Below are 71668 nucleotides of genomic sequence, written 5' to 3' on the forward strand. Positions count from 1 at the left end.
TTAACTCCCATAGAAATTCCCAGTGATGCAGCAACGTTATCCACCCATTTTACTTTAATAGCAATCATTTTTTATCTGTGATCTTTAATTTTGTACTAAACATTTAACTGTGCATCATTTCTTATTCCCTAAAAAAATAAATACACCACCATGCTAATGCTTAAATTGTTCTAATGAACAGTAGGTACATTTTTACAATGTAGTGTGTAAAAAAAAAAAAAAATTTCCCATGACACCATTTTAGACAGGTTGGATTTATTGCAAGGCCTTGTGACTGTTTAATTAACTTGAACATTGAAGAGGAAAAATTATAGGTTGCTGACACGTTTTACTCGGGCAGTGGACTAGCAGGTCTAACTAGTGGCTGAACGTCACCCAGCCACTCCTGTTGAAAAAGTTCAGATGGGTTCAGATTTTTTTTAAAGCAAGACCTTTGAATGAATTGTGCATAATAATGGATTGAAAGCCTCCTGCAGGTTTTACAGCAGAGTCTGTACGTGTAAACAGTTGACTGGCAGCCCGGGCCTCGCTGTCAAAAGCTCCACGCAAGTTTCCAAAGAGGGAAAAGAAGGACGAGGTGTTAGTGCAGGACGTCTGAGGCCCCTCCCATCATTTATACGTCTTCATGTGCCACAGTCCATCATTAAGGTAATGAACGTTTTCTATTCCGATTCCCTTGTTGATTTTTTCTCTGGGGAAAAAAAACAAGAATAAAGTTTTCATAAGACAGCAACACACGTGCGTTCTTAAAGACTTTAGGACTCACATGCTTTCTGCAGACATCTTCATCACGCCAACACAAAGTGCATGCTGCTTTCCTTCTGCCATGATGGCCTGGAGTCATTTGATAAGGACACAATCAAAGGTTTTAGGGGGAAAAGGAAAAAAAAAAAAACTTAAACACGTGTATGAATGGAAAAAAAGACAATTAAAAAGTTCTGTGTTTTTTGTATCATTTAGTCATTATTTCATTTTGTGTGTTTTTGTTGTTTTGTGTGTTATTTTGTATCATTTAGTAAATTATTCTCATTTTGTGTGTTTGGCCTCATTTTTGCTGTATTTTTGTATATCCATTTGTCATTTTTGTTTCTATCGTATGTATTTTTTTGTAAGTTATTTTGTTTTTGGGATCAATTGGAGCATTTACTGTACTTTTGGGCCGCTAGTCACCCATATCTAGTATAGGTTTTTTTTGTATACAGCAATGGCAGCAATAATCTGCATCTCGAGTACGAGATAGACATTTACCATATGTTGCATTTGAGTCGCACTAGAATCAGTCCTTGGTAGACCTTCCATTAAATAGGTTTAATAAGAATAGGTTTGGCTCAATTTGTTATTTCACTTTTTTATTAACTTTAAGATCAACCATTTTGTCACAGCATCATGAATGAAAGGATACGACCACTGTCTCGGCTGCCGCTGGGTGGAGTTTGGCCCCCGGTGACGTCAGTCCTGGACACATGATGTTGGCTCCACTCAGAACAAATTTAATGGCCCCTTTGTCTACTTGCTGGTGTGGAAGAATGAAAGGATCTATTAAAAAAAAAAAGGAAAAGAATAAATGAAAAAACCCTGTCAGCACAAGGAGGGATTTAACTATTTGTAGTAGGAAATCTGACATTTATGCAGCAGCCTGAGAGTTGGGTAGAACGGTCCTTCTCTCTGTCTGAAAAAAAGCAGCTCTCCATTCACTGTCAGGATCTCAATGTGCTCGTGGCTGGAGGAAGAATTAGAAAAAGATTATTTAATATCAAAAACTGAGGTCGAAAAAAGAGAACGTGGTGCAGGAGTTCTTAGTCGCACCATCTCACAATTTTGACAGGGTCCTTTTTTGGCATTATGTGGTTGAGCTGTGACTCGATGTCTGGAAACTGTTCCAGCAGCTGGTTTTTGATGCCTTTGATCACAGATGTTTTCAACTGGATACAATTTGACACATTTTCCTTCTCGTCAAATCTGAAACCAAAAAAAAATTAAAAAAAACTTGAATTCATTAAAAATTAAACTTTTTGTAATATCCTTCACACACTATATACACTAATCAGCCATACCAACACGATCACAGACAAATACAGAGAATGGGCTAAATTACGAGTGTCAAACTTAAGGCCCGGGGGTCAAATGTCAATTTCTCCACGTTATATCACATGATGACAGTCATTGTAAAGATAAACTTGTTGAACAAACACAAAATTAGACCAATTTTCCACAAATTATTTCACAAAATCTTCCAAAATTGGTCACAAAATCAAGGAAATTTAAGTGAAGATCCTGAAGGGACTGAACTGTCCCTTGTTGTGTAGAATATTGTCGGTGCCTTACATACGTTTTCATAACATTTATTTATGGAAGCGTGAACTAGGGTCAAATAATGTGCTCAAATCTTCCGCCCACTTCAGATAAAACTGGTCCATATTTGGCTCGTGAACTAAAATGAGTTTGACACTCTGCTCTAAATTAAAGTCATCTTCAGATTTGGTTTCACCTGTTTGGAAGTTGTTTGTCTTTCAGTAACTCAACTGTCAGCATTGGATACAATCTTAACAAATGTGCTATAATATTCACACATATTAGACAGTTTATACTTTTTTTTTTTTTCTTTAAACCTAACCGAATTATTTCAAGTCTTAAAAGGAGAAGAATTAATGCAAAATCAAAATCCAAGTAGACTTTGCCACAAAAAAAAAGGTAGAGTGGTACGTGGAAATGTAGGAAAAAGTAAAAAAAAAAATTTATTAATTAAAGTCAGCAAAAGCATGACATTTCTGATTTGAGATGAGGAGATGCCTTTTGTTAAAAAAGCAAAAGTGAAGTGCTTTAAATATGTGGGGTTAACAATAGAACCCATAGGAGGGTAAAAAAAAAAAAAAAAAGAAAAAAGAAAGTGATAGAGGAGTTAGCAGATAAGGAGAATACAAGCTAGATATATATATAATGCAATAGAAGGTCTAGTATTAGCATTCATAAGAACAATAATGAAGCAGATAACTTGCTGTTCGGGAGAAAAGCATCAAAAGTAGAAGCGGATTTCTCACTGTGTCAACACGTCCAAACCACACTGTTCACTTATCTTAAACCGGAACCCAGCAACATAACTCAACGCTAGATATTTGTATTAAAAAACATTTTCTACTTCCCACAAACTGTAAAAAAGCTAACGTGGCTAATGAATTAGCCACCTCACTGCATAACGCTACAAGCAGTTCAAAATACCCTGCGACATACTTTTTGAACATCCTTGCTTATCGCCGTGTTATCTTCGTTCAGAAGTAATAAAGTTGCTCCAAACTGACTTCTATGGATCCGATATGGTGAAGAGTTATTGTAATAACACTGTAAATAGACTAGCAGAGTAATGCTAACTCAGATCCACGCCTGTTCATCTGAGAAGGGCCAACAAACAGTCTGGGATCACGACATTTTACGACACATGCTCACGCTATACGGCAGTTACGAGTCTCACTTCCGTTTTAAATGTTTGAATCGCAGATTATGTCCTAGAAATATATCTTTATATATTTATGGTTTGAATGTGAATGCTTGAGCATGGTTACCAATCTTAAAAAAAAACTTTATTTTATTTGAATGCGTACCATATAAACGTACCGAAACAATATCAAAATACGTTCTTCAAATTATAATAATTTAATCTTGCACAGACAATGTAATAATTTATTTACATGATTATATGTATTGTTTATTGACGAAAATAAATACATTTTAAAAAGCGAGCGTTTTGAACATTTGGAGATTTATTAGCATGTTTTTTTTTTTTTTTTTAGTTGAATTAAATCAATAATATAATATTTGCTGGTTCGGGATCGGGAGTGTGAAAAAAATAATAATCCAAACAAACACATTGACCATGGTTTATATGTATAAAATGAAATAAATAATAAATAAAATGAAGGCATCCACCGCCATAGTTTTTCCAACCCATTGACTCTCTGGCGCCATCTAGCGGTTATATTAGTTGCAGCAGCGCGGTAGAAAAAAAAAAAAAACAGGCTAAACTACGCTGGTACAAAGTACTTCCGGTGGGGTCACGGAGCACTTTCCACAAGTGTCTTGTGTTTTTGTGTCTACAGGCAATTATTTTGCATCAATGCTAGTCTGTCCGTCCTGTATCTTCAGCACTAATGTTTATATTTGTCTGATACGGAGGTGAAGCTCCGCTGCTGTGATTTAACGACTTGCTGCTGAGAGCCGAGAGGAAAAAAGAGGAAGCAGTATCCAACCATCTTTCTTCATCTGCCAGCAATAACAAGAAAGAGCCAGCCTCGGTCCAGGTGGTGTCTTGTAGTTAGACGTTCATATCGTCACTTCTGTCCCTGGTAGTGGACTTGGCTCAAAGCTGACTAAGCACACGGAGTCGGAGCTCTTCCCCTGGAAGTTTGGGATCACCACGCTGGCTGTGAGAGAATAGTGTTCCCGTTTTTTTCATGTTTCCAACAGGTTTATCTTCCCCTAACCCCCCACCACCGCCAGCCCAGGAGACCACTGATGTCAAAACCGACAGCGGCAACATCACATCTCCGAAGAAGCGGAAAATAAACGGATCCGAGAGGGAAGACAGCGCTGAGACCATCTCCGCTTCGCCCCCAAAGACCCTGAACCCCGGGTCCCCGTCCGCGTCCTGCGCCACCAGCCCGATACACATACACAAGAAGTTACGGTTCGAGGATTCTCTGGATTTCATCGGACTGGACGTTAAAATGGCAGAGGAGGCCACTGCTGCTGCTGCTGCTGCTGCTTCGTGCTCCAATAACAAAAGCAAAGCCATGTTCCTACCCGGCGGTGTGGGCCACCACGCTAACGGACTGACCAAGACCCCTGGATCCGGAACCTTCTCCAACAGCAAACCCGGGGCTGCTAAGAAACTAGTCATCAAGAACTTCAGAGGTACCTGAGACACATAGTCCATCCATCCATTTCAACCACACACCTATGGTCATCCAGTACAGTACACTGGTCCTCAACCAGTTTAGTTTGTGCACCCCCTTGTTTCTGATCAATTATGTTTTTATATGTCAGCAGGCTTGTTTTAAACCCTCTCCTGGGAATATTACAACCCTAATTTAGGATTAAAGGCAATTATTAATGTAATTATGACACTTTAAATGTAAGACGTGCCCATTTGATTAGTTTTTAAATAGTTAATGTGTCTAGAACACACACACACACACACACCCCCCCCAAAAGTGTTTTCCTTAGGCAGTGGCTATCAGTACGTAATTCTTGTCAATTGACCAGCAGTCTATCTGGACGCATCACCCCTCATTGGCCAGTTTAGGTCACGTGATAGATGCACCACGTGACTTAAAGTTCCGTCAGTTTTATTTAACTAATATTTAATTTTAGCTACCCTGTTAACCTTTTATTTTAGCCCTAATCCCAACCCAGGAAATACCCTAAAATGTTATTTTTTTTTTAGTATATGTATTTTTAAAGGTTGGATTTGCAGTGTTAAATATGCTAAAATGAAAAAAATATATATGTCAAAAGTGGGAGTCAAAATCCAGGGCAGCGGAAGGAAGAATCCTTAAGTCAGGCCCATTGGATCACTAGGGCACATTACGCTTATGTAGATAAGGTCCGGCAACGTCATCTTTCGTACGGATAGCCGGTATATAGATAGGCACATTTATTAACAAACAGCTGCACAATATGTGCCACTTTTGACTTTTTTTTTTCTTATAAGGGACAGCACGTGTGAGTGAGTTCTGTAGTGTGGCTTGTTTAGGGAAAGTCTGGGTTAGGATGCACTCAATAATCCATCTAACTGTGCTTTTCACACTGTTCTGAGAAGTAGTGAAAGCAGCGACTTCTAAAATAAGTATTTTAATTAAAAAATACTAAAAAAAGAAATATATATATATACATTATAGGCAATATAGAAATCTTTATATATCTTGAATCTTGTTATATTGTACAGCCCTACTGATGAGGTGGAAAATGTGTCTGGTACACACATACCAAATGTTTTCTTGAAACCCCAGTAATGTGTTGACATATTTCCCATATCTGATATCATACTGTGATTAATCCTAAACCATATATTACACATGATATAATCAATCTGAAGTGAACTCTGTTACATGGGTTAAAGAAACCTGTCAAAAACGGGCCGACTTTCACTATGAACCAGTTCTAGACCTCTGAAGTCATTGATCAACAAGTGAAGAATTGTATTTATTTAGTCAAATCCTTAGAATATTTAAAATATACTACATTTTAACATTCATTGATGAAATCTGGAGGAGGATTGAGTTTATGGATTTTATTTGATTCATCAAGCAGTGTGATTGGAAGTAATGTCTAGAACAGCGATTCTCAACTGGTGGGTTGGGACCCAAAAGTGGGTCACGGACCTATACTGGGTTGGTCGCGGACAGCTGGTCAAAAATAATTAATAGCCTACCTAATGTCTCTCATGTTGGACTTGTCTTTTATTTTGAAAGAAACTTTTATGTTGCGCATAAAAATATATAAATGTATGTTTTAAAAAAGATTATTATATACGTGTTTTTCAAGAGCTTTTTTGGAAAAATAAAATTTGGTTGAATTCTAAAAAAAAAAATGGGTCGCGATTTACAGTAATTATCGTGGTGAAAAGTGGGTCCCAGGATGAGACCAGTTGAGAACCCCTGTTCTAGAACATCCTCTGGGTTTTATTAAAGCCACTACCTGGTCAGATTTACCACTGGCCCCTTTTTTTTTTTTTTTTTTTTTTTTACACTTTTAGGTGGGTAATTTAGTATGCATTTGTTAAGTATTTTACTCATTTGTTGTAAAGGCCGTGTTCTAATGCAAAACTTAAGTTTTCTCATCATTTAGTTGAATATTCATTTTCCAACCAAGAAGTCTAAGCGGTCCAAGACGTTTTAAACATCACATGAACTGGATGTGACTCTTGTTGATGTTGTCGTAGTCCATAATTATGCTTTAAAGCAGATATTATTGATAACTCGGTTTTTTATTTAACTGTGAAAATTAAACACCAAAAATCTTGACTAATGTGGAAAAAACAAAATTGTTCAGAAATAATCTCGTTCAGTTTTTTTTGTTATATTTTGGGTTGTTTTTTTCCATGATGGTGATATAGTTCAGATGTTTAATTTTAAAAAGAAGTGTATTTCTTGTATCTCTGAATGTTTTCAGAGCTTTGCCAGGTTGTTGAAAATACAAATTGCTGAAATCACCAAACTTTTTACACCTGTATTGGCTACAGCATCTATAACCTAGACAGGGTTCTAGTTTTTAAATAATTCATATTTAGCTAAGTTAATATATAAATAGATTTTGGAATATTTGTAGGGATTGACAAACTTAAAATGCGTTTAGTTTTCCAATCTAGCAAGATAGGTTTCCTTTTCATTGTTATCTTTATTTTGAAAATTCAGTGAATACATCTGTGTTATTTCTATTCAGCGTACACATTTTGACATTTGGCCTCATCGCACCACGTTGACGTTTGTGTTTCGTTGGCAGAAAAGCCCAAGTTGCCTGAGAACTACACCCAGGAGACGTGGCACAAGCTGAAGGAGGCGGTGGAAGCCATACAGAACAGCACTTCAATCAAGTACAATCTAGAAGAGCTCTATCAGGTACCGACCGGCCCTGAATGGCTGCTGTCTGTGTGATCTGTTGTCATGCCTTTGACTCTGGTTGTTGATCATTTGTTTGCCCTCTCAGGCCGTGGAGAACCTCTGCTCCCATAAGATATCAGCCAAGCTTTACAAACAGCTGAGGTCCGTGTGTGAAGATCACATCAAGGCACAAATCGATCAGTTCAGAGAATATCCTTTATGATGTCGTGATCATTTCCTCCACCAAGGAGGTCATATTTGTTGTTCTGTTAGCAGGATTGTGTGAAAAGTACTTAACCAAAGATGGACCTTACGCCGTTAAAAATTATATTTAATTTGAGGGAATCCAGATCAAATATAAAAAAATCCCTCTCTCATTATTGGAAACATTTTAAATATTCGTATCTCGGTTTGTAATTGACTGATCTTTATGAAATTTGACTCAGTTATGTTGTGTTGGTTCCTCAGTTACCCCTCTTAGTTTCAACCAGATCTGATGTGGATTGTGTATTTCACCCTGATTTTGAGAAGAATAGTGGGTAACAATTAGGGGTGTCCAGAGCCGATATTAACAACCGGATATCGGTCAGATATTAGCCTGAAAATGAATATCGGATTTTATCGGACTGCATCTAAAATCACTGATATAAGCACTCCAATAAAATGTTCTGCTCCAGCACTTCTATCCATAGGTGACTGTGGTTCACACTACAACAAAGTTTTCATTCAATTGTAGAGTACTGTAGATATTATGTTGAAGGTTAAAATGTATGTAACTGATTGGTTAATAATAAATGGGTCAGTTTTTCTCATACCTACTGTTGCTGACTATTGTTCTCTGAGTAACATCACTTGATCAAGTCTTTTCTTAACATTCCACACTACAAAATAAGTAATAAAAGTATGGATGATTCGTGCTGATATTGTATTGGATCAATATTGGCCGATACGTAAGGCTGCAATATTGGTATCGTATCGGAAGTGAAAAAGTTGTATCGGGACATCCCTAGTGCCAATACATTTGGACTTACTGCATTATTATTTATTATTAATGAGGATAGAAATACTGTAGGTGCTTCCAGATCCAGGAAACTGCTAATATCTGGCAAAAATGTTTTTTTTTTTTTTTTTTTGCGCTCTGAGTTCTTTTGTTTCAAAAACTTTGATCAAAAGTCATGTTGTGAAACATGTAATGTACTTTGATTTAAACTTAACTATTTCCTCACGGATGCGCTGGACAGCGTGCTATTCCTCAAGAAGATTGACAAGTGTTGGCAGGATCACTGCAGACAAATGGTACGGTGTGTGATGGTTACATGGTTATTTAATTACTGAGAGCTCTATGCTGTTATGTAGAATGTTAACGTTTGTAGAATATTGTATTGAACTGTAAATCTGTGTTGTTGTGATTTTGTTGTTGTTTTTTTTACAGATAATGATTAGGAGTATATTTTTGTTTTTGGATCGCACCTACGTTTTACAAAATTCAATGCTGCCATCAATCTGGTGAGTGATCAGCGATCATGAGTGGGTTTCATTCTGGTAGGCGGAGGATGGTTTTTCAGTAGATGTTGGAGCTGAAGGGGCTGCTTTGATTTGGTGTGCAGGGACATGGGCCTGGAGCTCTTTAGATTCTACATAATCAGCGATTTGAAGGTCCAGAGCAAAACCATCGACGGGATCCTACTGCTTATTGAGAGGGAGCGGAACGGAGAGGCGATAGACCGCAGTTTGCTGAGGAGTCTGCTGAGCATGCTCTCAGACCTACAGGTAGGACCATCATTGTGCCAGTGCTGCATCAGCTTGGAAATCATTAAAATCCCCCCTGTTTCTGACTTTCAGTGTATTTTTAACACCTGTATTTTTCACTTCTCTAGCATTATATAAAATTTGTATCTGAATATTTTTCCTCAAAATGACGATATATGATAGAAAATCTATGGAAACCTACAATATTGCCTATCTGGATATACATATAATTTTTATAGCTTATTTTGTATTAAAATACTTGTTTTAGGAGTCGCTGCTTTCATGACTTCTCAGAACAGCATGAAAAGCAGTTAAATGGATTACTGAGATTTTTAGAAAAAAATATCAAGATATGAATTTTGGACCATATCAACTCGTCCTATGTCCTACATTACACTCACTGACACAGTTTGAACAAACCCAGTATTGACTTGTCTCTATAATGGCCTCAGTGGCTGGTCTGGATTGGACCATTGCTGCTCACAGCCCTGGTCCTGGTACCTGGTTTTCCTTCCTTGAATTATTTCTTCTTTCTTTTTTTTTTTACACTGTCCACTACACACTGGAATGTCGTCGTCAATAATTTGTCTTCATTAAACTCACTCAAATCTAAAATTGTTCCCAGTTTACCAATTTCTAACATTATCTTTTCTACTAAATCTCAACTATATAAATAATTTTAGTCACCAATCATTCTAATACCAACTGTTTACAAATGTCTGTCTTTTTCAGAGCTTTTCACTTATGGAACAAATTGCCTAGGGACCTGAAAGTCAACTTTACGCATATTCAAAAATGCTTCGAAAACATATTTTGACAAATCTTAATGTATATATCATGTATTTTTTTATTTGTTAGTGTAATGAAACTTTGTCTTGATGTATCTTTTTTTTATGTAATATTTCTGTACATTTTAAACTGTCTTAATTTTTTTCTGTTTTTACATGTACTAGAATCTTGATGAGTTTTTTTTTTTTTTTTTTAAATTATTTGTTTATGGACCCCAGGAAGATTAGCAACCACCACGGTGGAAGCTTATCTAATAAACAGACAAATAATGTCAACATTGTATGGGTTTTTATCGTTCATGGTCTCATGCCAGGGAATGCATTATTTCTTGCGTTGGTGACAGCAATCAAATTGTGTATATATGTGTGTGTGTGTGTGCGTGTGAGAGGACATATATCACTTCTCGTTGTCTTGTCTTTTGGTCGTTCCCACAGACGTTTGATGACTTGTCAGTTTGTTGTTGATGAATGTAGTGAAGGTGTTTTTCTTCTTTCCTATTAGATTTATCAGGACTCTTTTGAGCAGCGATTTTTGGAGGAAACCAATCGCCTGTACGCTGCAGAGGGACAACGGCTGATGCAGGAGAGAGAGGTGATTTGTAGACCTTGATGCTCTGGACACATTCTGTTTGTCTGCTTTATTTTTCTCAGCAAGATCATTGTGTTTTACCCAATGAAGGACGCTGAAGGAAATCAATTCTTTTAACGACAGTAGTTTCTCTTAGTTTTCTTGAAATTGAACATTTGATGTTTTCGGGTTCTGGTTTGTGGTCACTTGTAGTTTCTTATTTTCGGAGCTTTTTAGAATAATTTGTTTGTTTTACACGATAAAACCCAGAGCTCACAAGCAATACAGCATTTTTTTTCTTGATTTCGTCTGGCATTCGCTATCCAATTTCTTCAGGTTCTGAGCTTTACAACGCTGTGTAAAACATTCTGATTGGTCAAAGCATTGCTGAATTAGACCCATGCGTAACGCCATCAAAGAGTGGAACAAAAAATGGCATTATGCATGGCACAGCACAAACTTGGATAAAAATGTATATGTTTATTTTTAGCAGTAAAAATAAGATAATAAATAAATTGGAACCAATTTGAGTGACATATTACAGTTACACACTAGTTCTTAAACTAGTGGAAAAATTTGGCACAGTTGTGGTAAAATAGGCTTTTTTATACAAAACCCTATTGTTTATTATTATCACCAAACTTGCTTCAGTTGATGTCCATACATTTGTTCAATTATTTCTGTTTTTGTAGCCTTCCCTATTGAGAATTGGCTTTATATTTGATGTAAATCTTTGTTGGTTTTTTTTTTAGGCAGACTACAGATTTCTGTATTTAAAACATTATTTACTGTCACTCGGTATCATATATTTTCCAAAATTTCACCACTAAGGGTCCTACTTCAATCAGAAACAAATTTGCCATTGTAGGTCATGGAGAAGCTTTGAAAACCATTATTTATTATAGGTATGTGATTTTTGGAGAAGAATCAAACGCAAACATTCTACCCCTTTTACACACGCGGACCCTTAAAACGCTTCTTTATTCATGTGATTTTATATACTAATTTATCAATAATGAATTCATGTCTCATCAAAATGACAATGTTTCTCTGTGTTTTCAGGTACCAGAGTATCTCCATCACGTCAACAAACGCTTGGAGGAGGAGGCGGACAGAGTCATCACATATCTTGACCAGAGCACACAGTGAGTGTCCAACCCGAGCGCTCACTTTTTCCACCTGAATGCAACCACAGACTCACGCTGTGTTTCTTCTCTCAGCAAACCTCTCATTGCTACCGTAGAGAAGCAGCTGCTAGGAGAACATCTCACCACGACTCTGCAGAAAGGTGCCCTGCAATGAATATTTTTCTCTTTATTTTGTATTCTGTTATTTTAAGATTTGTTTTGCATTTTCTTTAGATTGTTAAAATAATTGTATTGCTGCGTAATGACAATTTTTACACAATTCAGACAAATGCGTTGGCCTTATTTTTAGCTGTATTTGTAGTTCAACTGATGCATCAGTCCCACTGAACTCCTTACATCGAAGTAGATACATCACAGCACTAAAGCAGAATGGATCTAATCCCATGTTGCCAAATGTTGTAAAGATGAAAAGGTATGGAATCAGAACAGTATCATAATGAATGAACTCTTGCAGGGTTTTTCACAAATGCACACAATCTGTTTTTCCCAAATGCATACACAGTGGTTCAGAAATATATATTTGTTTCGCAGCTGTATTTCAAATTCACAAATGCACACGATCTGTTTTGCAAATATATATTTTATGCAAACTTGTAATGTAAATTCTGAAATGCACACGCTCTACTTCACAAACATTATTTTGAGGCACACATGTAATATAAATCCACAGATGATGCAAATTGCTGAATGTGCATTTACAAACTGCTTCTGTGCTGTGAAACCTCTGTTTATTTGTGAGAGAAATCTCTGCGGTGAATTTTGAGACTGCCCTGACGTCAATGAACGTCACCATTGGCTGATAAAAGTGATTGACAGATTCATCAGCCAATCATATGGCTTCTTACATTTTCTCTCACACTCTTGTTTGAACACTGCATATAAGCACACATATCAGTAGCTCTGCAATTGGTTTAAAAGTGTGGAGAAAATGTAAGAAGCCATATGATTGGCATGCAACTGCGAAACAAATATATATTTTTGAACCAGATTGTGTGCATTTGCATAACAGATCGAGTGCATTTGTGAAAAACCCTGCAAGAGTTCATTCATTATGATACTGTTCTGATTCCATAAAAAGGTGCTAGATGGCACTACATAACGTAATTTCTCAAATTTGCGTAGACGTCATGATGCAAAATTCATATTTACGTCAGTTTTCACCCCTTTACTTAGTTTGATTTCATTTAAATAATGTCCAATAAAGTTCACTGTTTTTACTTCAGAAACAACAACAAAAAGAATCACTTAATCAAATTGGAGCGCTACGACAGCGTGTTAAGACCACATTAAAATAAAAAAAATTTGAGCACTACAAGATTAAATTTGTAATATTTTGAAAATAGTCATGATTTTATTAGATTAGAGTCATAATATTTGGAGAATAAAGTCATAATTTTATGATCAGAATAAAGCCATATCTTAAAAAAAACTCAGCCCTTAAGTCGACCACTTCCAGCCAGTTCCTCCTCCACTAAAGGGGCCATTTGCTCCAAATCAGTCTGGTTATTTTGTCGATACAAATGCAAAGTGGCTTTAAAGTCTTTTAACTGATAACAGTGTGGTGATGATGGGCCAAAAGTCTCAGTATTTCACCATGTGTGAAACCTAAAGACAAGTATAATCTCACTAAATGCTCCATAACGCACGAGTGATTGCAACACAGACAAGATCCTGTTTTCATTTAAATTTTACTCTCATAAAATTACAACTTTATTCTCAAAATATTATGACTTTAATCTCATAAAATTACAATTGTGTTTAGATACAACTTTATTATTCTCAAAATATGACAACTTTTATCTTGTAGTGCCCAGATTTTTTATTTTAATTTTACTATGGCCCTATTATGCCGTCGTAGAGCGCAAACTTCTTTTTTTTCTTCTTTTTTTTTCAAACTTGGCTACAAGTTTTATGTGGATTAGTGATATCCATCTTATTCCTGAAGAAAGGACCACTGCCGAGCAAAACCAAACGGCTGACGGACTGTGTTACTGTGTCTAACTTGCAGGCCTGACTCATCTGCTGGATGAAAACCGAATTCAGGATCTGTCTCTCCTCTATCAGCTGTTCAGTCGAGTGCGAGGGGGCGTCCAGGCCCTCCTGCAGCACTGGATAGAGTACATAAAGGTACCACAGCACTCTTGATGAGGTGAAGATCTTGTGATTTGTTTCCCATGTGACACTGTCTTTGTTAAATGTGTTTTTGAAAAACCATCCAGGCTTTTGGAAGCACAATCGTAATCAATCCAGAAAAAGACAAAACGATGGTGCAGGAGCTGCTGGATTTTAAAGATAAAGTGGACCACATCATCGACGTGTGCTTCGTTAAAAACGAGAAGTTTGTGAACGCCATGAAAGAAGCTTTCGAAACGTTTATCAACAAACGGCCAAACAAGCCAGCAGAGCTCATTGGTTAGTGATGAAAACATTTGTTTCATTCACAGATGTGACGCGGTCATTCCATGCTCTGGTTCTCTCTCCTTTTTTTTTAGCAAAACACGTGGATTCCAAACTCAGAGCAGGAAACAAGGAGGCAACAGATGAAGAGCTGGAGAAGATGCTGGATAAGATCATGATTATCTTCAGATTCATCTATGGTATTATTATTATTGGCTTCATGTCAACTCTTCCTGTCTTTGTGGTAGTGGTTATAACAATCCGAGTTGGGGTCAGTTATGATTGTAATCACATAATTGATAATTAATTACAATTGTGACATAATTATAATGGTAATCGTTGCTGAAAAAAAATCTCTTGCTTTTGTAATCGTGATTGAATTGTAATTGAGTTCAGATAACTGACTTTGTAATTGGCATGACAATTCTATAAAAACTGTCACTTACAATTTAATTAAATGTAAAACTGCAGAACCATGTTACAGTTCTATGGCTTACACATAGGTCTATGTAGGTAACAATTATTAAAATATGTTTCATAACAAGTTTACCTCTCAGTTCTCTTGTCGGTCGTTTTAGTATTTCAAAATGTAAATCGAGGGGTATACAGACACAAAAAAGACTCTGACGCCCACACCAAAAATATCAATGCCAATATTTTCATGGATAAGGAAGCCGAACAAGGTCAGAAAGAGATTAAAAACAAACTGGGTGATGGGTAATATTTTTTTCTGTGTTTTATGGATGATTTAAGCCAAGGAATGGTCAAAACTGACACGTTATCAAAGAGATGCTAACAGAAAGCTAACACAAGAGGATGGTTACGTTTTATGAGCTTAACATTTGTGATACATCTTAATAATTGAGAATATAATTGTAATTGATTTCAGTGGTAAAATGATTGTAATTAGAAAAAATGCTGGTCAACGTAATTGTAATTGTGTTCGATGGATAATTGAAGATGTAATTGTAATTGACCCCAATCTTTAACAACACTGTATTTTTTTTTAGGTAAAGATGTGTTCGAGGCCTTCTACAAAAAGGATCTGGCCAAAAGGTTACTAGTTGGAAAAAGTGCCTCTGTGGATGCTGAGAAGTCAATGTTGTCAAAGCTTAAACACGGTCAGTTCATTTCACTAATCTGAAGGAGAAATACACGATTCCACCTGAATCTGACTATTTCTACGTGTTGGCGCTTTCACAGAATGTGGAGCAGCGTTTACGAGCAAACTGGAGGGAATGTTTAAAGACATGGAGCTTTCCAAAGACATCATGGTGCAGTTCAAACAGGTGAGGACAACAGTACAGGTCAACTGCATCACATGTTGATCCTTGGAGAACACGGCTACACAGTTGCCATGCAGGTTTGGTAGTGTTGTTTACTGCGTCACACGGTCACTGAAGCCCAGCTTAATGTCAATAAGACTTGCACATTGCCATGGTTTGACAATGCGTGAAATCATGAAAAGGGTGAGAAAAAAATAACTATAAAAACCAGAAACAGAAATCATTAAATTACGTACTTTAAAAGTATTTCTATTCCTAAACATTTGTATTGGACTGTTGGTATTTTAAAAATAACTATAGGTCATTCCATGTCATTTCAACACATTTACAGGACATCGCACACACTCCCTACTAGCATAAAGAAAAATTGTTTCATATACCAAGAAAGAGTCATCTTTATACTATAAATTAAAACAAGGCACCCACATGCAGTTATGGGCTGATGAAACTGGTTAGAAAATAAGTATTTTTTTAGATTTCAAAAGACTGTCATCCAAGAACCAATGCATATATCTGACTAATAATTAGAGATGCTAACAGTCTATGTACATAGGTCAAAGCTGATCAAATTACAGGGAGCTGAGAGATATGCAAAGTTGTTTACTGAAGGCCCAAACATGTAAGAACCACAACTTTTTCCCAATTTCGAGGAGCTGGCATGTCCACCCAATAGGATGTATAGCAGATATTTTGGTATATTCTGAGGAGGTGGAGTTGTATTACTATACATAGTTTCAGTTTCCTATGTGATGTAGTTCCTGAGATATTGGAAACTGCAAATGGAAGAAAAATAAGGACGAGCAAAAATCATCAAATGCCCCCTCACTAAATTGGCCATATCTCAGAAAGTATTAATGCGATCAAACTAAAAATGTACAATGTTCCTATTGAATAATCACAGAACAATTGATAAAAAATTCTGAATTTTTTTAGACTGCAGTGTGTCGGCCATTTGTGAAATGACATGGAATGACCCTATAACTAATAATGTTTGAGCACAGAAATTCTGAGCTTTGTAAGTGTGAACTTGTAAAACAACATAAAGTAAATTTTAATGTTTAAAGACTGGATGGAAAAACTAAAAATAATTGAATGATTGATTGATTGAAATTTAACTAACAAAATATTTTAAGAATATAATATTTTTCAAATGAAGGCTGATGCATAACCTGTCTTTTTGATAACTACAGTACATGCAGTGCCAAAATATCCCCGGCAACATTGAGCTGACAGTCAACATCCTCACCATGGGCTACTGGCCCACCTACGTACCCATGGAGGTGCATCTTCCTCCTGAGGTCAGTCCTGAGAAAACAAGGTTTTTTGTTATTTTTTTATTACTCTGACCAGCAGTACAATAACACTTCAAACTTTTATACCGTTTTTTTCCCCAAGATGGTCCGACTACAGGAGATATTCAAGACTTTTTACCTTGGCAAACACAGCGGGAGGAAACTGCAGTGGCAGTCAACATTAGGTCATTGTGTACTAAAAGCTGAATTTAAGGAGGTTTGGAGCATTTGTCTGCCTGATCTGATTCTTCTTTGAATAGAAAAGTCTGAAGATGATTTGTCGATTATTTTATTTATTTATTTTTTCTTCAAAAGGGTAAGAAGGAGCTTCAAGTGTCCCTTTTCCAAACTCTTGTGCTGCTGATGTTTAATGAAGGGGAGGAGTTCTCCCTCGAGGAGATCAAAGTGGCAACAGGAATAGGTTTGTATTATTCCAAATGTGCTTCCATGGAGAAACCATGCTGTGTATTTAAGGTGCGCATTTGCATGTCATGGTGCGATATATCCTGATAAATCTCAATACTAAACAATACGATATATATTGCGATACCAATAATGACAAATTTCACCTTTACAAGTACAAAATGGTAAGAAATACAGTTTATTTCATTTTCTTTCAACTTGACCTTATTTAAATGAGCGTTTTGTACGTGTTATGTTGAACATGAAGGGGGAACATGAGTACGGAAGTGAAAATAAAAATGTGAAGCAGCAGAATTGGAGGTGTTAGTAGAGGAAATTAATTTAAAAAATGGATGAATTACAGCAGATAGATAAATATTTTTCATTCATCCTGTAGTGGAGAAATGTGCGTGGATGTGTCTGTGAGTGACGGATGGGTGCATGTGCGGGACTGATCCACGGAGGAGAGATGGATGCACGTCCTTGTTTTCTGTCTTTCTCACACACATACACACAACTAGAGCCTTTTTTTTCATCTCCGCTGTGTTTTCTGTCCACATTTACTGCAGCGATGATCTCTGCAGGTGTTTGCACCTGCTTTTCAGTTGTACTATTTTCTGGTACTAAAACTATCACCGCAAACAGTTCCAGATTTCATGAATCACATTGCTCCCCCTGCATAAATTTATTTGCATTTCCTCCTCCCATATTTTTCCTCCCCCTGGGAGATCCGCCTACTATGCATATTCATTAGGGGGAAACGCGCTTAATGGATTGAGGCGCTTTGGGAAGCGCAGGGGCGGCACACTCCTGATTCCCTGGGCTTTGTACTCCTTATTAGCGCATGGAGTGACGTTTGCACACGTTTTATTACCACTAAACCTTTAGCGATACCTCCTCTCAGTGTATGTGTTTTATCCACAGAGGACAGTGAGCTACGGAGAACGCTGCAGTCACTCGCATGTGGCAAAGCTCGCGTCCTCTCCAAAACCCCAAAGAGCAAAGACGTGGAGGACGGAGACAAGTTCTCCTGCAACGACGACTTCAAACACAAGCTGTTCAGGATCAAGATCAACCAGATCCAGATGAAAGAAACTGTAAGATCAGTATTTCAGCAACACATCACTGATCACAGAAACTTCAACGTGTCAAGGGGTGCGTTAATATGTTTCAGGTGGAGGAGCAAGCCAGCACCACGGAAAGAGTGTTTCAGGATCGCCAATACCAGATCGATGCTGCCATCGTGCGGATCATGAAAATGAGGAAGGCTCTGAGCCATAATCTCCTTATGTCTGAGGTTTACAACCAGCTCAAGTTCCCCGTCAAGGTGTGAAGCCCTGCTCTATTTATGGTTTTTGTTACACAGCAGAGGCAGGTTTTTATCATATTGAATAGTTTTTATCATATTTAATACAGTTATGTCATATTGAATAGTTTTTTTTTTTATCATATTTAATAGTTTTTATCATATTTAATACAGTCCCTACTTTTATGATTGAAAAATTGTACTATTTATAGTATTTTTCTGTGTAAATTAATGATATGGAACTAACATCACAGCTGGCAAACCCTTCAAATGTGTTTTTTTTTTTATTTTTATTGGACATTTACTGATTCTGTGAATAAGGTTTTTTCTTTTGTTTTTATCCCCCGTGTTTGCTTGGAGTAGTATTCAGTTAAATCTTTCCAGAGGTAACATTTACATATAGGGCTGCTCGTGGCTGGTACAGATGTGTTTCCTAATCCTTTTAAGTCATTTTTTTCAAAAACCAAAGTAGAATCAGTTGAATTGATTTCAGGAAGGACATGATGAGGACTCAAACAAATTTAGGTAACATCAACTCAAGATGAGTGCTCGCAAAGTTGGTACAGATTGTAATTTTGAGTCGAACTGAAAATATGGGAATTTAAAGATGTGTCCGATAAATCCATAGTGTAGGCCTCGTAGATCAATAAATAGAATATCAATTGCTCGAGGCAAGAAAAAAATGTTAACTGTTGAAATTACTGCTCGAAATTTTATTTCGATCTCCACTGTAAAGACTGTTTATTGATATTGTCGGAAAAGTTTCCCGCATTACATTGTGGGATGAGGAGTCTCGTAGATGGATGCATTGGAAGTGTTTTTAATTTATTCTTACTGTAATTTTTTTTTTTTGTGTGTGTTGTACAAAAAACTCTGCCAAAGTGACTTCAACATATAGTCATTGTTTTTGTTGACTGAAAATAAAGTCTAAACAATGGCGGGTGTTAATTGTGGGGCTTACACCGAATTATCCAAATCTGGACAAAATTCAACATCTCGCAGGGTGAGGTAGAGCTGCACGATTATGGCCAAAGTGATAATCTCGATTATTTTTGAGCAATATTGTAATAATGATTGTAATCACAATTATTTATCAAATTTGGTTAAAAAAACTGTTTTAATTACACTACTTTGTGTACAGTTTACAGTGCACAATGAAGCTTTAAATAAGTTATGATTAAAACATTTTTTTTTAACAAATTAATCCAAGAATTTAAAATGTACCAAAGGCTAACTAGATGAATACACTATTACAGAGTGCAGACGATCAGGTTTATTTAGTCATTTCCCCCTGGGATTATGAAAGGATTTCTGATTCTGATGGCAACCAAGATCGTGATTGCGATTAAAATTCAATGAGTTGTGCAGCTCTAGGGTGAGGTGATATCACTGGGAATACCGGGACCAAACTAAAACAGAAATGGTATCAAGCCAATCACTGTCCTCCCCTGTTCGACAAAGAAAAACAAGAAAGCACAGTTAGAATGAAGGAAAAACACTTCTACGCATCCGTCTATGGGACTGCACATCCCACAATGCAATGCAAGAAACTTTTCCAACAACGTCAGTAAGAGAGCTTTTACAGTGGCGATCGAAACAAATTTTCGAGCTGTAATTTCAACCTTTTACAACTTTTTTCAAGCAAATGATCTTCGGATTATTGACTGGTTTTATGATTCATATACAGTATATATATTTTTTTTAAAAGCACCTCCTGCAGCTTTGATACAACTCATTGCGTAATATATCGTCTTTTTATTATTGTTTTATTTCCCATGAATCACTTGACACGTTGGTCAATAAAGGGCTTGTCTCTGCTCTCGTCTCTTCCAGCCTGCTGACTTGAAAAAGAGGATAGAGTCTCTCATCGACAGGGACTATATGGAGCGTGACAAGGAAAACTCCAACCAGTACAACTACGTGGCCTAGAGAGCAGACCCAGGTCCTGTTCAGATCTGTAAATCTGTTCCGAGTAGTCGAACTCTAAACTTTTTTTGCTCCAGTGGATGTAAACCATTATATCATCGACAAACGGCTCCTGCGTCACCACCACAGGGGGGGTTGGGGGTTTCTGTCAGGGGTTTCATCACCTAGTGGACTGCATGCCCATCCAAAAGAGAACACAATCCATGTTTCTCAGTGCCTCTGAGAGAGCCAGGACTAAGCAGAAAAACGCAGATATATGTTCAGTTTTTTTTTTAAGGGGAGGGGAAAATATTTATTTTTAGACTTGAGTTCTACTTGGTCATTCATTTGAACCAACTCACACTTTGTCATTAAGACTTTGTCTTTTTGTTTATCCCAATCCAAACCATGACAACGATCAAAATGTACCACCTGTTGGAAAGAAAACAACAAACATTAAACTGATGGGTTTTGTTTTTTGCTTTTTCTGGTTTGTGTCAATTTTGGCGAACAAACTTTGTGAGGAGAATTTTTAGTCACGGTGTGACCCTGAAGCAAAGATTGACCTTTTTTTTTTTTTTTTTTTTTTTTTTAAAGGCCAACTGTATGACAAACAAAAGGGTTTGTGCCAAAAAACGGAGCACTTATCTCTTTCTACGGAAGCGAATAAAGCTGCTGACATATTTCATCAGCACAAGTCCATACAGGTTTATCCTTGGTTGGTTTGGTACTGTACATGCACAGAGAGATTAACAAAAAAAAAAAAGGCGTAACAGCCGAGCGACAACAGTCAGCTCTTCTAACACAAGAAAAACTACTTTTTTTTAATATTAAGGTAAACATGAAAGGCTGTTCGCTTGTTTAGAGAAAAGAGGTTTTTGAGGGTTACGTTCATTTAAACACATACAAATAAGATTTTTTTTTTTAAATCTCACACCTTCAGTGTTCCTTTCACCAATGCTTCAGTTTCTTTGCCAGTGTTTTCACTTTGTACATCCAAATCCAGAGTAAATAAAGAGAAATAATTGTTATTATTGTCCATTTTGTAGCATTAATTTTCTTGGTTCCTGGTATTAACTCTCACACTCATGTCTTTAGTTTGTTTTATTATTTTTATTTTCCACATTGCAACTCAGAACATCCCTCTGTGTACTCTTCATTGTAACTTCTTAGGAATATGTTTGGATTGCCTTTCAATCTAATTTCTTGTTTACAAACCAAAACCCATCTCTGTACTTGTATGAGGAACTCATGCAGGTGATTTTTAAATAGTTCCCCTATACTTTGGGGAAACAGTATCATATCCTTTTATTTTTCCATTTCCACAAATGAAATAAAGATTTCACAAAATTTGAAAAGTGGAATTAAGTGAATCTTTAATCTTTCAAATAGCATTGTGACAGTTCAAATGCCTTCAAGATTTTTTAACAACTCTCCCAAAAAGGAAACCTAAATCTGAATCAATGCTTCAATATATCATATATTGTGCACGGACCTCTTAAGGCATGGAGTCTACTTGGCATCTGACGGTGTGTGTGGGGAATCAGCATTAAGACATTAGCAGCGGATCATGATTGTATTATTACAAACTGTGAAGTTGGACCTCCACTGATTAGACTGTTTTTTGACTATTGAAGGAGGTTTGAGCTTCATTTAATACCTAAATGTCAATGTAATCTTTGGATCATTGCCTTTGTGAATGGCTGCATTATTCTGCTGGAAATCAAGATAAAGGCTATGAAGGTAGATTAGTATCTTTATTATTCGATCAAATATTTTCAATAAAAAAATATATTCATTCAAAGAAATAAGTGTTTGAATGCACTTTTTGAGTGTCAATTATTTGCATTCCAACACTTTTTCTTATTTATTTTATTTTATTGAAATGAGTTATGATTTGATTTAAAATATTTTTTTATTAGGGCCATATTATATGTAGGACACATTTTCTTTATAATTATTTTTATTGAAGCAATAACTTTTTCTTTGATTGAATAATAAAGACACATCTTTCTACATCCATAAAAAGCAACACATTGTTCGGGGAGCACTGTATATTCTGGCATCATCCTATCAGAACCAACACTACCCTGCTTTCCAATTTGAGAAACAGGAGCAATGAAATTTCAAAATAAAGCAATATTACTCGAGCAGACAACAATATGCAACAGTATGCATGAGGAAAATTTACCTATTTATTATTAATCAATGGATTACATACAATTAACCTTAAAAATAAGAACATTCTATGATTGAATTACATAAATAATAAATTACAGAACCCTGAAAAAAAAACCTTAATAAATCTAATAAAAAGTAATTATCGGTGTACCCTTATATTGAAGATTTTTAAATCCAGGCTGAATCCAATACTATAGTTTTATCGGACCAATATAGGATTGGGACACCCTTAAAAAATATATGAACAATAAATAAGTAGAGCTCGATTATAGTGTATGCATGCATTTTTAAGAAATCTATTTAACATTAAAAGAGATAACAGTGTGCTTTGTGAAAAAGAAAAATTGGTGTAACGTGTAAATGGAATTTACATAAACTAAAAATATTTGGACACAAACGAGAATATTAAGGACATGGTGTATAAGTATGTATAACAGTGTTAAAGGTCAAGTTACATCGTTGCAATTTTTTGTAAGGTAAATAACTTTTTTCTGTCTGATAAATGAACTGCTTTTTTTTTTTAATCAATAAAGACTTTAGTTTAAAAAAAAAAAAGTTATATGATTAAATTAATCATTTACCCGTGTGATATGTGATAAGCAGCAGGTGAAGGTTTATTTGAGCTGTTACCTCTGCTGCCCGTCATATGACTTTCAGTTCCGGGTTCTGCCGGTGGATCAGTTCTCTGCTGCTGTTTGTGACGGTGCGTCCACGGTCTCTGTCTCTGCGTCGGCTCTCCTTCACCAACCTGCAGTCATGTCCCCATACACGGCATTGCTGCTCTTCGCTTTCAGTAAGTGATTAGTTTTATATTCCGCAAAAGCTAAGAAAATGTGCGTTTTGGGTCAGTGTGTAAACTTAGTAGATTCGCCAGGCCTTGAGCCGCTGCATTGGGTTTGCTGGTTAAGCTGCTAACTCGTGACTCAATGCTCGAATTCAGAAAGTGCGTAGACATAAAACGAGACGGGCATAAATGTGAAATTATATTTTAAATATACGAATTTAAAAATGTCTACTTATTAACTTTATCAGGACGCGGTTTATTAATAATTCACACAAATTACACGTGGATAGAGGCCAACCTTAAATCTAAGGTTAACGAATCTACGGAAGTGAAATCAAACATGACGTTTAACACCGTCCTTTGTACGATTTGCTTAATTTAACTTTTAAGATTTATCTTTTAAAATGTCATGTTTTCATTAAATGTATTCAAATCTTGGCGTGACAATTGCGAAATGGTTTGGTTGGAAAAAAAAAAGAAAAAATTGAAGTGGGAGGAAGTTGATCACAAGTTAACCGGGAAACCGCTCGAGCATTTACACCAGGATTAGCTTGGATAACAGCACTGACAGAAACCAAAACTGGTCGGGATTTAAATGATTTTAAAGCTAAAAGTGACATTAAAAAGTAGCTTTGAACTGACATAACGAGTGGATGTTTGTAAAAACCATTATTACCCCGTCGCGGTTTTGTGGCTTTTAGCTGTAATTGTTAAAAAAATTTTCCACCCATGTTAACATAATTACAGCCAAATATCTTGCAGTTTATTCTCACTGTCATCTGCTCATCAGCTGACAAAGTTTTCGGGGGTTTTTAAGGCGTTTACACAGGGTTTCTGCAGATAGCTGGCTTAGCTGTCGTTGGGCAATGCTTGTTGAGAAAGTTCTGGTTAATGATAAAGCTGAATACGTCCCGCCGTTTGACGTTATCCGTCACATACAAAGACATAGTCAGGAATGAGGAACAAAAACGGTGTTTTTATTATTATTATGTTATTCTCGGCACTTTGGCATTGATTTCCCCTATTAGCATTATGTAAATGGTTAGCATTTGCCTGATTGGAAAGCAGATTACAGTAAAGCACGTGACAGCTGTGACGCACTCGTCAACCGTGTAAATTCAATTAAAATAAACAGGCCCTAGTGTCTTCAATTGCATGATATGACGTGTTTTATAGTTACTTATGAACTTGGTGTGTTGTACATGGTCAGTTGCTACGCACTTTTTTTTTTTTTTTTTTTGGTGTGGTTTACTCAGGGGAAAACTGGTGAAATGGGCCCTGAATTAGTGTAAATAATAAGGTTTCACAACCAGGATTTGTTGTTTGTCTTCAGATTTCTGGATTACACTGAGATAGTGGTTTCATATGGAGGACGAAGAGTGCCACAACTATATAAATACACCGTTCATTAATTAATTAAATGTGACAATTATTAATTGTCAAAAGTATGAAGTATAAATATTTCACCATTTATTTATTTATTTTATGGTCTTGTGTTGCAACGCTTAATGAATTAATTTGATCTGCCAAACGCGCTTGTCAAAGTCTGTGGGGGCGGTTTCCTAACACTTTATTGTTTACCTGGACATCAAGTCAAGATAAATCAATCCCTGACAATGGATTGAGGCAGAGCTAGTAAACATTATTCTGATACACTGGGTGGCGCTACACAATCTGTACGTAGGGTTTTGTACTATATTCCTGCTTTTACATTTTCAATTAGGTCTAAAATCTCTCTCACCAACCCCCTGGAAAGTTAATGCCCATTTGTCGTTGTTGTAGCCGCATGATTGGAAAGAGTGAAGACCAAAGCAATGGATTTGGCTGGGTTGATGTTAACCCCGCCCCCAATTAATTAAATTAATTCACGAAGTGCTGCAACACCAAACCATGAAATAAATAAATAGTGAATTATTTATACTTAATACTTATTAAAATAAAATGTCAAATGGATTTATTTAATTATTGACACATTGAATTTATTATTGACATTTTTAATTAATTAATCAACTGTTTATTTATTTAATTGTGGTACTCCATACTGTGGTTAAAACCTTTTTATTATTTTTTCCGTCTCCATTTTAGCCAGTGACTGATTCTTAAATGTCATGTATATAATACAGGGGTCTGCAACCTGTGGATCTTTGACTCATTTGCAATAGCTCCCTATAGGTATACATTTTTTTATAATAATAAATTGTTATTTCTAACAGAGAAAGTATAAATGACATTGACACCAAATAAAAACATATAACAATTTGTCAACCTAAAAATAAATCAGATTGTGCCACCTTCCCACTTCACCTCCTAAAACCTCTGCAGACCATCAACCTTACTTGCACCTGTGGCTAACCTTGAGTTTAAATCCCAGGAAAGATAATTAAATCAACAAAGACTATTCTGGAAGAAAATATTGTGTTGGTAAATATTGATTTAACTGCCAATGTGGAGGCTTAATATGCATGCTTGATATTTAGCAAGAAAGTAACAATTAGTTTGTTTTGACCAACATGATACAAATGCATTAACTAAAATATCATTGAAGAAGGCATTGTTTGGCTGTGGAAGGACTTTAATCCAGGTGAGAATATGTAGAAATTTGTCATAATGCTGCTTTCTATTTTAATTCAATGTAGGTCTTTTTTGTTTTTAGTTGCAGATTGTGAACCCCAAGTTAAATAGTTGATATAGCAGTCAAAAAACACAAATGAACACTTTATTGTTTGTGGTTTTACAAACTAAAGGTTCTTGTTTTAATTGTTGGTTTAGCTGCTGTATGGTAATCTTTTATTGATGATTTAAAAAAAAAAAAATACAGTTTAACCTTTTTTTTTTTTTTTTTGTGATCTCCTTAATGTCTTTCTTTAGATACATAAACGTATTTGGGCTCCATTTTAAAATGACAACTGCTTTGTCATCAAAAAATTGGATGAGCAGCAGGAAGTGGATTGTATCTCAGTCATGGACAATGAATGGTGGGAGAAACACTGATAAATGTTCTTGTCTCTGGGAGCCAGTGCAATGTGTTTCAGAAATATCCAGATTATGTGTAACATTGTTTAATACCTACTACCTTTAAAAAGCATTGTGTAGTTTCATTTTTCATGTCCATGTGTGTATTTTGATCTTGGGCTTGACTTGTTATTGGATTTGCTGTTTTTGATAAGCACTAAGTTTAAGTTTTGGGCCGAGGCCAAACAAAGAGCACATGATGAACTTAAGCCTTTGTGCAACACCATATAAGTCTGAATGATGATTTTTTTTTTTTGTCATGTGATTTAAAGGCAATGACATTTTGATGAGGTCAGCTTCTTTTATTTGTGCATGGACTTGGTTTGGGCTCAGCAGTAAAAGAATTAAAAATGTCAATAATACGCATGCTGTTATCATCCTAAGTTTTTTAAATATTTGCCACATTATTTTTAAAGGACTTTTAATGCCTTCACTAAATTTAAACCCCAATAAATTTGTGTCTATACATTTCCTTTGAAGTGACCGATTTGGAAAATTACCGACCAGCTTAAGCGGTTTAATATAATTGTTGTGACTGAACAGTGGATAATTAACTCCCTCAGTGTATTTTTATGGATGTTGCCATGTAGCGGTTTAGAAAGCTTGTGGCAGGCACCTGAGTCCATGATAATTGGCTTTATCTATATGGTTCATCAAAACGGACTTTGTATCATCAGGTAAAAACCACACGCCTTATAAAGGCCAGTGGATAGTTGAGGGTTGGCTTTTTCTTTTCCAACACGGATGCACAAACCTGCTCATAGGTTCACTCAGTACAGCACAACTACAGTGTTTGTTGTTTAGTTTGTACAGTATATTGAAGTGTAGTTTGTGTTAATTTAAAGCTCCTGCCAACTACTGTAAATGAGTATTCAGGATTGTGGTCAATTATGTTTTTCATTTACAATTACATTTCAGTTATTTGTGTTAAATTACAACTCAATTGTTATTACGATGACTGGCATTTTTACAATTAAAATTACAATGATTATTTGTCCCCTGAAAGTCATTTACAGTTACGTTCTTGTTCAATCACAATTACTGAGCCTTTAATAAATAACCCAATAAGCTTTCTGTTAGCATCTTTTATTTTAATGGGTTGGTTTTGACACATCTTAAATCCACTTTAAAATCCACTACAAAATATTATCTTTCATCCAATTTGTTTTTCATCTCTTGCTGACCATGTTATGCTTTTTTGTGTCTGTATAACCCTCGATTTACAGTAAAATTTTTAAAAACAAAATAATAAAATTAACCTCAAGAGAACTGACAGGTAGAGGGAAAACTTGATGTGAAACATATTAAGCTTTGCCTTTAATTAGATTGTAAATGCCAGTTTTTATAGAATTTCCATTTGAACTACCATTACAAAGTCAATTATCTGAACTCTATTACAATTCAATAAAGAGTACAACAACAACAGATGTTTGCAAAATATTGACACCAACTCTGATTAGTACCAAATGAAACCTCAAGATAAAGCATTTAAAGCCCCCAAAACTGTTGTTTATCTTAGAACACAAATGGGTATCAATGTTCCACGATGTCGGGACAAGTGAAGTGAAGCCATCTTAAAAAAAAAAAAAAAAAAGTTCAATAATTTCATATTAATTGGGATTGAGTTGGATCTGGTTTTGCTAGTGGCTTTATATCATTTGTCATTGAACAAAAATGTTTACCATAAAGTGACTAAAACTGTAACATTTGGTGGATATATTTTTAGAAGTCATACCTGACTTGTTTGCAAACCATCTGCGGATGAAAAATCTTAAGAACTAATCCTGGATTAAAATGAGTACATTATAATTCTCTTTTAATATCTAAGACAAAAACATGTTTATGTTTCACATTGCTCATCGTTATTTGGGAAAAATTAGTTACAGATATTAAGCTCTTTGGGTCCATTCTTACTTTTTAAACTAAGCCAGAGGTTCCCAACTGTGTGCGTGCGTGTCATTTAAAGAAAAAAATAATTTAACCTATTTTCCCGCACTGTATATTTATTTCTGTGATATTATGTATTGTTTTTTTTATTGTGCAAAATAGATTAATGAAAAATAACAATTGTAAATTAAAAAAGATATATATATATATATTTTTTTTAAATTTCATTGACATGGGAACCCATTTTTTCCCCCAGGTGAGTCCACATAAGGTTCGAAACCCTTGTACTAAACTCTTAGTTTATTTTATTATTCAGCTGATTGACAGATTGTATGGTGGCTCCAAAGTAATGGTTTTATTTTCTGCATTCACACTGCACTCCAATGTCAGTTCCTCAGAATAAACACGTCACGCACCAACCAACAGAATACCCAAAATAGCTGAGTGCAACAACGCATTCATATAGAGAAGATGTTGACCTTTTTAGAATTTCAAGGGGATGTAAAATGTGTAAATACGAACATGTTTCCCTTTTTTGTTTCCCTAAAGTGATACAGATGTCATGTGGCACCGAGGTGACGATCACAACAGGAGACCAGTTATGCCTCTACGCCAATCTGAGGGTCAACTTCTCCGTGCTTTACGAAGTAGCCGACCAGAAGGTGATTCCCTTTAACAGAGTGCTTATGGGACCAGCTGTAGTGGGATTAAACGTCCCAATGAAGAGCGAGGAAACGGAGGATGGTCTAAAGCAGCAGATTCTTGCTACTAAGCATTTTGATCACATGGTTTCCTCGTGCACATCCTCCTATTGTCCTGACTTCTCAAAAATCAGATGTTTAGTAATAAAAAGGACTTAATTTTACTCTTTTGTAAAAAAAAAAAAAAAAAATCATCAGAAAGATGATTTGCAAGGAATAAGTTAAGATTTATGATCATTTCATACTCATTGATGAAGTTAATTTGTTCAATTAGAATATTTTGTTTTCTGAAAAATCAAAGATGAATCATATTATTATTGATATAGTGTGTTCACTGCATTCATCAGCTGGTTATCTTTACCAGTTAGATTTAGTTTCCTGTTCTCAAAGGTGTTTTACTGATGATGAGTGTCGTGTGATTTTTGTGGTTCTGGTACAAAGGAAGAGCTGCTCACAGGTAGTGTCATAATAAATCTGTGCATGATGACTCATCACTAGGTTTAAACTTACTTGTGTCGTGACAATTTAATTGTAGTTAGAATGTAAATTTAATTGGTAAAGAAAGGCACATCGAGGTAGAACTTTACATCTTATAAGCATACATTCAATGAGTAAGATACAGAGTAAATATGATTGATTAATTTCGCCACCACATTAGCATGTTAAGATCAAAAAGGAGAATTTTGTTAGAAAATGGAACAAATGGATTAGATTTACAAAAACTAGTGTCACCATTTTTTTCTCTTATATAATGAAGAAAACTAATGTAAACTGAGGAACTCTCAGATTGTCTTTTTCCTAAAGATGAATGATGTACAGTTTTTTTTTTTTTTTTTTTTTTTTTTTAATAAACTTTCCCTCTTCAACTCTTTAGGTCAGATCTCTCGGGTCATAACTGAAAGTGTCATTCTGTTTACTTTTCAGACTCAAGTTGCTGTGTTCGAACTTCCTGAAAAAGTCACGTCAGATGAGAGCATGTGTGCGAAAGTGGTCTCAGTATTGAAGCTCAACTTTGGTGACGGCCACTCGCTGAGCATCATCTTCTCTGTGAAGGATAACCACTACGAGGCAAACCTGATCAAATTCACCTACAACCTCCGAGACAAGACGGTCTTCAAAGATTCTGTTTCAGATGGTGAGGGACAATATGTTGCAGCTTTAGCTTTCCCAGCATTCTGTGCACAGGGTTGGGGTCAATTATAATTGTAATCACGCAATTGATCATTAATTCCAATTTTAAAATCTGTTGCCATCATAATTGAGTTCAGATAATTGACAATTATGGGAGCGTTTTCATGGCAATTACAATTATTTTTTTAATGCAAAACTGGGGAACCATGTTACAGTTCTATGGAGTTAACAATTAATAAAATATGATTCATATCCAGCTTTCCCATATTTTGCCATTTAAAAGAAATATAAATTGAGGTGTATACTGACACAAAAACAAATAAATATTAAAAGCTATATATTCATTGATATAGGAAGTAGGGATGTAACGATTAATCATAAGGCAGGTAAAAATCAATTCATATGTATCACGATTGACATCGATACTTTGAAAATTGAATCGCAGTACTTTTTTTATACATTTATCCCTTCTCAGCTGAGTTCAGTCTGACCAACATCAGAGCCAACAAACCCCAGCTGGTGCCCACATTTAGTGATAAGTTTATTCCTAAATAAATAAAAGAAACAACAGCTAAATATTTTTTTACAATGTGTTTAGCAGAATATGTTTTAAGTTGTTTTAAACTGCTGGTTGTCAGGGCAACGGCAGTTCTTTATGGTATTTTAACAATTACCTACTAGATTCACACAAGTCTGAAAAAAACTAAGTTTGTGCAGGTTGTTCTAATGCCATACAAGATAATAAAAAGCAGTCTCAACAAAAAACTGGGATTCATCTTTCAGAGAAAGTGCTAATAATTTAATGATTAAAAGCATATTAGTTAATATACCAAACCTCTAATTTAATGATATGGAGCAAAAGCAGCCTTAGGGTAGGATTACATTTGTTAAAGGCTGCAGATGAAGAAAAGCAGCCCTCTGACTCATATATAAATGATTTAATGCAGATGTTACCCAAAGGTCATTAGTAAGCGAAAGCTGATTTTCATATAGACATTCTGTATTAATCTAATGAGGTGAGTGATATGTAGTTCATGGCCATTTGTGCATTTCATGATTGCTGATCTACAGAGAATCCCACATCCAAACATATCTGGTGTTTGCAGAAAAGAGACAAAAATGTTCCAGAAACCAGCTTTGGGTGAAGCACCTTGCTCATGCCCAAGGTAAAGGGCACAATGGCCACTCTGACATGAGATTATGCAAAAACAAACTGCATTAAAGTACTATCGCTGACAGTGACCATAAAACACATCAAACTGAGTAGTATTGCTCATTGCCTGCCATGAGGAGTCCTGACTTTGGATGGGTCTATAATAATAAGGGCTTAGATTTATTTTATAGCTCTTTTCTTGGCACTTAATGGTCTTTACAGAAACCAATTTTTATGAAGACCACAGTCATACTAACGATTGTCCAACAGTGTACTGGCGGGCGGAATGTGCTACTATTTTCTTTCTGGCCGCCATCTACTCTTACATGTTAATAAATGATTCCTTACCCCTTTAGCACCGAAACAATATTTGTAATATTACGTGAATATCTGTAAAAGTCACGTTTTTCTATTAGCTCTGTCTGCTAGCATAGCATCTCTTCTTCACTGCAAGATTGGCTGCATGCCAACCGACCACTGGGTTACCAGCGCCCTCTGCTGGTCCAAACAAATATCTGACGTCAATCAGTGCAATGACGTTTTTTTTTTTTTTAAAGTCCAATTGTGAAGGCACAAAATACATTTTCAGTTGCACTTTTAAAAAGAAAAAGAACTATTATGCAGTTTTGCATTGTTTACTATAGAACCAGAATTTAGATTAATAAGCTTCTTCTTAATTTGTATTATTCCTTTATTTATTTCATTCAATATTTACTTTTAGTTGAATTGCATTGTTTTGAATAGTTTATCAAGGGATTCTTTTAACAATTAAAAATAAAAAGAAAATAATACAGTATTTTCAAGTTTTTTTATCAGAAAAAATAAAGGAATATTTTTCAGTCATCATTTGACTATAGTCCCATTTTGTAAAATAAATCGTGAGAGAATCGTATCGTGAATCGAATCGCATTGGGAGTTGAGTGAATTGTTACATCCCTAATAAGAAGCCTAACAAGGTAACCAATAGATGGGAAATACATTAGATATACATATTTGTTGTTAGTGTATTTTACAGCTGATTTAGGACCTAATATCATGAGAGAAAAATTATTTATTAGAAAAAATACTGATCACTGTAATTAATTGTAATTGTAACTGGAAACTGAAATTGACCCCAACCCTGAACAAAAGGGTTGAATAGTATAGCATATAGCGCTTGGTAAAGGGAATCTGGTTTTTGTGAATAGGTGAAAGGAAGATTTAGGACCAACTGAGCACTTAAAAATCAAGTTTACGTGTGTTTTTTTTTTTTTTTTTTTTTAAAAAAAGTAAAATGAGATTTTGACCATCACTTTACAACAAAGCATTGTGTTGCGTCTGTACATCTTTTAGAACTTCAAAAGGTGAAGGTACGTCCTCACATTCCCGATGTGGAACTGGGCACATGCTACACCTGCAAAAGCAAAGACACGATCCACATCTCTCCAACAGTCAACATGACTCTGTGGAACGTGGTCATTCAAGCCTTCATCAGCGATGGCGCAAAGAGCCAGAAAAGTGAGTAATCCTGAATCCAGGTTTTAGCATATTAGTGTTGGTTTAGGTTACCCTGTATTCTATCACATCATCCACATATTTGTTGATAAACATAAAAACAACCCAATAAATTCTGTATTTTGTTCTTATTAAACAAATATTGTTGGCCAATCTTTGACTGATTTTCATTTATTTTTCTTTGTGTTGACTTTCTGTTCACACAGCTACCCCCTGCCCAGCTGACGGGCCTCCCTACCCTTCTCCCACCAGCATCACCACCACCGCTAGCACCACCACCACCACCGCCGCTAGCACCACCACCACCACCGCCGCTAGCACCACCACTGCTAGCACCACCACTGCTAGCACCACTGCCGCCAGCACCACCACTGCTAGCACCACTGCCGCCAGCACCACCACTGCTAGCACCACCGCCGCCAGCACCACCACTGCTAGCACCACCGCCGCCAGCACCACCACTGCTAGCACCACCGCCGCCAGCACCACCACTGCTAGCACTACCGCCACCTCTAATACCACTACCCCTAATGCCACTACCCCTACTACCACTCCCACCACTCCTTCTACCCCAACACCCACCCTCCCCACACCAACTACTGGGAACTTTTCTGTCACTCCAGTGAACTCCACAGACGCCTGTCTGTTGTTTAACGTCGGCCTGCGTATCGGTTACAAGCAAGAAAACGTATGTTCACTACAGTAGATCAGACTGGTTCACAGCCAATGACGCTCAGTGGACACACAAGGCTGATTGTTTTTCTCCTATTCTTTGTTTCAGAAATATGTGGAGAAGAACTTTGATTCAAATAAAGCTGAATTCTCTGGTTCCTGTGGAGTCAACAGCAGTGACATTGTGTTGGTGTCTGATCCGATCACCTTCAGATTCACCTTCACCAATGTAAGTCATCACATTCATTTTATTAAATGTTCTTTAGACTCAAAGGTTTCCTGAAAACAGCGTTCACTGTTAAGGTAATAAATTAGCAGATTTATATATTTCTTATTCAGAACTGCTTTGTTTACGTCTGGGTTAATTTTGTTGACTAAAAATAATCGTCATAGTTTTCATCGACTATGTTTAAAAAAAAAAAAAAAAAATGTAGTGACAATAACTTGTCTACGACAAATTTAAAAAATAAAAAATACATGTGAATGAAAACTATATCGAAATATATTTATATCAAATTATTTTCATATTTTCAACAACTAGATGGGTGAAAATTCAATCAGAGCTTTATGTGATCTGTGTTTAGCAAATGTTAATACCATCTCACATCAGGATTATCAATGGTGATTAAATATTTAACAAAATGTATATGACTGTGCTTTATATTTTAATCTGTCAGATTCAGTCGACTAAAATCTTAATATCATTTAGTTGACTAAAGCTAGATTACAGCTGAAATAGTATATAAATAGATGTTCTGTATATTCACTTTGTTGTTGGATGATGAGCATCTCCTTTTTATCGATGACTCGTAATTCTTACATATTTCTAATGCATTTTACTAAAATAAAGCTTTACAACAATCTCCAGCTTTTCAGTAGAATTCCATCTTTCTTGAATACCTTTTCTATTTTTTTACTTCTCTTAATTTATTGCATTTTTTGCAATTCCACAGTACAAAATTATTAAATTTAACCTAAGGCTGGGCAAAAAATCAATTTCATCAAATTTGTAGATTGAAATGATTTTTATTTTGCAAATTTGAGTTTTAAAAAATATTATATTGATTTTTTTTTTTTTTTTTCTTCGCACCTCAGTTTTTTCAGACTTTTTTGCATTCTGTCCTTGTGGGTTTCCATAGCGTGATGTGAGCTAGCCCCCTCTTTGTTTACCCTTTGAGCAGGCTATACCGTATCTGTGCCACAGGCATGTTTAATTTTTTATTCGCACTATGCTGAGATGCTAAGGGAGGAGTTTATTTTTTCAATTATGTTATGAATATGTAGTTATCTGATTTCTTAATCAGAACATTTAAGCTACTGTGAAGTTGCTGTTGCACTTTTGCTTCAACCTGGGTTAAAGCTTGAAATTGTTGAATGACAGAGACTCATTTACTTTGTATTTTGGAATTATTCTATGCATTTTAACTCTTCAGGACAATCACAGCATTGAAGTTGCACTTCTGGCAATATATCTGATGTCTGCACTCATTTTTAAGTGCATTGAGAAAAAAAATAAAAATCGAATCAAAACTCAAATTTTTCTTTAAAAAATCTGAATTTTTTTTGCCCTACTTTCATAATTTTTTTTGTTATTACATTTCATTTTTTACACTTAACATTTCTGGTACTCCTATTGTTATCTACAGTAGTCCATCTGAGGCTGGTAATCATTGGAGTAGACAGAAATAATGACATTATTACGAATGGTTTAACCCAGTGGTTCTCAAACGTTTTTGGCTCAAGTACCCTCTTTCTCTTATTCCTGAATCCAAGTACCCCCTTTGTTCAACTGCAACATTTTGCTTAAAAAAACTATTTAAAAACAAATATAGAGCATAATGATGGAATGCACGAGTGATAACACACATTTGAAAGAATCTCATTTTGTAAATAAGTAGAAACAGTATTTAGTGCAGAGGTTCCCATCCTTTTTTGGATGGTGACCCCAAAGACATTTTTTTCCAGAATACATTTTTGATCATGTTTGTGCTGCGATAAATTTATTCATTTTTTTAACTCTATTTTAGTTGAACTATATTTATATTTCACAAAGGGAAATATAACATTTAAAAAATCTATTATAATTTTTCAGAAATTTCAAGGAACCCCATTTAAACTCCAGGCGAACCCACATTGGGTACGACCCCAATGTTGGAAAACACCACTCATTTAGTGGCTCCTGAATAGATTCATTTCTATAGTTTTTTTAATTTCCGGTCATCTCACACCTGGGGTAGAACCAAGAATGATACTTTATTTGTTCATTTTCCACTTTCGCTCTCTCTCAAGTACCCCCCTGTAGTGCCATCGCGTACCGCTAGGAGTACACGTACCCCCATTTGAGAAATTCTGGTTTTACCAATGCAAATCATTGTTTCATAAAGATTCTAACTTGTTTTTTCTCTACTTTATTTTCCAGGACACAAAGAAATTCCGCCTGCACGCTCTGAATGTCACAGTAACTACGAGCTCTGGTAAGTATAGCTGGAATCAGACACTTATACTTACAGACTTTGCTCTGAGACAAGGACATATACTGAATCCTGTTTTTTTTTTTTTGTTTTTTTTTTCTCCAGGCGTGAGCTTTTCTGTAGCCAACAGCAGCCTGAGCCTGTGGGAGGCGTCTCTGGGAAGCTCCTACATGTGCAACAAGGAGCAGAACTTCACCATTGACACGCTCAGCCTGTTCACCTACAACTTACGCGTTCAGCCCTTTGGAGTGAAGAAGGGAACCTTCAGCATGGGTAGGTGTTGCCTTCAACTCTCATTTACATCAGAGCTGTGCAGGTGGATGGGGCGGATCGCAACGAGGAAAAAGTTTTACAATAAAGCAGCAGATTAGTTTCACGTTAAAGGTCTATTATCTGTATTCACTGTAGAACACACCATGGGCCTCTGATTTTCTGTTTTAAAGTTTTCCAAAGTCCGTTTCAGGGTCACATCCTTGTCACTTTATACTTTTAAAATGATGCCACAAGGGCAACATTAGCCGTACTGCTTGATCCTCAGCCACTCATTTAATGGGAAAGATATTGTGGAAATGTGTCACATTGTCTTATAACATTATTTGTGAAACGTTTAATTACTGCCAACCAGTGAATCATCGTCAAATTTTACACAAAATACCGAGCACCGGTGAGATTGGAGGTGTGATGCATCTGCTGTGACGTGTCGCCAGGTAAAATGATCACCAGTTCAACTAATACACCTGTGGCCGTATTCACAAAGCTTCTTAGAGTCCTCTCACAGAGTTCCTAACTTAGCCTAAACATTCCTAGCAAGGAATCTTAGCTTAAAAGTGCAGCCCCTCCCTGTTCCCTCCTGCTGCAATGCAGAAGTTTCAAAAAAAAAAAGCACTTTGTGCTCCAAGTAATGAATGGAGAATAAAATCAACGGATCATACTTAAGAAATGTGTAATCATGAAATTAATTTGTACACATCTTAAAATGTTTGAACCTCATTCACAGGCCGATTATTATATTGATTTACTTGTTTACTGCCCACATTTGTAATTTTGTCACTTTAAGTATTTGATATTATTGGCAGAGCAGACACAGCTGTCAGTGATTACTGTGATTGCTCCCTCTCCTGTGTGGAGAAAGATACGAGTGTGAAACACTGTTACCTGCAGCAATCAAAGCGAGGGTGGAGATTACAGCTCACAGAGAAGGGAGCAAACAAATCACGCTGTAATACAAGGCTGCTATGACGCTACACTGTGTGAGAAAAGTCAGAATAGTTTTATTGCAAGTTAGAGTTTAAAACAACTTGGTGGATGGTGTGAAAAAACTAAAACAAACCAGAAACACTATAATAATAATACAAAATATAAGCCGGTAGCGTTTTATATCACTGTCGTTAAACAGAGAATATCTGTCTGTCTTTTGTTTCTGTTTAAGACACTTTTAGCCTTCTTAAAAGTCCTCCTCACTACTACTAACAGTTTTACACCTTAGGAGCTTTTTTTTAGGGCCTAAGATGCTTTGTGAATTACTTTTATTGTAGCAAGAAAAAATTCTGAGAAATCTTAAAATTCGAGGAAATCTAAGATTTTTCTAAGAGTGACATCACTAGGAGCTACTTTTAGCCTTATGCTTTGTGAATACGGGCACAGATGGTTTTCAGATTTAAATGCAGTCATAATAATTTTATTTTATTTTTCATTTATTCAATTAATTTACTTTGAAATGTACTTTGATCTCACATGTTTCGACTGCCAGTCTTCCTCAAATGAAAAAGTCAACATATGTTAAAAACATGTTTCAGATGAAGCTCCGCATGGGTGTTCAATCACAGGATATAACACGATCAAAGATTTTGAATGAAATTTAGGGCAGAATTGGACACATTTGTCTGTTTGTTAATCTTTCGAGACACTTAATCACCTGTTTTATTGTAGAAAAAGTGTAAATGTGAGATATTGTCCCAAAGCATGTGAGGCATTTCTGTGTTATGTTGTGCTACATTTTTTTTAAATGGAGCGGGGAAAAAATACAAACAAAAGGGTAAAATTGCTTTCTCCAATTCAAAACTTGAATTCCTGGGGTTTTTGGTCTGTTTTCTGCAATTACGGAAAATCAGAGGCCCTACACACATTAGTAGAAGAGTATTTTTGCAATACACCTTATAAAGGTGATGGACTGCAGAGCAACAAAAACACATTTATGTTTAGCATAGTTTTTATGTAAATAATGAATATAGGAAGAGAATCTATTCATAAAATGTTGACAAATGCCTCGATATTGAACACAGCACTGAGTCCCTCAATAAGAGTCAGCTTAGCGTTTAATGCTTATGCGTTTTTACTGCAATATGAAGCATTTTATAGCTGAATTTGCACAAAGAAATGGAGTTGGCTGACTGACTCTCTTTTCATCTGCAGCCCATGAATGTTCATTGGATGACACCAGCATCTTAATCCCAATCATTGTGGGCGCTACTCTGGCTGGCTTGATTGTCATTGTAGTGATCGCTTACGTGATTGGTCGAAGAAAGACTTATGTCGGATATCAGACCCTTTGAATACACAGCCTGGGAGATTGTGGGGTTCCCAAGCCTGGTCCTTGGGCTGCATGATGGACAGTTGATCGATTGGCAGGTTACGGTGAAACTCGGCCCGTTTGAAATTTATTAAAAAATGTCTGAAGCAAAGAAATTTAACAGGAAGAACAAAGTGGATGTTAAACTGGAAGACTGTTGCTATTCCCAAGGACCACACTTGTCGATCCCTGTGCTGTTTTTGTTGTGATTTTTATTTTTTTTTCTTTATCACCTTTTTTGCTTTTTGTCATCGGGCAAGTGCAAGATCCACAAAATATTTCTTTAGATCAGATGAGCTTTTTTGCTTAATGTGAAACATAATGTGTGACAACTATAAAAAGCTACAGTTATGTGGTAATTTCATTGCTGCTGGATCTTGCCCTCGCTCAGCACACATTCCTTGTTTTTGTTTTTTGTTGCTTTTGTGATAAATCAAACCTTTTTTGTGCACATTTATGGTTTGAGCTTTTATTCCCCTGACAAAATTAATCATACTATTAAACTTGTATTTCACTGCATTTCCTTGACAAATCAAAGCTAAGTCAGTAATCATATGTTCCTGTAGTGTCCCAAACAATGTCTTTTTGGAAGGTTAGCGAGAGAAGAAAAAAAAAACGTGTGCGTCAGCCATATTTGCTTCTGTTGAGCAGAAGGAAGCACATGCTTTTTTTGTTTTTTTTTTTTTTTGTTTTTTTTTTGTCTTCATTGAAACCACATCGTGTGTTTTCTTCAGTAGTGAAGGTGCACATGAAGCCGTAGACGTTAACAGTTGCTTCTCCTGCACACACAAATACATTAAACCTTCCTGTTTGAAAGCCATTACTAGTGATGGCCGCCTGGCTTTTATATTTGCACACGTCAGAAGCCAGAAAATTTATATTTGACAAAACATTTTGGCATTAGCTTTAGAAAAAAAAAGGGATCGTGTAGATATTTCAAATTCATCTGTACTGAAGGAGATATGAGGATATTTACAATTAATTGCACTAAGATGGTCTTTTTGTCGCATTAGTTTCACCTGTGTTAAACTCGAGGGTTGGCCGAAGTGTTAAAGTTCCTGAATACTTTCAGTGATGCAGTAGAACTACTTGTAATTGGACAAACCTCTACCAAACTGTGGTACACAGTTGCAGATAAAAATATTTCAAATCCCAACATAAGTTGACACCGAACTGAAAACCTTTAACATTTTAACCAGCAGAGTACCATTGTATAAACATTACATATCAAAAGCTTAAAGTTTTATCTGTACGATTAACACTTCATGTTAATAAACTCCATAAAACCTTGAATAGTATTTTTCTTTTCACTCGATCAAATAGTTTGATGGCGTGGCGGAGCACCAAGTAACTCTGCCACACCATATTGGTGATGTTTTTTGTTGTTTTTTTCTTTTTTTAATCAATTTCTGGTCTAATTAATTTCAGCAGTTATCAGATTTGGACACAAAACAAAATACAGAAGCAGAAAAACATTCTAAAATATGCAGAAGGTTGACTTTAGGGCTAGAGATGGATGCTTGGTTCCGCTTTTTCAGGATGTTCACGTGCGAGTGGGAGCGCTCCACCAATGCAGAGCTTTGTTTTTTTTATTTCCTGTGATCAACTCTGCCTCGTGTATCTCTGCTTTGTACAAAACTCTGTTGCCTTAATTCTGGAGGTGGATTTTGCAGCACCAGTGTGAATGTTTTAATCTCAGTACATCGTCTCATCCTGATCACAAACATTCATCTGTGATACCGATCATCACATCAGAGAATTGGCACACGCAAGCAAAGGGAATTTGGTGCTGCAAGGTCATCCCAGTTAATGTGTATTATGTGGATACAAATGACTTGTTTTCAGCTGCACTTTCTCATGATGTTGGCTGTAATAAATTGAATTTCAAAACCTGCTGATTTTAGTTTTTCTAAGATCTGTGTGGGGGGGATGATGAATGTTGATGTTATTACAGTAAATAAAACAGTGGTTTCCTTCCCTCTCAGCTGCTCACACATTGAATAACTTTTGACTTCCTCTCCAAAGTGCGTCACACATTCACTTCTGTGCTTTCTTCACTCCCATCTAGCGGAGAATTGCAAAGCAGATCCAGAGAGCTTCCTCGTTCCCATAGTGGTCGGAGTGTGCCTGCTTGTTCTCATTGTTATCGTTGTGGTGGCTTTTTTCATCGGGAGAAAGCGAAACATGGCCAGCAACTACGAGACTTTAAATTAAAAGTCTGTCATTTAGTGTCCCTTCATTTCCAACTAAAGCCGCTGCCTGATTGCTGCCATGCCTTTGACTAATAGTGACAAATTACCAAAAATGTGTTGTGTGCAATGTTTCCATGGAATGTGTTTTGGAAATATGGGGTTTTCTCTTATAAGGTCTCCTCAGCTGTGCCTAAATACACTTTCTTTATTTTATTGTTTTGACATATTAAAAGTTGTGGTGTTAAATTTCACAATAAATGAGTTTTTATCTCAGTCATCACACGTTAAAGATGTCCACCAGCTTTAAATTTGTTGAGCTAAAGCAGTGCTTCTAAAAAGTGTATGGCGCGACAAATGCCTTTCTTATTGACAGTACATATTAACATTCAACAAAACGCCTACACACAAAGTAATAATGAGAAGTAGCAGAAATGAAAAGATCATTCAATTATTAGTCTGCATTAGATATGGACCAACTTGTTATGTGTAACTAAAATGCAAATATAATGATTTATGTCGATGTGTAAAAAAAAAAAAATGCCCATTTTCTTAAACTTTTTGGCACAGATTGCAAACAATGTTTATTTCCTATATTTTTGACTACTGCACTTTTACATTTGGATTATTTGAGGGGCAATGGGTGGGATCCAAAAAAGTTTGAGAACCACTGAGCTAAACTCAAGGAGTGTGACTAATGGCAGAGAAATTAAATAACTTACCGTGAGATCTAATCCAAACTCATCCGAAATGTTTCACTATGTCTATATTTGTGGAAAGGAAAAGCTCCCATTTTTTGAATATGTGCGTAATCTAGATTGCTTAATATGTTATGGTTTTATTTATTTAGACAACTGTTCCTCAGGAAATCCACCTTGAGCCTCTGACATGTTTCGACTGTCAACTGCCAGTCTTCGTCAGAGGCGTCTGCTGATTGCTTTGATGTTTCCTTGACTTACGCTTAATAATTCCAGCAAGATTTTTTATTTTTTTTGTCTTTTTAAAAAATATGTTAAAGTTTCATTTATACAGACAACTGTTCCTCAGAAACAAACAAGCACTCTTTCATGTCGATCTTAACATATTATTCAAAAAGAATCTTGCTGGAAATTATTACGCGGAAGTCAAGGTAACATCAAAGCGATCAGCAGACGACTGAATCAACTGGCAGGTGACAATTGAAAAATGTCAGTAGATCATCGTGGATTTCCTGAGGAACAGTTGTCTGAATAAATAAAACCATAACATATTATTAAAAAAGAATCTTGCTCAAGTTAAAACTATTGTTAAATGAGATGAATCTCACACATTCATAAGGAAGTTTTGATGGCTACACAGATGGATCAGAGTTACCATTGCTTTATTCTGCAGTGAGTTGAAGGAATTAACATCAAATAACTTGTACATCACTTTAAATACTTCCATCATTTTTTAACTTCCTCTAAAAGTGAAGAGTTTAACCTAGGATACCATGACAGTGTGGTCATGTTACTCCCAATACATTTTTTTGTGGTTTTCTAGACACAGCTGAGTTGGGATTTGTTGTGTTAACACCTAGCATTGTGGTGAACTGGTAACCATTGCTGTCCTGTCTGCACGCTGCTCCTTTGTCTCTGACCTTCTTTGCTGAACCATTAACATTCGTCTTTCTCTGTTTGTCTTTCCGTCAGCTGAAGAGTGCTTCCTGGACTCTGATTTGAGCTTTTTGGTGCCCATCGCTGTGGGCGTGGCGCTCAGCTTCCTAATCATCCTTGTTCTTATCTCTTACCTGATTGGTCGGAGGAAGAGTCGCACTGGCTACCAGTCTGTATAATCTCACCTTGCTGCTTCTGTCTTTGCATCCTTCACCCTCTCTGATTATTAACAGCTCCCACCTCGTCTCTACTTTACTTAATGAATCCACGCCTCTGTTCCTTAACCTTCGTCTCAGATTCATTCCTGATGGTTTCCCTTTAATTTGCTGTTATGCTGATGACTAACTTATGTACCAAAACACAATTGATGGATTTTGCACCGTCCTGTTAAGATTGCATGTTTTAAAAAGCGACATTTCCGACTGAATGGCCGCCCTCGTTGCACTGATAGGCTCTCAGCTTTCCTTCTGTGCTGTATTATAGCTCACGTGTAAATTTGCTTCCTGTATAGAATCAACGATGTTGAGCGTTAATGCAGAGAATGTACGAGCAAGCTTCTGCTACTTAATATTAGCTTTGATGAAAGGGATATAAACTGAACTCTTATCAACCTCAGTTTATTTTATTATGTTTTTTGTCAATTGCCATGTTAAGATTCCAGACCTTTCTATTTAATTTCGTTTCCAGTGTTTGATTGTGATCCATTGACATTTCAAAGACAAACACAGGCTCACCTCGATCACCGAACGACTCAGTTTAAAGTATTTCGTATTGGTTTGATGCATTTCTCTGTAAATCCAGTCACTCCTATATTTAGTTTCGTGCCTTTTTCTGTTTTGCACACCGGAAGCTTGACTTCATTTGATGACAAATGTGATGATTTGCTTGTTTTAACACAAGTGGGGAAGAAATTGAATAAAGTTTCGTTTTTGTTTTCTATTGCTGTAGTTTTTTCTGAGTCTCATGACTGAGCAGAGTTCAAAGGTCAGCGTGGTGCTATCAGCTTTTTATGACCACAGCCTGTAGAGATGCACTGCTGTAACTAAGGAACCATCTGTTAAAACTACTAAGTAAACCTTTAGGGGAGATAAACATTAACTACTCACTTTATAGTTGGCCTTAGTTTCCTTCTTGTGTTCTACAAAGTCCAGACAAAACCCACACTTACATTTTTAAGTACTCAACACGACATCTGATCAATTTTCACTGAAGTTTGAAATACATTTTTCACTAACTTCTTACTTTTTGTAAACATTCACATTACCTCTAAGTGAACCTCTGACTAGGGCTGGGCGATATGGACCAAAATGTATATCTCAATAATTTTTCTCAAAATCTCGATATTTTCAACTCAACAAAGCTGTCTGTTTCAACCAGTGGACGCGCATTGTAGCAGTTTCCACTTAACATTTTTGTAGCCAAATTACGGCGTTTAGGGGTGCTTCCATTTTGCAACATTGATGTCATTTGGAGCCAGAGTCTGCGCAGTAGGTTCTGGCGAGAGGAGTCCCGGTAACACGCCCCGCCCATTTAGCGTATTGCCCTGATGACTTGCGCAAGCCCAGCTACGCCAACAACATTAGTATCTTTCCCATTGGAAATTCTACTAATGGCTTGTTCAGATCATACAAAACCACGATTTATTTCAACTCAAATATTTAGTTAAATGGTGTCTTGGCTTTCCATCACGACGTAACTTTAGGTTATGTATATAACCCCGGTTCTATGAGTAATGTGAGTGAGATGTCTCACTATGGGATGCAACGTCTGTCTGCATTCCTCAGAAGCATTTAATTCAATCTGCCAATCTTGATTGGCCGGTGAAGCGCGTCCGTCCGCTAGAAAGCCACCCACCTCCTATAAAAGGAGGATGCGGACAGATGCGCACAATTCAAAATGAGCACCTCTTCTCCTTGTTCGAGCAAGAAGGGTAGTCTGGTGAGATATCTCACTGATATTACTCATAGAACCGGGGTTATATACATAACCTAAAGTTCTATATCATAATGATTTGTGAGATGTCTCACTATGGGATATGGAAACTCTCGTAGTGCAGACATGTAAAAATGGACAAACGTGAGGAGCGAGGTCCAACTCGCCGCCGCACAGATGTCCTGAACAGACACTCCCCTGAACAAAGCCCAGGATGTGGCAAGACTCAAAGTCGAGTGTGCACGCAGACCCTGACACGATGACGCACAGGACTGAGCCCATGTGAGGCCACCCACAGTTGGAAATCCCTCATGTGAAGGTGACCAAGACAGATCATGAAGATGGCTGAAGCCATTAACCTAAGAAAACAAAGACACAGTCTGAACTGAACACACGTGCCCGTCCCAAACAACCCGCGACACGCCCCGAATGTCTTCACCCGCTCCGGTGAAAGACGTGCGATGAACGGCACTGTGCGCAAGGACAGACCTAGGAAAATTAATTACTGTGTAGGGGACCACATGCTCCTTTCGGCATTCACCACAAATCCAGCATAATGCGCGTGTGCACCCTGGCCTCCACCTTTGATTGTGCCAAAAGCAGCCAATCGTCTAGGTACGTAGCCAGACGAATGCCCTGCCTCCTCAGCGGAGCGATCGCAGCATCCGTGCAGCGCACAAACACCCTCAGGCTCAAAGAGAGGCCGAACGGGAGAATGCGGTACTCGTAACCCCGGAAAGCAAACCGTAATACATCCTGAAGGTGTATTTCCTGAGGCACTTGTTCAGGGCCCGTAGGTCCAGGATGGGACGGATCCCAGACCCCCCTCGTTTGAGGACCAGAAACCTGGAGTAGAACCCCTCCCAAGACTGAGCAGGAGGGACCACAGCAGTGATGTGATCTCCTCTTGTAACACACGGGCCGACTCTCTGTGGGCCCGAGAGTGATTCACGGAAGGTCTCGCTGCTTTAAACCGCGGACCCTGGGGAGCAACCTGAGGGAAAGCCCTTTGTCACGCCCATGGAGACGTGAGCGGGGGTTTCCTGGCGAGGTCGGAAATTTGTAGCTTGACAGGTTTGGCCAAATGTTAAAGTCAACATAAATTAGAACAACTTATAACTGGAGTTAAAGGGAGACTAAATCCAAATTACAAAGACAGCTTACCTTTAAAGACCAACTTATGGTAACTTTACCAGAAAGAATGGGAGGTGATTTAGAAGCTACAAATGCAATAAATGGTGTCATTCATACCTTGAACTGGTTTTAAAGCCCTGAACTCATTTTAGTTCAGGGGCCAAATACAAAGTAGTTCAAGTCGGTGGCAGGTTTTAGGCGGGAAAGCAAATTTCAACATTCATATGCCCTAGTTTGCACTTCCACATACAGATATGTGTAAGGCACTGACAATATCCAAGCAAAAAGTGATGGATATTAATCTTCACTGGCATTTCCTGTATTTTAAAAAAAAAATTAGTAAAGTTTTGGGAAATAATATGAGGAAACTTGCAGGATTTTGGAAAAATATAGTTCTTTCAATGATGAGAATGACTGATCATGTGATTTAAGCATGTTAAAACTGTGACCCTTGCAAACATTGAATCTGTTGTATTTGTAATTGACTTTGAGGATATATTTTTTTTAAATTTTATTATGATTCGAAAAAATTCTGGTAACTGTAAATAAATTGAATTGTAACTGAAAAATGTAATTGACCCCAACCCTGGTTTCTCCACAAAAAACAAAAAAACACATACCAGAACATTGTATTTATTATGAGTGCTATAATAGGAATAAATACAACACTGATACCAGGTTTAGTAGCACAGTTCAGGCAGAATTATTGCTATCACAATGCAGTTATATTTCAAAGTTGTACAGAACAGTTTTTTTTTTTCTTTTTTTTTTTTTTTTTGATTAGTGTTAAAACATTTCTTTAATTTTTTTTAATATACTAAGTGCAGTGAGATGACTGTGTTGTATTTGGCACTATATAAATAAAATCAAATTATCGTGTAATTCCATTCAAGTGTGTTGTTTATGAAAGGGGTGGTTGCGATACTTAAACATAAAGGTGATTTTTTTTTAATTTATTTTTTGCCCTTTTAGACAAAACATGCCGTGAATACAGCACCAGTCCTGCTTTCAGTATTTGTGTAATAGATCTTTGAAATATTATATTAACAAATTAGTAGAAGGAGACAGAAGATTTCTAATTCTAGATTTTGTTTTAACTGGATTTGCATAGCCAGATATGAGTATGAGTGTGGTTTAGTTTCATTAGTCACGCTAACCGTTAACTACGATCTGAAGGTGTAGCTCCAGGCCTTCCTGTGTGCTCAGCAATGGTGGTGGTGGTATGGCGGGGACGAGGGGGCAGGCGCCAGCAGCACAACGAAAGGTACAAAGATGCAACAGAAAAAGTTCTACTGTGTGAGCACTTTGTTTCCACAGGTGAAGAGGACGACAGAAACTTATTGGAACGACAAAGGTTCAACTCCAAACTTCTCCGATGCACGTTTTTTTTTTTTTTTTTCTTTCCCGCCTGGTTGTTACAGGATGGTCCTGCTGGCAGGGATGTCTTCCCCCTTTACGCGCCCACCTCCAGGGAGAAGGTTACACTGCCCAGGTAGCGGTCAGTGGGGGAGTCGTTGATGATGCCCTTCCCGTTCAGTTTGCATTGCACCTGGATGTGTGTGCCATACTGAATGGAGGCAAAACGCACGGCCACCACCGGGGAGGAGTAATTCACCTGGAACAAGAAAAATGGGATTCAGCTAATTACAATTATTACATAATTAGAATTGTAATTAAAAAAACATGTCGCTATGCTAATATTAGACTAGCGTTAATGCTGGGTAAATGCTAAGCTATTGTTAGGTTAATGCTAATGTTACATTAATGTTATTGCTAGGCTAATGCTAATGATAGATTAAACAAAGCGCACGCACACAAGCAAATCCCAAATCTCGAGAGGAAATGGTGTTTTTGGCTGTTCCAATGGGTCAGACCGTGAAAAACATTTTATAGACTGCCAAAAGTTATCACAAATCAGGGAGAACAATGTCAAAAATGATCACAGGAAAGAAGGTGCTTGTGGTTAGCAAACCTAAACCAGGACCTACAAGGCAAAAATCTGAAAAACATCCCAATTTGTTCGGCCTATTTCTTGTGACGTAAGTGAATTGTTGAAAGCAGCGCCTCTTAAACAATTTTCTAGTGTGATGATAGTATAATTCATAATTCATTCATATGCTAACTTATATTAATTAATGTTCATGCTAGCTAATGCTAATAACAGTTAATGCTAATGCGAGTTAATGTTAGCTAATGTTATGTTAATGCTAATTTATGCTAATGCTAATTCTAGCTAATGCCAACTCATGCTAATGTTAGTTAATGTTAATGCTCACTAATGCTCAGTTAATGCTATGCTAATGCAGTATGACACGGGCTAGCACCTGCATCTTAACTTGATAGATAATTTTTTTTTGTGTGTGTATTTTACAGCTGATTTAAGACATGAGTTAAAACTTACCCGTTATCATAAGAAATGCTAACAGAAAGCTAACACAGAGGATGGTTAAGTTTTATGGGCATAATTATTAAAGGCTTATTAATTGTAATTGAACTTTAGTAATTTAACTGACATTCAGGTGAAAAATAATCATTGTAATTTTAATTGCAATTGCTATAAATGGCGGTCAACATAATCGTAATTGAGTTGTAATTGTGGATAATTGAGGACATAATTGTAATTGACCCCAGCCATAGTCCACAGCCTCCATAATCTCACTCACATGTCTGAGCTTCCCGTAGTACGGATAGTACTTCATATCAAAGCTACTCTTAGGGAAGAACTGGAGTTCTCCCAAAGCTTCTGGTGGTCCTTTCTGGAAGACATTACAACACATTACCATTATTGGAACAACTAAAAGACAAGAAACACTTTGTTACTGTACCTTAACGCCACAGGTAATGTTTATGGGTTTGCCTTGGCCAGGTAAGTAACCAAGAATCTGTGACAGAGCAGAAACAGTCAGGCAACATCAAAACACAATCACATCACTACTGCATAGTCAATAACCGGTTACAGCTTCAGATTGAAATCCAGTAAAATAACAAAATTCCTCTCAATGTTAGAATTAAAGGAATGGACCATTATCCTGCTTTATTGTTCAGGTTAATTCACAAAAGGATTCCGTTATAAACAATAGTGAGGATGCTATACATCCTCACTATTGTTTTTTGTCTACTTTATCATTATAGAACAGATCCGACCAGCGCACAATTGGACCAAATCACTAAATTCTGTGTTGTTTTTTGCAAGTTTAATTGTTATTTAAAAAAGCCAATTTAAACCTATTGGAACAGTGATATAATTAATAATGTAGTTTATAATAGTCCCCCCACCGCGCCCCTGCTGTTAGTCATTGTGATACTGACTCCCAGGGGTTATACTAAGCTCGAGGAGCTATTCTGATTCTGCAGGGTTATACCGACGCCGAGGGGTTCAACCTCACTTGGATTTTCTTCGTGAAACGCAGTTCGTGTAGTTGAAGCTTACAGGGTTTGAACTGTCGGAGGACGTTTGAGTACGCTCAGAAAACCAACACATACACACCCCAGGAGAACGTGCAATATCCCAGATGACGGACTGGGACCTAGATTCAAACTCACGACCTCAAAGGTATCCGTACATAAACAGCCCATCATTTATAAGGGCCCAGGCACCGAAAGAGGTGCAAAGGCCCTATTGTTTCTGTACAGATTCTTCTTCTCATTATCATTCTTCTTTTTCTTACACTTGACTTTGATTTTTGAGGCCCTTCCCAGGGATTCAATTTCATGAAATTTAGCTGGAGGGCATAGGTTGGTGAAAATATTGATTTTGTACTTTTTTGACGCAATATTGGGACTTGTTAGCACCACTTTGTAACTTTCTACTATAGTTCGAACCAGCTGGATGGCATTCGGTAAGTACATGCATTGGCCTATGACTAGCAAAAAATGAATGTGGACCTATAACCTAAATCCAACAAGATGTCTGTAATTTTGAATTTAGCAGGCCAAATTTAGCACTTTTTTTTTATTATTTTTGGCCGAACCACACCATCTAAAGTGAACTTCTCCTAGAGTGTTCATAATTTATCTTTTATCCTTACCAAACTCATCTCAGTCAAAGTGAAAGCCAGAGCGTATCCTTGGTCAAATACAGACACACACATATTCACTCCTACATTGAATAACACATACTTGAGGCGACAACTCAGGAAGAACATAACAGCTGGTTGCAATCAAACCCACAATCTAGTAATGTCAGCTCTCCATGCTCTTCAAGGCCTTTTCAAGGTCATGTGACCCACAAGCTAAAAGGATGAAACATTCATGATGTGTATAAATTGCAGCATGCGTTCTTTACTTTACAAAATTAACTGTAAACTCTCTGAACATCGCAAGCTGTCATAGAAGATGGATGGAAGGAATATATAACAATAAACAGGTCTAGATGTCAGAATTGTAAAGAGTACTTATATATCATACTCAAGTAGAAGTACTGTTACTTTATTGAAATTGTACACAAGTACAAGTAAGTCATACATAAAATACTTAAGTATACTTAATTAAATAGTACTGAAAATAAAAGTTACTAGTTACTTTCACCCCTTACGTTTATTTTTGGTAATTAATGTTGCTATAGATCCCTTGCATACAGTAAACATCTCATGTATAAACTTAAAAAGGAAGAGACGAGATCTTACACAATTGGAACCTAATTTATTTTCCACAAAGGCATCTGTATAAAGTAAAAGCTTTGTCAAAATGTATAATTATTTTTTAAATGAAGTAACACCAATGATTTCAATTCAAAATAAAAAGTATATATATATACATAAGTATAGCTAAATTTATGAACTCTAAAACCAAGAAAATAACCGGCATTCAATGCTATTTTGGTGCCGTGCATTACATTTAATCTGATTGGTTGGCTATGATGTGATGCATTTCATTGTTGTCTGGTCATTTAAATTTTCGTAGTTTCACAATGTCACCGTTGATCATTTAAAAAAACATATATATCATTTTTTACTCAGTCATGGTTGTGTGTAGAAATGTAACAAACGACTTCACTTCTGTTAAAACTTAGTACAAGTAACATTACTGATTTAGAAATATACTAAAAAAATGTGCAAGTACCCATAAAAACAACTCAATTACAGTTACGTGAGTACTTGTAATCCATTACTTTCACCTCTGCCAGGTGTCTTCAGTAGAATAATGAGACAAACCCTGACCTGACTCAACCTCCAGCTTACCCGGTTCATACGAAGGAGGATGCACGGCCTGCCCTGAGAGAAGCCATATGCATGGTCCTTCATTCCAGAGCATTCCCCCAACCAGGACCGCTTGAACTGACACGCTTTCCTCTCCGCACTCTCCTCCAGGTCATCCTGCATGAAGTACGACTCCTGTGAGCAGCGAACGTTTTTCCTGTCCTGAGCAACGTCATTATACGCTGAAAAAGAAGCAGAAAAAGAAAAGGGAGGGATGGAGAGAAGGACATGCATAAATAACCCTTTGCAGAGCCCTGCCAGACTCAGGCCTCTGATTAAAGACAGCTTCACAAAGGCTGAGCGTGAAAAAAAACAAAAAACTTCTTGAATGGCTGCCCTCGCTCCACAATGAGGCTTTCCTTCCCAGCATGCACTGCGGGAACCCATTGGAGAAAATTGGGATAAAGGTGGTGAAGACAAGGATGAACCTCATCAGACCTCCCAGCTTCACCTTCATCAGCATCCAGGTTTGGGGTCAGTTATAATTGTAATTTCCCATTTCAACCTTATTGCTAATGTTCAGCTGATGCTAGGTTGGTGCTAATGCTAATGCTAGATTAGTGCTAAGTGTATTGCTAATGCTCGGCTATTACTAATGTTTATGCTAGGTTAATGTTAATGCTAGGCTAATGCTAATACTAGACTAATGTAAACGCTAGGCAAATGCTAATGCTAGGCTAATGTTAATGCTAATACAAGGCTAATGCTAATGCTAGGTTAATGCTAAGCTAATGCTAATGCGTTGCGACGCAGGCCAGCACCTGCATCCTCACTTGCATTTTCTTCAGGAAATGCAAATATTCCAGTTGATAATTAATTACAATTATAGCGGAAATATAATTTTAATTGTAATTTTAAAAATCTGTTGCTGTTGTAATCATAATTAAGTTAAAATTTAGTTTAGATTATTGACTTTGTAATTGTAATTGCCATAAAAATTATGAAATATAATTTAACGCAAAAATGGGGAACAATGTTACAGTTCTATGCACAGTTCTACACAAATGTAGTAAACAATTATTAGGATATGTTTCATATCAAGCTTTCCCACATTTTACTATTTTAAAAAAATGTATATGCTAATTCTAGCTAATGCCAGCTCATGTTAATGCTTAATTGTATGTATAGCGACACAGAAAAGGCTCAGACACCCACACCAAAGATATCAGAACCTATATTTTCATTGATTAACAAGGCAACCAAGAGATATGAAAGAAATTATATGATAGATATTTGTTTTTTGGGTATTTTATAGCTGATTTAGGAACCGTTATCATAACAGATGCTAACAGAAAACTAACACAAGTTTACTTTTATTAGGTTATTTATTTTAGGCTCAGTAATTGTGATTAATTGAACTTTAGTGATTGAGACCGTAATTGTAATTGATTTTCTGATGAAAAAAATTATTGTAATTTAATTGTAATTAGAGAAAATGCTGATCGCTATAATCATAATTGAATTGTATTTGAAAATGGGTATTTGAAAAAAGTAATTGTAACTGAAAAATGTAACTGACCCAAACCTATCAGCACCAACTTACGTCTTAGGTGTTCATCCATCGACCGGGCGTACTTCCTCCAGGATTTACGGTCCGAGGCGTTGAAGGAGATCTCGTGACCCTCAAGATGCGGGGCCATCGTCATACCTGCCAGTGGAGACGCAGAGACAGTCAACTGTGCCGAGACTGGCGTAGAAGGGACGGACAGAAGGACAAGCGAAGGTGACAGTAGGGCTATACAGTGGGGGGGCTTCTGTTCTGTTATTTACCTGGTGGCATCACCCTGTCGTTGTAGGTGGGATGATACGGGCTAATGGACCACATGAGGCAGAATAAACAGCCTCCAAACATGGCCGCCAGAAACACATAAAGTGCAGAGTAGAACAGAAGGATGAGGCCTGCAGGACGGAGAGACACAACACTGATCACCTCTGGAATGAAACGTTATCAATAACCAGGTTTGGTTTTTTTTAAGAAAAAATAGTGTGCTGGAAGGGTTTTTTTCTTTTTTCGCCAGCACAAAACTTTTCCAGCTTAAAAATAAATTTGCTACAATTTAGGAAAACAATTTTAGAAGCAGAAAAAAAGGGAAGTGTAAGAGTGATTATTATGATTGGTGTATAAAAGTAGTACAGTGTATTTTAAACAGCTTAATACACTGCCTCCATTTAAAGAATGACGGATTTACATCCTCCCCCATTGCAGCAAAATTTCAACAAAATGGGTTAAAAAAATCTATATTGGAAGAAGTAAAAGACTTCTGCCTTTAAACGCATAATAAATGCGCAATTACATATTGTAGAACAGCAATAATAAAGTTATTTGATTGTAAAGTGGGTTTTTTTCTATTTTTCCTGAAAAATGTTCAAAGTAAAATGGTAAAAAAAAATTAATTTTTATTGAAAAAGGTATAAAAAAAAAGTGTTCTTCCTTAAAACTCATTACAAAATAACAATTACATATTTTAGAACAGTAAGAGTCACTGGCCTAATATACATGCATTATTCAATTTAATTCAACTTTATTTATATAGTGCTAATTACAACAAAAGTAATCTCAAAACGTGATTATACATCATTAAGTCACACAAAACGTGAAAAATTATGTTTGCACAAGCAAATTAATGCAGGGTTAAATATTTACTATTTTGGTCATTATTTTGGACATTATGAAGCAGAAACAGGTTTAGCTCTCGTGCACATGATGGACTCAAATATCTGACTTTGATCAGTCATTTATTCACTCATGCGTAAGCCTTGTGTCTGAAACTCCTGCAGATGTTTCCAAAACTTTCTGTACTGAGCTATAGTGTGAGAGAAGTCCTGAGATCTGGCCTGGGGGTGGTGGTACATTTTTTCAATTAACAGTCCATTAGCAACTAATCAAACTAAACGTGTCCTACATTAAATGGCTTTTGCTGTGCAGGCGATTCCACTGGAGACTAAGCTGCAGCCAACCTTGCATCCCCAAAGCCACAAAGGCCTTTCTGTTTGAGCTCAGTGAGAATTCTCTCAGCTGTCCTTTCACTCTGGAACACAGTGAACCTCCGGTTGCCATCGTAGTGAAGGTCTTTTTGCAGCCTTAGAGGCCCAGGCAGCTCCAAGGAGCCTCGATCACCCCTTTATGGTATTGTGTCCACTCTTACACACTCACAGGACACACAGCACAGGCTTCAACTTGGGGACCTTTCTTTAGCAGACACATGCCTTCTTTGTCTTATTTTTCAAAAAGAAGACAAAAAATAATCTTGCTGGATTTTCCTCTGACCAGCTCTGAATTGAGATCTAAGTTGTAGTTTTGGGTGCAGCATCACAATCTAGTCATCAAAGTCAAGAACTCTACTTTCTTTCATTCTAGCAAGATTTTTTTGTCTTCTTTTTGAATAATATCTTAAGGTTTCATTTATTGTTTCTCAGGAAATCCACCTTGATCTCCTGACATGTTTCAACTGTCAGCTGCTAGTCTCGATCAAGGTGGATTTCCGAATTAATGGAAACTGGAATTATCACGCAGATGTCAAGGAAACATCAAAGGAAACAATCAGTTGACGCCTCTGGCAAAGACTGGCAGTTGACAGTCGAAACATGTCAGGAGGTGGATTTCCTGAGGAACAGTTGTCTGAATAAATGAAACCTTAACACATTATCAAAACAATTATTACGCAGAAGTCAAGGAAACGATAGGCAGATGCCCCTGACGAAGACTGGCAGTTGTAACGTGTCAGGAGATTATGGTAGATCGGGAAGAGTTGTCTGAATGAATGAAACATTAATATTGTATCCAAAAAGAAGACAAAATGAATCTTGCTGTAATTATAAGTCAAGGAAACATCAAAGCGATCAACAGACGCTTCTGACGAAGACTGGAAGTTGACAGTTGAAACATGTCAGGAGATCAAAGTGGATTTCCTGAGGAACAGTTGTCTAAATAAAGGAAACCTTAACACATCTACTTTCTTTGTGTTTGATGTGCTTTACTGTGACCAGAGGTCAGCCACAAGGTCGCAAAGGCTTTGGGAAAAAGTCTCTGGAAATGATGGTAAGATGTGGAGGAATGTGATTCCTGGCCAATGCGAGGCCCAGGACAGTGCACTCCCGCTGGGGAAGTGTCCCCAGGCGGTCTGTTTTTATCAGGACACTCTGAAGCGTCCGTGCACCTAAGTAAACACTGAGTGTGAGGACACACACTGGAGTGGAGAGACAGTTTTCACACTCCAAACCGTAAATGAGTGCATCTTTGGGAAAAGTCGGCTAATTTTGGGGGGAATTCGAATACAGTGATTTTAGTAGGAAAATAACATGCGTTCAGTTTACAGTTTACTTAAATTCACTACTACTCACTCCAGCTCTTTCCAGAGCGACCCATGAACTCGTTGGTCTCTGCATTCCACAGGTATTTCTTCAGGTCGACTATTTTCTGGTGGAGCGTCCTCCGGGGGATCGGCCTGCGCTTCCATCTCTCAAAGTTCAGGTCCTCCTGCTCCAGAGGACGGTGCTCGGCCAGCTCCTCCTGCTCTTCCTCCAGCTCTTGGCCATGTTTGAGAATGACTTTGGGAGGCTGGTGGGGAGAGGAAGAAGAAGAAAAAAATCTCTCACCGCACATATTCTCCACTCCTATGGCTTTGCAGACAAACCTATCTTCTTCTGAAATTACTGTAGCGAAGCAATGGCATGCCTCCTGATACGACTATGGCTGATAATACAAGCTGCCAGACAGCGCTCTGCATGTTCATGAACATCACACTGACAGTCCCTGATGCCTGGTTCTGCAGATTATAAAGCCACGGGTGACCCCGGTGGCCCTCGTTGGGAGAGCTGACCTGCGTGGAGTCGACCCTCCTGCTCAGAGAAGCAGCTGTGCATCCCAATGTGTGTGTGCGTGCATGTGTGTGTGTCAGTTCAAGAACCAGATGTTAGTCACTGGCTCTCAGCAAACACTGGACAGGATATGCATATCCCACTGTCAACTCATGTAGAAGGGGCCAAACTTTGAAAGTTAATTTTTCAATCATTTTGGAAAACTGTGAGCTTTAATTCAGGGGCTGATAAAAATAAATAAATAAATAAATAAACAACGGATTCTCATAGCCTTGGAGTTTTCCTTTTATTCTTTACTCAAACACTCATGACTCTGACCATAAAAACTATTGTTCATAGACACTTTTTGTCACTATTACCAGCTATCGTACGGTGATGATGAAGTGTTCAAAGATATTGGAGTATTGTACTTAAGTAGCTTTTATGAAAAATTGTGCTTTACTTCTTTATTTATTTTTATGTGGCTTGAAGTACTTTAAGTACTGTTTAATTAGACTGAAAAAATGTGGTTGATGTAGCGCAGATTCTGTTTGCATTGTATTTGATTAAGTCTATTATTGCCAGTGAATAAATGGCCTAAATTAATAAAAAATGAATGAATTAAAATCTTGATCAATTCTAAATTCCTTATACTTGTGTGTATAGGGAACCTTCAAAAAGATAATATTGCATTTAAGACTTAAAATCCTGTTTTAGTAATTAGTAATTTTTTGTTTTTGTTTTAAGTTGAGAATATCATAACTAGAGCAATGACTTATTTGGGTCTGGATTTTACACCACAATATTCTGTTTTAGCAGCTATTTATGACTCAGACTCAGGCAACTTTATTGATCCCCGAAGGACAATTCAGTTTATTCATACCTGACTTTTCCACTAAATCGAGCAGACAAATGCAACATTTCAGCAAGATTATATAACAGAATCTGAGGCACATGAAACGCACATGAAATGCATCTGGGAAAAAATAAATAAATAAAACATTTCTAAAGTCAAACTTGATCTTTTTTATATGGGGTGCGCTTCATTTCTACTTCTATTTTTGATAATGTGAAAGCCAGTACTTTTGGTATTTTAAGGTGCAGTTTCTTTTTTGCATCAATTGGTCAAAAAACCATTTTCACCTTTGAGCATATTGTAATTGTTCTCTGCCCCTTCTCTTGGTTCTGTATTTAAGCTTTAGAAAACAAGGAGCGTGACGCTCCTTGTTTTAGCCAATCAGAGATCTTACTACAGAGTGCTCCATTTTCTGTTTGGGGCGTTACTATTGGCTGCTCGACTAAAGTCGACAGCGGATGTTCCAACAGAAAAAGTCTCCATCGTGGTGTTTGGCACAACGGTTACACTGCAAAGCAAGCGTAAAAAGGAAGATCGACGTGGAGAAGCAACAGCCTAAAGTCCCAAACATGTAAACGGAATCCACAGAGGTCTGCGCAGACCCAAAGCGCACGTTCGTGACTGCACGCAGACTGATAACAGAAGGGTTAAATTTTGTGTAAAATGTTGTGTACTTTGCGGTTTTTGTTTTATTAAACGTACATTAATTACAACCCATCCATATTATCTTTGTGAGTTTGAAGCCTGGCAAAAAAATCAGATTTTAGACGGAGCTCGTTGGTGACTCGAGCTCCTGTTAGAGCAGGCCTGAGGGCACCTTACATGGTTCATGTGGGCTACCTGGTGCGCGCGGGCACCCTGTTAGTGACCCCTGCTCTAACACATTAGAAAAATAATCAATAACACAAGATAAATGTCCCTAGATTTGTCACAAGTTGCAATTGGAAAAAAAAAAGTTGCTAAGAGTTCTGCAGTTGTGCGTGTTCATGAGGATACCAGGAGAGGGAGCATGTTTGATACCATTCCAGTCTCACGGTTATACATACTGCAGCTTTAAGTTTATGCCTTTTATCTAAGTAATATTGTATTGTTGGTAACTTTTACTGTTACCGAAGTTGGTTTTCTGGTGAGAGACTTTCATTTTTTCTTAAGTATGACTTTTCATGACTTTATCCGTACGCCTCTGTGGGCTTGGCACACTTTGCTCTTCTTCTGGTACTTTGGTTTCCCTATGACTGGGTGGATATTGTTATATCACTAAACAGGAGTTAAAATTAAAGTATGGCTCTTGTTTTGAAAGGTTAAAAGTCAGAGTTTTATAGTTGATCAGCTGTTCCCCAAATTTCTTATCACCATATTTTTCTCTGGAGAGTATTGTATGTCATTGTGTCTGGGAGGGATAAATGCCTTTCCTTCACCACAACAATGACTGCTGCCACTCAAATCCCCAGCATGTTCTTCAATCCAATCCTGATATGATCTGACTACTACATTCAAGCCTGTGACAGTACAATCTTTAAAATAGAAGTACGTCTTCCTTAAGTTGGTAGTTGGTTTTGTTTGTCTTGTTTTTTTCAAACCAGGAAATACTTCTAACATCTTATTTTTAGGTCACCAACCACTCAGGCACTGTTCATATGAGTTTCCTTTTTTGGACATTGTATCCAAATTGTAGAGCGTCTGCCTGAAAATTAACATATGACATCTGAACCACCTTTTATTCCCACAGTAATTTATTACAGCTTGCTAACATTTTTTTTGAGTTTTTTGAATCTTGTCATTCATTATTTTATAGAGAAAAAAGATCTTGAAACATTATGTTTATTCATTTTAATCACAATAATCAGTAATAATACTTCATACTAACTTTTATGCTTTTTATTTGTGACTATATTTTTTATGTTTTTGCAAAAGTCACCAAAAATGCTTGTTTTTTTCTCTCAGAGCAGAATTGTTTTATTACTTGCAAATATCTATTGAAATAAAGTTAAGACTGATTTGGTGATAAAACAGAAACTGTCTTAGGGAAAAACACCCATTATATGGAAGAGGATTAGGTCCAATTTCGATGGAGAAAACAATTTTGGGCAAATCAAGAATAAAGTCGAAATGAATGAAGTCAAATAGCTGACGAGGGCCAATTCACCATTTGACAACAAAAAGCAGATCGTGGCCGTCTACAAAATGCTGTGTATCGATGAATGCGTTAAACTACACTTTGAATTTGGGTTTAATAGCAAAGAGATTCTTTCTCTTTTAGCTCATAAACATGGCGTTGTAATCTCTTTAAGGTCTTTGAAGAGACAATGCCAAAAACTTCATGTGTTCAGAGGGAAAAACCAGTCAAGTTTGGAAAAAGTGGCGAAGTTCAGTCTCATCTGTGGCCAGTTTTGATGGAGACTGTTGTAATTTGAGTTTATTTTTCAAATTTCGACTTCAATCTCGTCTTTTCGACTTTAATCTCAACATTGTATTTCAACTTTGTTCTCAAAATTTCCACTTTATTCTTGACATTTCGACTTTATTCTTGATTTGCCCAAAACATCAAAATTGGCCCTAATCCTGTTCCATACAATCAGTCCCCTGAACAACTAGGAATCTGAAGTGTGTAACTGAATAGTGTTTCCTTGCATTTGTTGTATCTGTTCGAAGGGAATGAATAATATAAGCCCTCCCAGGACTTACAGGTTTAACGGGCCTCCCCTCAGCTCCTCCTTCTGTGGGACTGGGCTCCATGTTCTTCACAGAGAGAAAAGGCACTTGTTACACCATGCACATCCACAGTGTCCACACCTTTAAAACTGCACCTTCTTCTACATGCATGCACGATGAAAAACCTTGCAGTTTGGATTTACTTTATTAATTATCAGCGCTTTTTTTTTTTTTTACATCTCAGCACAAACTTCAACTATAAATTGTAAAACAGAGCCTTTACCTGAACTTTTTCTTCACAGGAGAAATGAAGTTGAAAAAGTTTAAATTCTTCCTGAGCTTTAGAGGAGAGATGGTGTGCGTCAAAAGCAGTGTGGAGGTTTCATTAGAAAGTTTCAGGCACACAGATGAGACCCGGTCCGGAGAGCCTCCAGCAGCCAGACTCGCATCTTAGTGAATGAGTTGGTCGGTGGGAGAGCTGGGGGTTGGATACAGGCTTCTTTTTTTTTTTTCTTGGCCTCACATCGCTGCATTCTGCACACGCACTCCACCGCCTATTGTCCTCTGATCAGGCCCTGAAACTGCATTAAAACGCCTGAAGACAATATTTATAGCCCTCATCCCAACACATTCAGCCCTGCTGCACAAACACTCTGCTGCAGATCTTTATTTCCAAACACCAACTTTATTCTGAGGGTCAGACCCCAAAATGCATCACCAACATGAGTGCGAACCAATGGCTGCACATGAATGCACAGCACACCATTCCTGCTGTTGACATTCACTCACTTCTGCAACATCTGCCCACAATAAGCTCTTGTCTGGTGAGCTTCAAGTAGTCCTCAGCTCTGGTCCATCTGCACTCTGGTCACGTCACACGCAGTTACCCCCCTGTTAAAGTGAGGGGGGGCTCTCTCTCTCTTTTTCTCCTCTTTTCTATTCCATGAAACGACTCGTTGCGTCATGGAAAAACCTTTCCTTTGGGATTTGTGCGGCAAGTGAAAATGTTGGAGTGACCAACAAAACAGGACGATTTTCAGCGAGGAGATTTATCATAAAAAGGGGCTGGACTACAGTCCTCATTTTGTCGACTAAAACTTTTTTCTCATAGTTTTCGTCGACTACGTTTTTTTTTTTTTTAAAAGTGACAATAACTAGACTCTAGTGTTCCAAAGTGGAGTAGGGGTATCCCCAGGGGTACACAATTGTCATAGGGGGTATGTGAACAAACATTTTAAATTGGAAGCTTTAGTATAAATAGACCAGCAGTCAGGAGCCTCCATGCATTATTTGCCACAAACTACACATTGTCCTTTGTAAGACTGTTGGAGTTTTGACATACTCTCGTGTTCAGATTACATACAGAGAGACGTAGTCAGAGTTTTTGCTTTGTTGAATCAATCAATCATTTTATTACAGATGAACAGAAAATGAATCAACAACAATATTAAGTCCAGAGGAAATAACAGGCACTGATCTAATGCACAGCTGTGGGCCTCAGGGTCGTCTCACTCCTGGGCCTCGAACATAGTTTTCTCTGCATTTTGTTATCTCACATTTCTCCTCTTTTGTTTTCATACTAAGACATTTGTCATTGTCAGGGTCAAACATGAGCTCGTCAAAGATAAAGACATACACAAATTATATCGGTCAAAGCACACTTTTCAAAAGTTGAAATCTTACAGTATTTTTTTTAATTAGAAGATGTTTTACATTTAGAAATTAAAGGATCAGTTATTGTAGTTAGTTAAAGATGACATTTACTGCTGATATAAAGCAACACAAATGATGTTTAAGATTAATTGACTGATTTATTATCATTTAGGGGTCTATTGTGTCTGTTTATTTGATTTATTAGGTATATCTATATGAGTTGTTGAATGTGTTTTAAGTTTAGTGTTTAAAATAGAATTATTCTTATTTGTTAATGATTTAGATTTTGTTAGGGGTAATCTGAGTGTCCTAGTTATTTACTGTATATCTGATTTTGTCTCTTTGCTTACGTACTTGCTTGTGTCATTGTTTGATTACGTTGAAATCAAATGTTCTAAAACTGTTTGTTTCCAAAAAATAGGCTGTGAGAAAGTTGACCAGAATATATTTTATTATGGGTAAATAAGAGCTATTGAACATTGAATTATAGTATGTTTAAAAAAAAGAATCCATGAATAATAATCCATAAATTCAGACTACCCTCTAGTGATGACAAAGAAACCATCTCATCAAAAAAAAAAAATGCACATATGACGGGAGCTACATTGCTTTGTGCTAGCCAAACACGCTAGCAAGACTTGTGTGAAAGTGGATTTTCAGCTTTGACAAACATGAAAAAAAATACAGAAAAACACTTTGCGTAAAGAAAGATTTAAGACGCTTTAAGACTCAGACTCTTTGAAATTCAGCCAAACATTGCAGAGTCACTGTATCCTCTCAACCTCACGCTTCTCATTAAAATTAATTTTAGGTCTGTGAGTATGTGGACAACTAGTAAAAACTTTTGTATATTAGTGTGTGGAAACAGTTTCTGGAACAGTTTACCAATGGAAAGTAAAGAGTGCACAGATATCAAAAAATTTAAAAGAAGATACAAAAAATATATATCTTTACGTTGTACGACAATTTTGAAAGTGTTTAATATGTTTTTTGTGTGTGTATTTAATCAAAAGCATGTAAAGATATGAAAAATGTAATTTACAGGATCCTGAAAATTGATTATTTGTAACTGCAATCTAGCAACAGGGGTGTTACTAATACATTTATACTTATATATCTGTATGCACAGTAATATATTTAATTGCTTTGTTTTTCCGGGGGGAAGCCATCAGCATCAACTATTTTGTTTATTGTAATATTGTTTTTTTGTATTATTGCATTTGTTCGAAATAAAACAGTGTATCAGAGGTAGGCAACTTTTATCACAGCGTCTGTTTGATTGGAGGGCCACATGATCAACATTCATGTCAGCATTTAGAATAATGAAAAATCTGAGCATTTATACAGGAAATAACAAGGATTTTTTATAGTAATTTTGTGTTTTTCTCTCAGTGTATGTTTGTTGTTGTCTTGTGAGGCATTGTGTGCATTTCTGTAGTCCTTTAGCGTAATTTTCCTGTAAAATATATGTTTTTTTAAAGTCATATTGTGTATTTGTGTGGTCATTTTTGCATTTTTTTGAGTAATTTTTGTGTATTGCTGTTGTCATTTTGCTTGTTTGTTAGTATTGTGGGTTTGGGGAGTAATTTTCCATGTTTTTCTTGTCTTTTGGTGTACTTTTGTTGTCAGTTTCTGTAATATTGTATATTTTTCTGAGTCATTTTGTGTATTACTGTTGTCGTTTCGTTCATTTTTGTAGTAGTTTTGTGTTTTTTTGGAGTATTTTCTGTGTTTTTCTGTCTGTATTTCCCTGCAATGTTGTAATTCTTTGTGTATGTATTCTTGCTCTTGTTTTGTGTATTTTTCTGTCATTTTGTACATTTACTTTGGGAGCCGCATGAAAATAGGCCGAGGGCCGAATGTGGCCCCCGGGCCGCCAGTTGCCTATATCTGCAGTATATAATATCAAAGTTGTCATGAGTTGTATTTCACAGTTTCAAGGTGATGGAAAAAAAAGAGCTAACTTAAAGATTATTATTCTTTTATATTATTACATATTATTCAGTAATAAAAAGTGTTCATTCCCTCCTCCAAACAGGTGTATCGATTAGTTAATCAGTGTAATTGACTTCACCTGCCGGTGGTGGTAAGAATTTGCCTGACTGAGTGTTAGATGATAATGAACGTTTGGATACATGTAGTTTTGTTTCCAACTTGAGGAACTTTTATTTATTAAATCAAAAGTAAAGTAAAGCTGAACATTTTTTCCCCTCGAAGAATACGAGGTGTAGTGTCGTGGTTGTGACACATGGGGGCGCTCAAAGGTCAGTTTGTTCCAGTTACTGGCGACGTTACACCGTTTTTGTTGAGGGTCACTTTTTGGAGATGCTTTCTGGTGCCTGGATGTAGAGAAGAATGAACATGAGAAGATGTTTATGATTCTGTGTTACTGAGGTGGATTTAAACGCATCTCTTGAAAAACAAGAACAAAATCGATCATTTGAAAGGCTTTTATTCAAGATTCCATGATGATGAGAGAATGTTTTGCCAACATTACTGTACATATAAGGTCATTTGTTGTTGTTTGTTTCTGTCCTGCTGTAGTTGCAACCCTTTCAAAACTCTTTCACATACTCACCTTGGTACAGATAACTTTGCTGTTGTGCAGAGCAAATCATTGTGTTTCAGTTGCTGACTGTGTTTTTAGCCTACAATTACAAATTATACACTTTATTTTTAATTTTTTAAACCCTCTTTTGTATAACTATTAGATTAAACATTTGGCTATAATCTCAGGAACTGAGTGTAGAAAATATTTGAAACTGGATTAAAGGCAAAGGTATATGTATAGTTACATCAAACATGGTGTTGCTTTGGGTCGGAGGTTCTCAACTTGTGGGTCAGGGCCCAAATGTGGATTGTAATCCTGTTTTTAGAAGACCATTTGCAGAGGGAAAAGAAGACAATCTCTGATAAATTTCATTGCATCATTATTATGTTCAACCTACATCGAACATTTTCAGTAATTTGTGTTATAATAATAATAATGATTCAGATTCTCTTTATTGTCATTGCAGCACGTACAACCAAAGGGAAGGTGCAGGCCATCCAGTGCAAAAAGACAAAAAAATACATAAGAAATATGAAATAAATAAAAAAAAAAACTTTATTATAATAGAAACACAATATGAGTAGATGAAATAAAATTAGAGAGGCACAGTCTCAAACACAAGATTTAAAAAAGGTAAGTACATGAGGTGCAGAGGAGGTGTAGTGTGTATATACAGTGGACATTACAGGATGGATATAATAATAATAATAATAATAATAATAATAATAATAGCCAAAAGGCTCAAAGAAAATCATTTAAAGTTGATATTGATAGTTAATATTCATGTTAAGTAAATTTTTTGTGATATTCGTTGCGTGTTTTTTTTTTTCTTCGTATGAGCCTTTAAAAAAATAATAATAAGTTCAACATATTTAAAACTAATGTACAAATTTTTTTGTTTCAGTATTTATTCTCTGATCAGTTCTTGATATTTGTCAATGTTGTGTTTTTATTAGTCTTTGTATATGTGGCTATTATTTGTTAATTGGGGAAAAATCCCTGTGTAACGTTCAGGTACGTAGAACAAAATCTGTCACGTTACAATGTGTGGAAAGTAACGGTAGTGTGAGTACTTTGTGTTTGGGGCACTGTGTGAGGCAGGCACGCGCGCACGTCCGCTGCACGGTGCGGACGCGGAACCGGAGAAGTCGCTCACTGGCTCTGACGAGGATGTAAAGCGAGCCAGATAATGTTCGAGTCCGTGAACGCACCGTCATCGCCAAGTCACGACGACGGTGGAGGTCCACGCTGAGGCAGCGGACTGGAGCCCTGCGGACGGACGGACGGACGGGTATGCCTCCACCGAGCCTCCCGAGCAGCGGACTGACGCTGTCCGACACGAGCATGGGTAGGTGTGTGTGTGCGTGCGTGCGTGTGTATGTGTGGCTGCGCGCGCAAGGTCAACAGTGCGGTCGTGCTTGCTTGAAGCAGGTATCTCGTGAAAACGAGTTATCGTCTATTGTCCATGTTATCCTGACACACACACACACACACACACACACACACACACACACACACACACACACACACACACACACACACACACACTCACTCTCGTTGCATCACCTCACTGCGTCAATGCAGGTGGATGTTTATCTTCATCATCACTGCACTGACATATGTGAGAATGCTGAAGGCCTCATTTTTCATCTTTGAAACGTTTATGGCATCTTCCAAAGCATTTGTCGGTGTTTCTCAACGCGCGGCCCACGGACCAGTGGTGGTCCTCGAGTGACCCGTACTGGTCCCTCAGTTTATTGGGCAACTATAATGTATTTAAAAAGATAACAAGAAAACGTATACCGTAGTTCCTTTTTAGTCTTTTTTTATTTTTATTTTTTCATTTTTTATTTGAATTTTTTACACATTTACCACAAGCTAACAATAATATAAATCTCAAGAAAATACTGTTCTTTCTTGTAATGTATTGAAACGGTAATAATTTATGCTGTCGTGGCATATCAGAATCAGAATCAGAAATGTTTTTAATGACCAGTTTTAAGGACAGTACAAGGAATTTGTCTTGGTAGTTGGTGCACAAAACAAACAAAAAAATAAATAAATAAATAAAAAAACAAAGAACAACCCAGTAACAATAATAATAATGATATATGGACTTGGACTTGATTTATATAGCGCCTTATCCCCACACTGAAGCAGTCTCAAAGCGCTTTACATATCAGCTCATTCACCCAATCACTCTCACATTCACACACCAGTGGGACAGGACTGCCATGCAAGGCGCTAGTCGACCACTGGGAGCAACTTAGGGTTCAGTGTCTTGCCCAAGGACACTTCGACACGTAGTCAGAAGACAACCCTCTACCACCTGAGCCACGGTCGCCCTATATATAAAGGATGAGGGATAAATAAAGGATAGATAGAGAATAAAGGATAAATAGGATAAATATATATATATTTGATCACACTTCTGATATTAGGAGACAACATTTTACAAAGAAGACAATATTTACCTTTAAATTGATCAAATCAAAGTCGCAATGCATTGTATACAGTGTTGGGAACGTTACTTTAAAAAAGTAATTAGTTATAGTTACTCACTACTTGTTCCAAAAAGTAAGAGTTAGTAACGGAAGTACTCTATAATAAAAGTAACTCATTACCAAGGAAAGTAACTATTTAACTGCTGTTAAAAAAAAGTTACTATATGTCAAAGAATTCAGATTTTTCATTTCATTAAATTTGAGTTGCTTACAACGGATGTCGACAAAGTCTTCAGTAAAGATAACGGTATTGTAACGGCATAAAAAGTATTTAGTTAGATTACCCCACAACCACTTATGATATGGGGTACAGGGGGTACACCTATCGTAAACAAAACTTGCAACGCCAATCTAGAATGTATTATTGGGAAATGCCGCCCCTTTTATCTCCCCCTGGGAGTTCCCCGTGACGTTTCTGTGTGGTGTTTACATACATCCACGGGCGGACACATCTGTAGCTGGTGATTTTAATAAATGTTATTTTAAAACTGATTTTCCAAACTACTATCAGCATGTTAAGCATCCAACTATGGGAACATACATCCTGGATCATTGTTATACTAATGTTAAGTCTGCTTATCGATCCAGCCTCTGATCAGCTTTTGAAAAATCAGATCACTCTGTAATACTTCTTCCTTCATACATACAGAGGAGTAAACAATCAAAACCTACATTATGTACTGTTCAGTGTTGGACAAAGGAGGTCGAAATTAAATTACAAGGATGCCTGGAAGTGAGATTAGTCTGTGTTCCATTCTGAGTATTGTGATACAGTCACTGGGTACATCAAATCTTGTACTGACTGCTGTGTCCCAAGGAAAGTTATAAAACGACACGCTAGTGAAAAGGTAAAATGGTATAATGCGGACGTGAATAAGAAAATCCAACAGCGGGCTGAGGCTTTTAAATCTGGAAACGCTGCAGCTTATAAGATGTCCAGATATTCACTGGAACAGTCCATTAAAGTAGCTAAACAAGCCTATGGAGCCAAGATAGAGACATTTTATGGAGGGAGACCCACGACGTATGTGGGAGGGGTTAAACTCCATCACCACTTGGAAACCTAAAGGACGATCCATTATAAATGTTGACCCTTCTCTGCCAAAAAAACTTAATGAGTTTTATTGTCACTTTGAAACTGTAAATGTAGAACACGTTGCTTTTCCTGCTTGTAATGAGCAAAGTGGCTTCACCATCCTTGAGGAGGACGTCCAGAGGGTCCTCTGCAGGACTGAAGTTAGGAAAGCTCCTGGACCAGACCGTAATCCTTCCCGTGTCCTTAAACTATGCTTTGAGCAACTTGCCCCTGTTCTGACAGATCTTTTCAACATGCACTGTTCCACTGAGCTTCAAAAGATCAACTATAATTCCAGTGCCCAAGAAGACGTGTCTGAATGACTATCAGCCAGTGGCCCTCACATCTGTCTTGATGGAAACCTTTGAGTGGTTGGTGCTGGATTATATCAGAGAACAAATCCCTGTGTCTGTGGACCCGCTCCAGTTAACATACAGAAAAAAACAGAAGTGTTGAGGGCGCCATTTCCTTTGCTTTGAACTCTGTCTACAAGCATCTTGATAGTAAGAAATAAGAATGCTATTCATAGACTACAGTTCAGCTTTTAACTCGATGGTCCCAACAAAGCTTATTTATAAACTCAAATACCTTAGACTTGATGATGCCATGGATAAAATTGATTTTTTATTTTTTACCTCAAAGGGTCAAAATCAATAGTTTTATTTCTGATGAGCTGTATGCTAGCACTGGTTCCCCTCAGGGATGTATTTTAAGCTACCTGTTGTTCACGTTGTATACTCACGACCTTGTAGCATCTCATGAAAACAATGTGATAATTAAATATGCAGATGATACAACCTTCATTGGGCTTATCAGCTCAAAAGATGAATCACTTGCTTTTGAAAACATCAAAAACTGGAGAACATTTATTGACTTTTCTCACAATATAATTCAGTTGCCTATTAATATCAATAATTGTGATATGCAGATTGTTGAGAAATGTAAATTCTTGGGCGTGACTCTTTCTCCTGACTTGAACTGGAGCTCTAATACCAGTAACATTGCTAAGAAAGCAAGACAGCGCCTCTTTTTTTTATGCAAGCTTCGTGACTTCACCCAAAATGCTAAGATTCTTTTAAACTTCTACTATTGTGTAATTGGGAGTGTATTAACCATTTGTATTACTGTGTGGTTTCATAATCTCACTCTGAAAGACTAAAATGCTTTAAACAAAGTGGTTGGCTCAGCCAGCAGGACCATTGGCTGTACTTTGCCACTCCTGGAGGCCACAGATAAAGCCAGACTCTTAAATCGAGCCTAACAAATAGTGAATGATGCCTTCAGGCCACCCTGCCAGGGCCATCTTTGAAAAGGCATCACTCCATCAAATGTTCTACTGCTCGCTATTTGAACAGTTTCTTCCCACAAGCTGTGATGACTCTAAACAAGGCACTGTAATTTTATATGGACTTGTTATTGTACAGAATCGACCATATAGCATTTTTATGTGACTCTTTATTGTACAGTATTTTACATTATAGTATTTTTAGTGGCATTGATTGATTGTTGGTTGTTTGTTTTTTATTGTGGAATGTCTTTTTAAATGTTGGCTGCACTTTGAGCTCCTTGCACATTTTTTTCCAATGTGGTTTTCATACTGCAAATGGCTAATAAACTAAACTGAACTGATAAAATTGCAAAGGGGCTACACAGGGCAAAACAGGGAACCCCTGCTTTAGAGCATCCAAAGCGGCCAGCAGGAGAAAGTAGAAATGAAATGACAAATGAACTATTTTGCAGGGCTCACAGTTTTTTTTGTTTTTTTATATCAGATGATGGCATGTCATTTTAAACTCAATTAGAACTCTCAATTTATCCAAAACAAGTACAGTGCCCGTCAGAAGTATGTATTTACAGTATATAGTGGGGGCTTAAGTAAAGTTGAAATGAGTGTGTTTGAAGGTTGGATGTACAAAGATGTGTACATACTCTGTAGTGTTATAAAGGGGTATATCTGCAAAGTAAAATAGCATTTTTTTTTTTACTCATTTTTATATTTTTTTTTGTTTGGTGTATTTTTCTGTAATGTATGTTTTTTGGAGTCATTATATGTATTTTTTGTATCTTTTTTGGTGTAGTTTTATGCGTTTCTGTTGTCAATTTGTGTATTTTTTGTATACACATTTAGTTTTGTGTATTTTGAGTCATTTTCATATTTTTGTTGTTTAGTGTATTTTTCTGTAATGTGTGTTTTTGGAGCCTTTTTGTATGTTTTTGTGCATTTCTGTTATGGTTTTGTAGTATACTGTTTGTATAAATATTGTTTTTTTTTTTCTCATTTAGTTTATTTTTTATTATAAATACCTTTCTTGTATTATAGATAGATCCTGCAGTTTTCTTCAAATTATTCTGAAAATGTCCCCAAAGTAAAAAAAAAAAACTTTTAAAAAATGGGTGATTCTTTGTCATAGCTAAAGAATTGTCTATTTTTTGGATTGTTTACATGTTTAGTTTTAGTGTTTATTGCTATTGGTCATTACTTTAATTTTCCAAACATTCTTTGATATTTTTTTTTCTTCATTTTTAATTTGAACTAAACACTTGAGTTCAGGTCCAGATACCTTTAACAAAATATTTTTGTGAATCCACACAGTACGTATGTGATGATCATACATGTGATATTGTTAATATCTAGTGTGAACTAGAATAAGTTTGATGCCCCGTGTTTACCGCTTTTGTTCTCACGTTTGCAGCTTCAGATGTTTTGTTTGATTAATAATTCAGAAGTTTTGCCAAATGGCTTCTTCTTCTACTCTGTATCCACAACATGTTTTCCTTTGAAAGAAATGATTTTTTTCTAGACCTCAGACAGAAGATTTGTGTGTGCGCGCACGCTTACTGCTGCGGCACAAAGAGTTCAAGCAAGACGCACACTTCCGAGAATTGTGAGGACTTTCTGAGAAGCTATTGTTTCTAATCAAACAGCTTGCGTAAAAAGTAAACCACACAAGCTGATAATGCAGTGTTTCTCAAATGGGGTAGGGGTACACACAATGGCACTACAGGACGTACTTGAGAGAGCGTAATTTTTAAGTTTTCTCAATTACACCTCTGGTTCAGAGCTACAACCTGTTGTCTTTTCTTTTTTGTAAGTTTTCTTTTTAATACAATATGGACATTTTAACTCAGGACATTGAGTTTGGAAGAAATATGCTTGTATTGTAAACATAATAAAAAGAAATTAAAATAGGGTGTTTTATATTGTGTAGTTAAAAATGATAATCGTAATAATGATGATGGAAATTTTCTTGATTAGAACATGAACTGTAAATACAAGGGTCAGTTTTGGTCCCACACCAAGCGGAATAAAGTGAAGTCAAATGTTTTACCTCTCATCATTTAAAAGATGATGACCACTCATTACTTCAAATAAAAGAATTAAAAAAGTGTCACAACATGTGGGCTTTAATGCCTTTTTTTGCATGTTGGAGAAGAAAAATGCTTGAAATTTCACATGCACTAAAAGCAGAGTAAACAGGAAAGATCACCAGGAAATTTATCCCTTAGTTAGAGGCAACACTAAAATGTATTCAATTCAGAATTATTTACGTTGCAGGTCATTTAATGTGCATATTTTTCTTCACTCAGCAACCAGTTGGACAGAATGTCTCAGCTTTTTGTTGTGTGTTTTTAAAAAAGGTGGAAAAATGTTGATGAAAATAATTAGTGTCATGAAGTAATGTCATGTGCTTGTTCTCTTTCTTATTGTCTTGTTTATTTTGAGGAGGGTTAGGGTGAAGAGGATTCCTCTCACAGTAACAATGTTTATTATCCCCCACCACAAAGTGTGGACGGGGAATATAGGTTTGAGATACGTGCGTCCGTCCGTCCGTCCGAGTTAAAGGGGACAGCTTTTCTCAGAAATCACTTAACATAGGATAACCAAATATGGTGTGTGGCTTCAGGGTATCAATACCTTGATGGAGTTCGAAAATGAGAAGCGTGCAATTATTTTATTTTGAAGTTATTGCCCTTGTTCTGTTTTTTGGACTTTGTTCGAGGTATCTTCAAAGGGAACAGCTTTTCTCAGAAATCGTTTGAGAACAATAGCAAAATTCGGTGTGTGGCTTCAGGGTATCAATACCTTGTTGGAATTTGAAAATCAGAAGTGCTCAATTATTTTTTCTGGAGTGATTGCCCTTTTGCCGTTTTTCTTTACTCTGTTAGAGGTATCTTCTAAGGGGACAGCTTTTCTTAAAAACCGTTGAGGATTGTTAATAGTTTTATATTCTGATGTCATAATATTTTCTTATGTATACATCTAAGTTCTTAGATTTAGGACATTTAGGAAAAGGTTGTGAGTTATAATGACAACCAGTCTGGTGCGGGATGTTGATGACTGCCTTCTTGTTAGTTCTGTTTAGTAGTTCAATGTTTAATTGATTTTTTTTTTTTTTTTTTTTTTTGGTGCTGATTAAATGTTGAGTTGCAGATGAGGGATCCACCTGATCTGATTGGCCAGCATTCTATAAAGCCAGGCTGCTGGTCAGGCAGACGGAATAGAAATCTGAGTGGAGAGGAGCGTAAGGAAGAAGTGGAAACAAGAATTGAGTGTAAATTGAAAATGAAAGGTTGTATCAACATCTACTTCCTCCGATACAAAGGTTTTTTTTTTTTTCCTTTCATCCCGTTTTTGGGGAATGAAGCATAACATAGTGGACAAATATAACACTGGTGTGAATGAGAACTGCACAATAGGGCTGGACGATATGGACCAAAACTCATATCTCAATATTTTTCAGGGTTAAATTTGCTGATGCAAAATGTCACACAGGCATGTTTACTAACAAACAGTTGCACAAAATGTGCCACTTTTGGCTTTTTCTTCTATAAGAGACAGTACGAGTGAGTGAGGTCTTTAGTGTGGATGTTAGGACACACTCGGAAATCATCTAACTTTGCTTTCAATTCTGTTCTGAGAAGTAGCAAAAGCGGTGACTCATAAAACAAGTTTTTTAAAACAAATAAAGCTCTAATATATATATATATATATATATATATGTGG

The 71668-nt window shown here is 36.8% G+C and overlaps 5 protein-coding genes across 11 annotated transcripts in view; 3 read left to right on the forward strand and 2 right to left on the reverse strand.

The window, feature by feature from the left end:
• Positions 1-238: 238 nt before the first annotated feature.
• mcts1 (MCTS1 re-initiation and release factor) lies at positions 239-3429 on the reverse strand. The gene is made up of 6 exons (XM_028460104.1): positions 3229-3429; positions 1807-1959; positions 1623-1720; positions 1403-1536; positions 767-834; positions 239-691 (listed from the first exon to the last, which is right to left on the reverse strand). Exons 1-6 carry the CDS (start codon positions 3237-3239, stop codon positions 610-612), a joined length of 546 nt encoding a protein of 181 aa, XP_028315905.1. The 5' UTR covers positions 3240-3429; the 3' UTR covers positions 239-609.
• Positions 3430-4007: 578 nt separating this feature from the next.
• Positions 4008-21275, forward strand: cul4b (cullin 4B). Its single transcript, XM_028460127.1, has 20 exons — positions 4008-4905; positions 7495-7610; positions 7699-7802; positions 8819-8888; positions 9025-9098; positions 9200-9362; positions 10632-10721; positions 11760-11842; positions 11918-11985; positions 13854-13972; positions 14065-14257; positions 14338-14442; positions 15253-15363; positions 15446-15531; positions 16719-16826; positions 16924-17037; positions 17136-17241; positions 18147-18319; positions 18397-18549; positions 20362-21275. Exons 1-20 carry the CDS (start codon positions 4446-4448, stop codon positions 20455-20457), a joined length of 2592 nt encoding a protein of 863 aa, XP_028315928.1. The 5' UTR covers positions 4008-4445; the 3' UTR covers positions 20458-21275.
• Positions 21276-23255: 1980 nt separating this feature from the next.
• Positions 23256-43250, forward strand: lamp2 (lysosomal-associated membrane protein 2). 3 transcript variants are annotated; one of them, XM_028459669.1, is made up of 9 exons: positions 23256-23407; positions 28847-28959; positions 29923-30133; positions 32615-32779; positions 32983-33464; positions 33558-33677; positions 35868-35922; positions 36025-36192; positions 42348-43250. In XM_028459669.1, the coding sequence occupies exons 1-9, from the start codon at positions 23371-23373 to the stop codon at positions 42488-42490; spliced, it is 1494 nt and encodes a 497-aa protein (XP_028315470.1). In that variant the 5' UTR covers positions 23256-23370; the 3' UTR covers positions 42491-43250. The 3 variants fall into 3 exon arrangements, with proteins under 3 accessions (XP_028315470.1, XP_028315469.1, XP_028315471.1); XM_028459668.1 differs by lacking the exon at positions 42348-43250 and adding an exon at positions 40557-41251; XM_028459670.1 differs by lacking the exon at positions 42348-43250 and adding an exon at positions 38332-40382.
• A 3482-nt stretch (positions 43251-46732) lies between these two features.
• On the reverse strand, positions 46733-59351 carry atp1b4 (ATPase Na+/K+ transporting subunit beta 4). Its single transcript, XM_028460350.1, has 9 exons — positions 59164-59351; positions 58914-58967; positions 54917-55133; positions 52346-52474; positions 52119-52223; positions 50558-50757; positions 48203-48259; positions 48041-48133; positions 46733-46992 (listed from the first exon to the last, which is right to left on the reverse strand). The coding sequence occupies exons 2-9, from the start codon at positions 58962-58964 to the stop codon at positions 46831-46833; spliced, it is 1014 nt and encodes a 337-aa protein (XP_028316151.1). The 5' UTR covers positions 58965-58967; positions 59164-59351; the 3' UTR covers positions 46733-46830.
• Positions 59352-64146: 4795 nt separating this feature from the next.
• tmem255a (transmembrane protein 255A) overlaps positions 64147-71668 on the forward strand; it is a 24561-nt gene continuing 17039 nt past the window's right edge. For all 5 annotated transcript variants that reach the window (XM_028460180.1, XM_028460181.1, XM_028460182.1 and 2 more), the window contains exon 1: positions 64147-64432. In XM_028460180.1, the coding sequence (XP_028315981.1) occupies positions 64378-64432 (55 nt within the window). In that variant the 5' untranslated portion in view covers positions 64147-64377. The remainder of the gene's footprint in view (positions 64433-71668) is intronic.

Source organism: Gouania willdenowi, chromosome 10 (assembly GCF_900634775.1).
Source record: "Gouania willdenowi chromosome 10, fGouWil2.1, whole genome shotgun sequence".
NCBI lineage: Eukaryota > Metazoa > Chordata > Actinopteri > Blenniiformes > Gobiesocidae > Gouania > Gouania willdenowi.

Bases quoted from the DNA above. Each gene is read 5' to 3' on its own strand.
- atp1b4 (XM_028460350.1), bottom strand. From the start codon at position 58,964: ATGGAGCCCAGTCCCACAGAAGGAGGAGCTGAGGGGAGGCCCGTTAAA. The intron at 52,475-54,916 runs GTGAGTAGTAGT...TCCGTCCTGCAG, and splicing joins TCGCTCTGGAAAGAGCTGGA to GCCTCATCCTTCTGTTCTAC. The intron at 48,260-50,557 runs GTAAGCTGGAGG...GCTCTGTCACAG, and splicing joins TCCTCCTTCGTATGAACCGG to ATTCTTGGTTACTTACCTGG.
- lamp2 (XM_028459668.1), top strand. From the start codon at position 23,371: ATGTCCCCATACACGGCATTGCTGCTCTTCGCTTTCA. The intron at 32,780-32,982 runs GTGAGTAATCCT...CTGTTCACACAG, and splicing joins TGGCGCAAAGAGCCAGAAAA to CTACCCCCTGCCCAGCTGAC. The intron at 33,678-35,867 runs GTAAGTCATCAC...TTTATTTTCCAG, and splicing joins TCAGATTCACCTTCACCAAT to GACACAAAGAAATTCCGCCT.
- cul4b (XM_028460127.1), top strand. From the start codon at position 4,446: ATGTTTCCAACAGGTTTATCTTCCCCTAACCCCCCACCACCGCCAGCC. The intron at 9,099-9,199 runs GTGAGTGATCAG...TTTGGTGTGCAG, and splicing joins TCAATGCTGCCATCAATCTG to GGACATGGGCCTGGAGCTCT. The intron at 15,364-15,445 runs GTCAGTTCATTT...GCGCTTTCACAG, and splicing joins GTTGTCAAAGCTTAAACACG to AATGTGGAGCAGCGTTTACG.
- mcts1 (XM_028460104.1), bottom strand. The intron at 1,721-1,806 runs GTGCGACTAAGA...TTCTTCCTCCAG, and splicing joins CCTGTCAAAATTGTGAGATG to CCACGAGCACATTGAGATCC. The intron at 835-1,402 runs GTATCCTTTCAT...AAATGACTCCAG, and splicing joins CGGCAGCCGAGACAGTGGTC to GCCATCATGGCAGAAGGAAA.